Source organism: Callorhinchus milii, unplaced genomic scaffold, assembly GCF_018977255.1.
Source record: "Callorhinchus milii isolate IMCB2004 unplaced genomic scaffold, IMCB_Cmil_1.0 Scaffold17, whole genome shotgun sequence".
Classification (NCBI taxonomy): domain Eukaryota; kingdom Metazoa; phylum Chordata; class Chondrichthyes; order Chimaeriformes; family Callorhinchidae; genus Callorhinchus; species Callorhinchus milii.
In genome coordinates, this window is record NW_024704758.1 from 10,351,880 (window position 1) to 10,423,968 (window position 72,089).

Sequence of the window (72,089 nt, forward strand, 5' to 3'; positions counted from 1 at the left end):
ACCCCAGTGTATCCACTCAGCCCTTCACCATTTTCAGGTGAATAAGATATCTAAAAATATTCTCAATTGGGGTAAGGGAAGCAACTCTCCCTAGGACAGAACCGAGAAAGCAGCCCTCGCTGGGGAAGTACCAGGTTGCAATGTTATCATTTGTGTTTTTTAACTGCACCAGGTGCTAACTGAATGTGATTGACTTTATGAAAGTACAGCCATTACAGGGACAGGCGGGCGATTACCAGGTCCTTTTTGACATCAGCCCACCTTCTCGGGACTGAAACAATATTTCAAGGTTGGCATTGTCACATCCAGTTAGTAAATGGAGTTTGATTAGGAAAACCTGATGATGGGCAATGTTTACCCTACGCACCTCACAATGTATCTGGTTGTTATTCACTGTAACAAGTGAATATCTATCCTCCTTGTGGTCTAAAGACAATGAGCTTTTCTTTGTCCAAACGTTTAACACGAATAGTTCCAACCTGGCTTCTTTTAGACGTACTGCTTTGTGTACAGCCCTGTCCCAAGTCAAATCACTTTAACTGGAAACAGCAGGACTGCCTTAAACAGGCATCGCAAATATGCACCAATTCACAATTGACTTCATTTGACATTGCAACCTTTACTATACATGTTTTCTTATCTGAATGATTGATATATTTTTTTAAAAATTGCTTCATCTTGGCTACGGTTTCCCAATGAATGTCGGCAGTTGAAAAGGTTGAAAGAGCACAAGAGATGGATTGTGTGTTTGGATACAGGAGTATCTGGAGATTCATCCAAGAAGAATTAATGCAACATTTACATTCTCTTGATAAAAGAGTGAGTGCGGAAATTTTAGCAGGCATTCTGGTGTGTACAGTTGTCAATGGAAAGCTTTATCTACTCTCAGTATCTATCGCATTATCAAATATTATGGTTTTCTTTAAATTAAACAGCGCTGGATATAAGATATTGATGGAAGATGACCCATCAGCATGAAATGAAATGCCATGTTTATTTTGAATCAAAAGCCGGAATCTTAAAATAGCGGTTCAGAGATATTGCCAACCTTCTGAATCATTCCCACCTAATGCACTGACAGCCTGACATTTTGGTCCCATAGCACTAACTCCACAACTGGTCAGAACCAAAGTAAAGGTTAATGCATTGTGTATTCTTGCAATGTAGCATCACTCCTGATGCACGTGTGCACTCTGTAACTTTACCAGCAAACAACAGACCTTTAAAACTTGGGAGAAACTCAAGATACACATTGGAAGTGAAAAAAAACGTTGAATGCCCGACAATCTTCAATAATTAAATGGGTTGGTCTTCACAGTTATTTCCTGATGCAAACTAATTAATACATTTACAAAATAATAAGTAACGAAGGGTAGTGAGCGATGATCATGGTTCTAATTAGTTAGTGGGTCACGGTTTAAGGTTTAGTACAATATTATGATGCTAACATGGGCAGTGCTTTTCATTGAGCAATTTCTGTAGACCAAATTTGTATGAAAAAATCTAGCTTCTAAAATAGCAATGTTCTGTTGCGCATCAGATGAACATGAACATGACTGAGCTTGATGGCATGATGGAGCTGAATTAACATCACTGGACGCACAGTGATCAACCTTTGGTGCTTCAGTAATCTCGTCGATACAGCTACGTATGTTGATTCAGCTCCTCACCTGGAGGTCAGTGACCTCTTATTATAGAAAGTCACAAATTGCATGGCAAATATAATACACGGGTGGGAGCTTGGGTTCAAGGTTTTGAGAGAAAATATCATGTCCACCTTGTAATATACAGTGAGATTTTAAGAATTTTCCTGTAATGCCTCAGAGTGAACACTGAATCCACGGCCTACATATTCAGCCAACAAAGCGACATCTTGTTTAGGTTATGGACAATTCAATGAGGTCAATTCTTTCAAAGGCCACTTATGTGTACATGAATGCATAAAGTATGGAATTCGTACAATTCAGTCCATGTGCCCCTCAATGAGCTAAATTCACTCTCTCTCTTTCTCTCTCCTGGCTAAGTAAATGAAAACATTATTCCAATATTGTAACTTAGAATGCTGCATAATTTAAATGCAATATATTTGGTGCAATGACTGACAAGCAAGAGATAGTATCAGTCCAGTACTGAAGATACATTGAGCCCACAACATTGATATGAACTGATCTGATTTGGGTTTGTTCTCCTTGAATCTCGCTGGTTACAGTCATTTCTGAAATGCGTAATTGATTTCTGAAGATTGGCCTTTCAGCTTTACATGCCACTTTATTCTGCTGGCATGGTCCTGAAAAAAAGTCTGGTAAACTGAGAAAACAAAGGGTATCTTTGGGTTTCATCAATAAATAAATGACACTGCTTTAATTACCAGTTCTTCACCATCCAACGTGATAATGATTTTCGAATTTGTTTATTCTTGAATAAAATAAGTGTTCTTTCCTTTCCATTGAAAGCTATTGATTTTGGACAATGTTCAGTTTTGTGAAATTGAAATGGAGCCTCTACTGTTATCTTTATAGTTTAGGTGAGTACAACAGCCCCAACATAATTCAAAGTAACATGCAACAGAATAATCTGCTTTCAGCACGATTGTTAGTTTTTCTAATTCCAAGGAAATGTTCAGAATTGACACTCCTGTGTGTTGTGTTACATAATGACATAATTATTATTGATATTCAATATCAATGATTTTCAATTTGTTCTTATCTCACAGAATTTGTGCACTACATTGTGGTTTTGGCATTATAAACTCATGTTTTTTCACCTCTATTTTTTCATAGAAATACTTTTGCATCCTTTTATCATTAATGGATATTGTTGTCATTACCACTGTGTATTGCTAATAGTACCACAGTATTAAGAATTGATCCCATTATCCACAAGTCTGTAACTATATTTTAATTATATTTTAATTATACCTATTTGGGTGTTGGGGGGACACCAGCACAGGTCCGAAAGGTCTGGAGATCCGCCAAAAAACTCAGGACCAGTATCCTGACTGCGAGCCTACAGGGGCAGAGACCCAAAGAGAGAGACACACACACATTCACACACACACACACATATATAGAGAGAGACAGAGACCCAGAGAGAGACACACACACAGGCACAGACAGAGACACACAGAGAGAGACACACACACACACAGATACAGAGACAGAGACCCCGAGAGAGACACACACACACTCGGAGACACAGATAGAAACACATTTCCAGAAAGAGACACACACACAGACAATGTGATTTTGAGTGTATCATGTCTTGTAGTGTGTCATGCACTGCCTGGGAATTGGGTCAGGCTGCAGGTCAACAGAAATGTGTTGTCTGCTCAGCCAACTGACATCTAAAATGGTGATCTAGGATTAGAAAGAGTTCATACCACGTTTTTTTTAATGTTTTCGTATGGCTCTATATATCATAAATGTACCATTTTCCAGTGGCCCACATTGCAGCTTAAACCGTCGGCATGGTTAATAATAATAATAATAATAATAATAATAATAATAATAATAATAATCCTTGCATTTGATATTGCAACAGAAGTTGCACTTTTCAGTGGGATCATCATTTTGCGTTAATTAAACTAAGTGTTCTCACTGCCGATTTCTGGTATGTAAAAGAAAATTGCCCGTACAACACTTCAATATGAATAAAATAATAGATTTACATCGGATGAGTAGAAGTAAGTTCACCTGGAATCAATCTGACTTTAGTTTCAGGTGACAGTTAAATTATGCTTTATTCGATGTCCGAATCTCTCGGTGAGATTTTCTTGGAAGCACGCGACGTATTCATAATCAACATTGCAATATATATTGAATGCCCTGTTTTTGCAGTATTGAACGATTGATTATTACTCAATGTGTTTGCAGCAGTTCGGCAACAATTGTGACACTGCGCCTTCATCGTGAGTGTCATCACTTGTCAACCACATGGAATATATTGGCAGTCAGTATGATTCACCACAACCCCACTACCAGAAATTGAGTGTGCAGAGGATAGACAGAAACAGCTGGAGTTCTTTATCGTCTGACATGACCACCTCATTGGGGTTGTTGCTTTGTAATTGCTCCAAGCTTTTCGTTGTCCTCTGCTGATTGTTGAAGCTCTGCAACTGATCATAATTCAGCCACCAAAAAAAACACAATCTTATGCCATGCCACTCTTTTACACCTCAAGTGAAATGATTTTCATGTACGATTCTGCAATAAACAAATGAGATTATCGTGCAAAAAAAAAAGCAGTATGTAAATAGTTCCCCCTTTTCTCTCCCTCACCCCCATTCAAATTGATCCACTACAACAAGCATGGGGTAGGTAATACTGTTCACTAATACCACCTAGTGTATGTGATCAACACTGCTCTGATTTTATCACACAGCCAACCTAGAACAGATGATGCATTGTGCGGAAGAACCTGAGAGTAAATGCCAGGAGTCCAATGCTTATGATTTTCCTCCCATCGGTGGTTTATCCAACTTGGCTTAGCCTTTCAGATGTCAAATGTTCAGTTATATCTGGATACGGTACAGACAACTGGCAGCCAGCCCAAATGTCAATCATATGAATACGATCAGGTATTTATCTTATGTTTTGCTTCGGATCTATTCCAGAACCTGTAAGCATAGATTTGTATTAAAATCCGCTGGAATGCTATTAGAGTGAAATCTGATACACACAGATTAAACAATATATCCAAATTGCACATAAACTGATGCGACTGTACCTGGATTCAATTGCTTTCAGTGAGGCTTCTCGATTGCGCTGCTGCATAGATACTCAGAGTTCATTCATTGTTTCTGTGCTCACAACAAATGTTCAATATTCAATTCAGTATTTATTTGCCCCTCGTATTCAATCTATTTTTTATGTGCCAGGCAGTTAGGGTTAATATTCTTTCCGTATTCAGCAGTTTTTTTGTGATGCAAAATATGGAGCTCGTTTCGGAAAAGCAGAACGACTCTTGGAAAATGTGCTGTACAAAGAAGTAACCAACTCATCATCTGTAAGAACTTACTGCAGGTGAAAGCGATTGCTTCTCAATGATAATGGACCACATTCTACTTCCCTCAGAGGATTGTTGCATAGATTTATTTTCTGATAATTAGTGCAATATTTCAGGTAGATTGTTTGCAAAATAAATGTTTCAAGAGACAGCAGAGTAAATGAAAGCCATAATATTTGGGATTTTTCGAATCTTTTATTGCATCATCGCTGATACGAGTGTAATTTCTTGCTTGCGCTCCTGCTATTCCGTCTGCGTCTTGCAACCTGTTTGATCTTTCACAAATACAAAAATTCGGACTTATTTATATTTGTATTACCTTTCTATAAAGTCATCACGTCGGCGCTAAAGGCGCTCTTTGCCATTGTCGTTTATTTATGACTGAAGTACTCGTGAAAAGTCAAGTCGGCCAAACGCCCTTCAAGTGAACGTATTTTCAGAACGTCGAAGTGCCCTCCGTTTTAAACGTGCAACTCGAATAGAGGCAATCTGGGACCCGATTCAAGCTGCACGCTAAATAATAATAATAATAATAATCCTTGCATTTGATATAGCGCTTTTCACGTCGGGAGGACGTCCCAAAGCGCTTCACAGAACACACTGTAAAGTGAATTGACTGTATATTTGTGGGCGAACGCGGCAGCCAATTGCGCACAGCAATGTCCCACAAACAGTCGTAGATTGAAAATGACCAATTTATTATTGTTTTTGGTTTTGGAGGGACTATTATTAGGCTCTGTGTGGAGTAAGGAAACTTGCCCAAGGTTTCGCCCTCTGCCTGGAATTGAACTCAGGTCTCTCGCTTGCAAAGCGAGTGCTCCAACCACTGAGCTAAAGGTCCCCACAGCTGTTAACTCTTACTCTGCTCCTGGCCGAGAATCCCCCCACCCACCCCCAATAAAATTGGTCGCTCGCCCCAAGGTGGGACGCTGCGGCGCGCAACTGGCTGCCTGCGTTGGCGCCCACAAAATACCCGGCCGGTCCACTTGACGGGACACCCTCATCGTGCGCCGACCGCGTCTGGTGAAGCCCACGAAATACGCAGCCGATCCATTCCGTTCCAACAACGTAACGTGTGCCCGCGAGGCGCCTTTGAGACGTCTCGACCGGTCGCTGCGTCCGACGGCGAGGACGGTGGCTATTCATCCCGCGAAGCGCTTCGGGGCGTCCGTCTTCCCGACGCCCCACGAAACGCAATTGCACGCATTTGCGTTCGGTGATCCAATGCATTTAAAGCATCGAATGCAGATGCGTTTAATTGCATGAAACGAATGACATTAAATTAATGTCATTAAATGCATTTTTAATTGCATTAATTTGCTGCTGATGCTGATGCTGATGATGCTGATGATGATGATGGACCCTCCCGGCCTGCAGAGGGCGCTGTTTGTCCCGCCGGCCACCCGACCTCCCGGGCTGCAGGGGGCGCTGCAGGGGGCGGGGGGGGGGGGGCGGTGGTGCAGGAGTGGCGCCGACGGCAGGAGAGCGCGTTCGCCCGAGTCCAGTCCAGTCAGTGCAGTGCAGTCGCTCGGTCAGTCGGTCCCCGCGCCACACGATGACTACGGTGGAGGAGCTGTACCGTAACTACGGCATCTTGGCGGACGCCACCGACAACGTGGGTCAGGTGAGCGGCAGAGAGAGAGAGAGAGGGGGGGGAGAGGCCGCGAGCGGGAGGCCGGGGCTGCTCAGGCGGCGGCGGGGACTCCAGGCCCCGGAGCGCGGAGTGTAGGCCTCGGTCTCACCTGCGTAGCAGCTCCATCTCCTCCCCCCCCCCCCCCCCCCCCCGGGCTGCCCTCCACACACACACACACACACAGAGGCCTTTATGTAATGTATATTTTACACTTAAAGATAAATATATGTATATATGTGTATAATAATGAGGATTTTCTCTGCCCAGTTGTCGGCGGCGCTGCCTCGGGCTCTCCCCCCCCCTCCCTCCCCCCTCCCTCTATTTTCTACACAAAAGATAATCGTCAGTTTATTTTACAATGATAATGATAATAATAATAATAATCTTAACGTTGGATTCGGCGCCTCATCACGTCTTCGAGACGCCTCGAAGCGCTTCACGGACTACACTGTTCAAGTGAAGTGACTGTCTTTTTTTTGTGGGTGCAACAACATACGGTGTATTCTATTTTACGCCGTTTATTCTTTATATGTAGTGCGTCTGTGTGTGTGTGTGTATATATATATATATATGTGGATATATGCAGAATATATTTTATATACAGTCAATTCTCAATGCAGTTATAACGCTGAGATGGGCTTCGAGACGTCTCAATGTGATCAGGTGCTGTATCAAATGCAAGAATTATTATTATTGTTGTTGTTGTGATTATTATGTGGTAAGGCTCTTGTCGGGGGAGGGGAGAGCGAGGTCACACCTGATCGAGGTGTTTAGCGCACACACTTCCTCCCGCCCGTTTCACTGCAGGTTCAGCATCATTTTAGATGCTCAATGTGTGCGGGGTTGGGGCGGGGAGGGGGGAGCGCGGCGGTGGATGGATTTAATGGATTACAATGCTAAGTGGAGAAAGGTGTTGAAACCTTTTGGGGGGAAATGTTAAACCTCAATCTGCCCCTATTCCCCCCCCCCGACCACCACACACACACACACACACACACTTAAATCTAAATCGATCTTGAGTTTAGAACACAGTGAAAGACTTTGTCCTTCATCTCTCTAATTCGCTCTACACACACACACACACACACACTAACACGTTCAGGGGTTAAATATCCCCATTGCTTTACAAGGTCTACGGTGTTTAATGTAGTTGTGTCAGAAGATCAAGGGAACCGGTACTTCCAGCCATCCTGTAGTAGACAAAACAAACTGCATATTTTCTTTGACTTTGGTTACTGCTAATCTAACATTTGGTAAGGTTTAGTAATACGCTGATCCTGCAACATCGTTTGGCTCCACAGGACGATGTTTTCTTGAAATTAAAAATCCCACATATTGTATTGCAGTAGTTTTATTTCAATATTGCATTGAATTATTCTTTGGCTGACTTTGCTATGAAAAACACGTTCAGTATTTTTAAAGCTACGAATGACACAGGGTACGCAATCATGCAGGAGCGATATATTTCTGTAGGTAAACATTTAGAAAGTTTGTAAACTTGCTGTTTAAATTAAGTCCTTAACTGTAACAAAATAGTATGTAAATTTTCACTGGTTTGAAATAAATCATTAAGAAACTTTAGTACAACACATATAGCTTTGTTTCTAAAGTTTACACTCTTTATTTACTATTATATTTTTATTATGTTTTAGATTGTTTTCAAGTTCGTTCTAGATAAAAACCTGTTAAGCAAGTCAGCAGTAACGCCCCACATGTTAACTATAATCTAGGCAGTTATGTTTGTGACTTTTGTTTACCTTACAATCACATGAAGCTGATTTTTTTCTCACTTATCTTCACTTTTCACTGTGTTTTCCAATCAGTGGAATATTACTTGTGTTTACTGCATTTTGTAGAATTCCTACTCCAGTATGTTTATGTTTTTCTTGTCCTTTACAGTATAAAGATTCCTATCAGGCTATCCTAGATGGGGTGAAGAGCGGCGCAAAAGAAAAACGCCTGGCAGCACAATTTATTCCAAAGTTCTTTAAACATTTTCCGGAATTGGCAGATAGTGCTATCAACGCTCAATTGGATCTTTGTGAAGATGAAGATCTTTCTGTAAGAGTTCATTTTAGTTTTTTAAATCTTCGATTTTTGTTGTTGACGAGGAGACTTGTTATTTGCATATTTTCAAAATCTTCTGCACGGCAAAAGTTTTAAGTATCTTTTTTTTTAGATTCGTCGCCAAGCCATTAAGGAGCTGCCTCAATTTGCAACCGGAGAAAATCTTCCCAGAGTTGCAGATATATTAACACAGCTTTTACAAACTGGTATGTTTACTTTGTGGCAGCGTAGGATATTTCTACTGAGAATTTCTCTTTAAATCTTCCTTTACTATAGTTTTGCATTCAGTGGTGAGAGCATTAACCTTAGATTAATGTCTCATGCGAAAGATGGTATCTTCACTAATGCAGTGCTCCTCCAGCATTGCACTGAATTGTCAACCGAGATTATGAGCACACATGGCCTTGAACCCATAACCTCTGACTCAGGTGGGAATGCTACTAATTGACACAGGGTGACACTAAATAATGCCAATCCAAGAGATTAATAAAGCACCTATTTTAGTTTTAGACTAAATCTGTAACTATATGAGATTAATTTGAGTATCAGTTTCTTAAAAGGAATCTCTAACTTCTAAATACAGTGATACTAAAAATAACCCCCTCTGCCTGAATGGGTGACAATGAATACTCGTGTTAGAGCTACTTTATACTTGTATTTAAATAGCTATTAGATTTGGATGTATACCAGCTGTAACCTTAAAGAGAAGCATAATTATATGTACCTGTGGTCTGATGACAACAATTATATATTTATTTTTTTAGATGATAATGCTGAATTCAATTTGGTTAATAATGCATTAATATCCATATTCAAGATCGATGCCAAAGGTGAGTATTTTTTCAAATACATTTCAATATTCTATTCAAACATTGACATTAATTGGGTAAATATCTGGGCTTGATAGTTTTGAGGTATCTTTAGACACAGAAGTTGTGCCTTTGTTTTGACTTTACCAGTCAGCTGGTACCCTAACTGATGAAGCATTGAATCGCAGGAAATGGAAGTTCTTTTGCGCATCAGGCAATGGTTCAAGACTATGTTTCCCGCGATTCATTGCAGCTGGCCGGTAAGTGCACATGGTTGTGGAGTCCTGTAGCTCAGTGGTTAGAGCACTCGCTTTGCAAGTGAGAGACCTGAGTTCAATTCCAGTCAGGGCGAAACCTAGGGCAAGTTTCCTTACTCCACACGCCTAATAATAATCCCTCCAAAAAAACAAAATAATAATAAATTGGTCATTTTCAATCTACGACTGTTTGTGGGACATTGCTGTGCGCAATTGGCTGCCGCGTTCGCCCACAAATATACAGTCAATTCACTTTACAGTGTGTTCTGTGAAGCGCTTTGGGACGTCCTCCCGACGTGAAAAGCGCTATATCAAATGCAAGGATTATTATTATTATTATTATTATAATCAGTTAGCTTTCCTTTGTTCTAGTTTGAAGCGCGATGAACAAACACAATGCATTTCAGAAGGAGAAGTTTTTTTTACTTTATTTAATGCATGGTTATGGGTGTAAAGTAAGTGTATGGTAAAATCAGTTTAACCATTTCATATAGAAAAAATAAGTTGTCAAAGGGATGAACATTGTGCAATTTCTGTAATGTAATTTTCTCTAATTATTCTCTTTAGATCAAATGGTTATTTTACTGTAATGACTTTAAACCTTGTACAGTATATTTAAAATTAGTCTTTTTTATATTTTCTCTGAAAGGAACCTTAGGGGGCCTTTTCACACAGATAATGCAAGGTGAAGATATTGTGAGAGAGCGTGCCATAAAATTCCTTTCCACAAAACTAAAGGCCCTACCAGAGGAAGTAATGACTAAAGAAGTGGAAGAATACATCTTTGTCGAGTCTAAAAAGGTAAAGTTATGTTCAATTGTGAAGCCAAATGTACCATTGGAGGATGGAGCTTCAGCCTTTCTGCCCCCATCTCCTGGAACTCTATCCCGGAGCCCTTCAGCCTCGCCCCCACCCTTGCCTCCTTCAAGGCCCATCTCAAGACCTTCTTCTTCGATCGTGCCTTCGGTCACGTTCCTAATTAATAGATTAATTAAGACCTATATAAATGCAGTTTGTTGCTGCTGCTGTTGTTGTTGTTGTTGAAGACGAGTTGTATTTCAATGATCCAGTGGAGCACTTAGCACTTTTTGCGATATTAGATGATCATTATATATTTGCTTCTAAAGTTTAATCTTGTGTTGACTTTGATGTACTGATACAGTAGCATCCTGAAAATACTTGCACATGCCCAAGCATGAATTCAGTGGTCATAATAGTGGAGCATCAAGAAAAAATTAAAGGCGAGTTTTAAAATACACTTCAAATCAGACATGAATTGTAATCTCCATCATTAAACTAAATTATATGGATATGACCTGTCCTTATGAATCAGATGTGTAGTGAAAAATATTGTATCAACCGCTTCCACAATAAAACTTGGCTGTTTAAGAGATTAAATGATTGCTGTACATCGTATAATTTGAAGTTGAAGCCACAGTGAAGATCACAGGATCGAGGTTTCAGGTACTGCTGTGACAGTGGCACGAATTAAGTTTTAAGAACTGAGCATCTATTGGAGTCATTATGGAGTTTATAAATTTATAATCTGTTATCATCTTATAACCTGGATGCTGTTTTGTAATCCACAAAAATGGTCAGGATTTGATTTTCTGTGGTGAGCTGTTTTTTCTTCCTTTTTCTCAGGATTGCATTGGAATTAGAGTGCAGTTACCTTTTATGCTGTATTGCTGAAGAAAAGAAATATAAGAAATCTTTTAGGAAAATACTGTCTAAAAATATCTTGAGTAATGACTTTGGGAGAAAGGAGAAGGAAAAGCACCAGTGCATTTTGTCAAAAACTATATTATGTTGATGAAACCTGCCAATTAATAAAGCTCAATTGCCCAGCCAATTTGAAGGGAGGAACACTGCTATGGATTCCACAAATGCGCAAAAGTGCATTCGATCAGCTAACTGCAGAAATATGCTGACTCTATGATAGAGAGATGTTCTGATGACCATCTGTCCTCAGCTGTGCTTGTGTGCGTCTGAGGAAATGGGTAAGAAAGGGGAAACAGTCGTGCTGTTTGGTTTATTAAAAAAAAGTTTTAAAATGAAAGGTATGACTCTGCACATACACTTAAAAAAATATATTCACCATGTGGCAATGAATTGAAGTCAAACGTAAGGGATGTGTTTGCAGAAGTTTCAAAAGATCTTGGTTTCAACAATACACACCTTGTTATAAAATTCCAAGAATACCTATTTTCAGAATACATAGCAGCAGAAATACTAAATTGACTAGAGCCAAAGACCATTAATGAGGAAATAAAGTGTAGGAATACAAAACTCCTCGGTAAAAGTGTATCATAAAAATCCTCATTATTTTCCTAATATACATGATTCAGAGAACTGTTCTGTAAAACATAAACGTTTGCATGCATACTTTATTTTTAGGTTCTTGATGATGTTACAGGAGAGGAGTTTGTCTTGTTTATGAAGATTCTCTCTGGCCTGAAAAACCTTCAGACAGTAAGTGGCCGACAACAGCTGGTAGAGCTGGTGGCTGAGCAGGCAGATTTGGAGCAGGTGTTTAATTCTTCGGACCCAGACTCCGTGGACAGGCTTCTGCAGTGCACAAGACAAGCAGTGCCACTTTTTTCAGTAAGATTTTACTTAATTTTAAGTTATATTTGAGAGAAGCTGGATGAAAAGGTTATCTTTTGCAAAAAAAAATTTTGTGGGGTTTCTAATTACTGTGTATCAAATGTTTGGGTGTAAAAGGGGTGGATATAGATCATGATACTGATAAATCCCTGGTTTTCTTTGCAGTCTTTAATGCTGCATTTAAACTTCAGCATATCTAGTTGCTTTTCATACTGTCACATTGCTAATATGTGCATTTTGTGAGAATTTAGATTGCCCATTGAAGGCATTGTTTTATTTTTCAGAAAAATGTACATTCAACCAAGTTTGTCACATATTTTTGTGAACAAGTGCTGCCAAATCTAAGCTCCCTCACAAGTCCAGTGGAAGGACTTGACATTCAGTTAGAGGTAAGATACACAAATACTTAAATTCACTGATTCATTTCATTTACATACAAGTTGTTTATCAAAATACAGTCTTGATAAAGCTTTCATGTGTTAAAGTACAATGATTATTTGTACATTTATGTAACCATCTGTGCAATCAATCATTGAGCGGTTTGGTCAGCAAGCAGCAAAATTCAGTTTATCATGGGGTATCATTCCTGATTATATAAATTAATCCCAAACTGGTTTCTTAAATGATTTGAGAAAATTGAAGCATTAAAACCTTTATTAGTGGTTGGAAACCAACAGTTTATCACAAGATTTGTGATTGTCATGAGAAAGGAATTGGAAAACCTGATTGAAAATGGGTGCAAATCTATCTCCACAGTTTATATTAATCTCATTATAAAGTTCAATAAAATTTTGAAAAATCTTCTGTTGCATTGACTGGCTTCTAATTTTATCATGGATTTTAAGCTATGACTTAATATCCTGATATTTCAAAGATTTGTTTTATTTTTCCCTATGTATTTTTTTAAATGGAACACAATGTGCAAGTGACTGTTGTTTTAAAGTTGAAATGCAGAATTTTTAACTGGTGTTTGAATCCATACTCTTTTCAGGTTTTAAAGTTACTGGCAGAAATGACACCTTTCTGTGGCGATATGGAAAAGCTAGAAAGCAACCTGAAACAGTTATTTGAAAAATTGCTGGTAAGCATAAAAAAAATTATTGGACTGTGTGTATACTGTTCAGTGTTGAGACAAGTCTGCATTTATTTAAGTATATTCTGATTGAGTAATCTTTTATACTTTATGGTTCATTTTTCTTATCATTAGTATTATGAATTGCCCTGAACTTACAAATGTAAACTTTTTTTGTTTTCACCTTAAAGTATTTTCACATTGGTCCAGAAAGTATGCACAATGCTATAACAATACTCTAATATTCTCCCTCCTCCCCTCAAAGACACTGCCTCCTCTGAGTGAATGCTTCCACAGGCCATGGCAGCTCTATTACTTACTTAAATGGCCGTTCTTAATATAAGAGCTTTGTTAGTGAGCATTGCCAGGTTATGAAGCTACAGAGGGGCATCACAGTCCCATTCTGTTCTTGCCTGATATCAAAATGTGCACTTTTCGTAGTGGCATTGGATCACATTCAAGAGTGACTTTTTCCCCTCCAATATCGCAGAGCTCTAATTGTTCCAAATCCTGGTTCTGGCTAAAACCAGTTGACTCAGCATGGAGCAGGAATAAAATTGTATCTGAATGACAAATGTTTTATCGAAGTGTACCTTTAACCCAAGTTGATATAGTTGAGGGGTGCAATGAGAGCCCTTTTTACAACATTCTTAGAAACTGATCATTGCTGTAGCATTTCTAAGAAGGGGATTCCTGAGTAAACTTGCATTTCTGAAACACCTAGGAATATATGCCACTGCCCCCAGAAGAAGCAGAAAACGGAGAAAATGCAGGAAATGAAGAGCCCAAGTTGCAGTTCAGTTATGTGGAGTGTCTACTTTTTGGCTTCCATCAACTTGGGAAGAAACTTCCTGACTTCCTGACAGCCAAGCTCAATGCAGATAGATTGAAGGACTTCAAAATCAGGTAGAATCGATGTTTTGTAATATTTAATTTCATGCGCTGAATGTTCTGCAGGGGATCAAGATGCGCAAATGACATAATTATAAATACCGATGATTCCTTATAGTCACGAACAAGTTTTAAATATTTGCCTATTTTGCACAAAATCATTTAAAGTTTTCTTTCAGTTCCTGTATCTTGACAAGAAAGTTGGTGAATGTCTCTTTTTTTAACTTTTGTTATTGTCAGCATTGAATACTTTGATCAGGTCTAGTATGGCCAAATGCTGAGGCAATCTATCACCCATGCCAGCCGCATCGGTAAAAAATGTACTGCTATAGTGCGGTCAGGAACTGGGCCAGATTCCTTAAAATCAACAGAGAGATTTTCATCCTGATGAGATGTGGACTAGTTTTGAATTTCAGAGGAAAAAAAGAGGAAATTAGCATCTCATCTATATTGAACCCAAAATGCTATTTTTGTTTAGATTGCAGTATTTTGCTCGAGGTTTGCAAGTTTATATTCGGCAGCTTCGTCTTGCTCTGCAAGGGAAAACAGGAGAAGCTTTGAAAACTGAAGAGGTTCGTATGAGTGCTTATTGTCTTCACAGTCTTAAATTTAATAGTGGAGTCCTGTAGCTCAGTGGTTAGAGCACTCGCTTTGCAAGCGAGAGCCCCGAGTTCAATTCCAGGCAGAGGGCGAAACCTTGGGCAAGTTTCCTTACTCCACACAGAGCCTAATAATAATCCCTCCAAAAACCCAAAACAATAATAAATTGGTCATTTTCAATCTACAACTGTTTGTGGGACATTGCTGCGCGCAATTGGCTGCCGCGTTCGCCCACAAATATACAGTCAATTCACTTTGCAGTATGTTCTGTGAAGCGCTTTGGGACGTCCTCCCGACGTGAAAAGCGCTATATCAAATGCAAGGATTATTATTATTATTAATAGTGTTCTTACTTAAGTAATGGAAATGGTTCCATAGAAGTTTTGCAATGGACATTTTAGTACCATTAACCCTTTGATTAGCATGACTCTATATATTGTGGTTCAATTATAGTAACTGTTGGATAGAATTCAATTGGCAGAATTTTATGAAATTATGAAAAATGAGGTATAAAAAAATAACTTGGACCTTTAGACAGATTTGGTAAACCATGTTTTTTTTTCTTTTTCACAGAACAAGATTAAAGTTGTTGCACTAAAGATAACAAATAACATCAACGTTCTTATCAAGGTAATCACCAATAATCAAATTTTTGTAATTTTCGGGGGGCGAAGAAGCTGTGTATACACAAGTTGATCGCTGAGCTCTAAGCGTACGTCAACACTGCAACGTTGCAGCTGAGAGTAGGCAACTGTTATACCGCACATTACATTGTTTGGTTTTGTGGTTCATATGTACCTTGGTGACCTGCACCTAAGTGAAATAAACTGAATTAATCTTGTATAATGTGCAATGTGATTTTTTTTCCTCTTAGGATTTGTTCCACAACCCTCCCTCTTATAAAAGCACAATCACCCTTTCCTGGAAGCCTGTACAGAAAGTGGAAGGAGGGTAAGTAAGGTTATGAGCATGTTGAATTGTACTCTTCCTTCTCCTTTTGAATTGTATCAGTTGAACACTCACTAATTGATGAATAGATTCTGTTGACATTTCTAGGTGCTAGTCTGTTTTAACAATTTTGATTTGATCTTGTGCTAAATGCTTAAATAAATTGTTGTTAAATGTTGTATCAAAGGAATTAATGGCTTTTATTTTAACCGAACTCATGAACATTTTTTCACAGAAAGATGTAAAATAAAAATTTGGATTTACAAGATTTTTTTGGTTCTAATAGGCAAAAGCGAATGGCTAGTGAGGAAAATGCTTCTTCATCCCCTCCCAAGAAACAGTCTCCAATACAAAAACGGGACACCAGACAGATTTACAATCCACCAAGTGGCAAATACAGTGGCAACCTTGGAAACTTTCCATATGGTAAGCTTCACAAATTATAATCTTCTCAAATAGTTTGTCATTCAGATCAGGGAGATTACTGTTGGTCTCACCTGAAAGACTTTATCTTCAAACAACACAGCACTCCACCAAGACTATGAGCTCAAGGCTTATCGTAGAGCTTGAACTCAGAACTTTCTGACCCTATTGGAATCAAAAATATATTACTGCTTAAAATATAATGTTGGTATCAGAAATATAAGTAAGAAATGCTTGTTTGTTAGCTAACCTGGGGAATGACAAGTTTGCTATTAAACTGATTGTTTGATCAGGTAAATCTTGTTTATAATGTGCTTGTCTGTAATGAAATGATTTGTAGAAACTATAAGCCTGATCAGAATCAGCAAAATGGTAGCGTTTATGTCTAAGCTTGACATACGTTACAGGTTACTTGGTATAACGTTAGATAAATTGTTATGAGAAAATGATAGTATGTGTGTCTTGATGAGTTCAATTGGTTCAGAAGTAAGAACTGTGTTCATTGCAGCTGCAGCTTTCTCGTAAATTATTGATGTAACTGCATTGTTTCAATCAAAATCAGCTCATGAGCTCAAGGGCAGTCCCGGCTTCTTTAAACCAGACGCAAGACAATTGTCAGGTGGGTGAGGAGATGCAGATTTGTACGGACCATCCTGATGTTTAACAAAAAGGACAATCATAAAAGAGGTATAGCTAAGCTATACTTTGTTCAGTCAGAATTGGTCATCATGGTGTTCGAACTGAGATGATGAGAGCGAGTGCATCCTTCGCTTCCCTGATGATTTTGCTACTATCTGAGCCAAGCAACACATAAGATGAATATCTCAAAAATATTACTAAGAGGACCAGCGATTGAGAAGATGTGTACAAAACAAAATTTGTTTTCTTTTTGCAGAACAAAGAGGTGGCTTTCGTGGAGGAAGAGGCCGAGGCTGGGGAGGCCGGGGGAATCGGAGCAGGGGGCGACTGTATTAGAACTGACAGCTCTTTCACCTAGGATGTTTTGCAGTAGTTACTGTGTGAAAATATGTCGAAGAGATCTTTACAGAGCACCTGCAAGAACTGCCAGTAGCCTTCAAAGGAGGATTCTGTATTTAAACAAGCCTCATTTCTAAAGATACCTTTGTACATTTCAACCTGTGTTTATAAGTGGGAATGTGAAGCTGTTTTCGCAAACCCACTCTTGTTCTAAAATTTGCTTTTTATTTCCTTTCCTTTGTTTTATACGGCTCTTCTGTTTATAATTAGACTTGTGGGATTTTTCAAAACAGAAGCACAGCAACAATAGACATTCCAAAATCCATCTTTGCAAAGCACCGTGGTAAAAATTAGATTGTGGTAGGAAAGTACATAAATGGTATCATTTTACCGTAGCGTATTGTGTGACTTGACTGTTTCCTACTCACGAGTGATATGAAACTCTCACATGTGGTCCTTTTGTGGTCAGGACTACTCTGGAAGCCAGTTCGTAGTTTTCACGCTGCTCTGGGTTTTTTTTTAGTGCTTGTGAATTCCTGTTGCGCCATGAAAGTAAATCGGCAAGAGAAAGGATGTGACTTTGGATTTGACATGCATGAGTAAACTTGCTATGTTGGATTCGGCAGCACGAGCTTTACTCAGTTATTGGAGCTGTTGCTGTTCTGACTGAATTAAATGTGTTTTTCCTCCCATCAGACAAGCAATCTAATGTGAAGCCCTTTTTCAGTGCCAGAGACATCGGGTGGCATGTGCATTAAAACAAATTTCCCTTTTTTTAAAAAAGAACTTTTAACTTCCCTCTCCCACCCTATTGAGAAAATCCAGTGCTTCTGCTTGGCACCTGCTGTGACGTGCCAGCAAAAGCTGAGGAGCTAATTTTCTGGAAGGTATTGATGCAAATCAGTACTATTTGCAGTGTGGTGTAGCTTTAGTAACTAAAGGGAGTGTGGGGAGTAGTGTTTGTGTAGAACATGGCACTAGGGGCATGCGTCCCATTTTGTGCAAAAAAAGATGAACAACTCTTGACAGAGTTTGGGGGAGAAAAAGTTTAAATATCATTGCCCTGTTGGGAACAATGACATTTAAACATAAGTTACATCTGAAGTGCAATATTATATTCCAGTACTAAAATACAATATTCATGCAAACTTGCAGTTTTTCGTAGTTTGCATGTGTTAAGTACTGAGATACTAAAGTACTCGATTCCAGATAACAAGTGGTGACGTACAATGATTTGCTTCATCTCAAATCTCTGTGTGCAGTCCCCCCTTTGATCCCTATTTTGTTTTCTACCCTAGTTAATCCCCTCTTGTGTTTATGATAATATCAGTCCACTGTGATAACACCTAAAGAAATCGTTTCAGTTTAATGTCCAGTGCCCAACAGTCATCATGTAACTTCTCTGTGCAGCTACTGTGGTTCCCTGGTGTGCACCCACTCCTAATAATCCGAATGCAGGAGTCAAATCTTTTTCTTGTGTAACTATTTTAGCCGTAATCTATTCCAGATAGTGAACTAATGATATGTATTAATCTTTGGCTGAGCCTTACATATGATTGACCATAAATAAGTAGCATGAAATGTTTTGTTTCATTGATCAAATTTTCACTAGGAGTAGCTTGACACTCAATTTAGAAGTTCTGGCTGAATAATGTCTTGTAGGTATTGCACTTTAGATTTGATTTGTTAGTCAGGAAATAGCCCTGGTGCGAAAACAGCAAATTATGTTCCTTAATTAGTTATTTTGATTGAATTGTCGAAGGAGATCAGAGATGGAGTCTGTCCCTTCTCTAAGCTAACCTGAGTTTTGTAACATTTTACATCAGGAATTCATTATTGCTATTTGTTCACATTAGGATTGGTTCCAATTAAACCTATAGCGCACGCTCACAGATATAATTGTAAGCATATTGCTAGTGTCATTCCCATCACCACTACATTATACTAAGTTTTACAAATTTAAAAGGTATAGATATAGAAATTTAGAAGCATTGAGGAATGGATGGATTGTAAAGTAAATCACAAATTCAATTTTCATTTTACTGTTGCAGCTTTTCACTCAAATGCCTTTGCTGTATTAGAGGCTTGTACTTTCTGTTTGACAATATGTCATTATAAATTAATCATAAAATACAATCCCAGCATCACGTGAGTCGTACATTTAGTTTCCTACCCAAAAAAGTCAGATAAATGGCTAAATGATAATAGTTTCTTGGTCCCAAATAATCCTAAATCCTACGTAAATCCTCTCCTAACTCATAATGCTGATACAGCACTTACTGCAGCATTGAAATACCACGTGTGCAGTTTTCATTTGAAACAAGTGCAGAAAACGGAAGTCTTGACCCATCATGTGCACTTACAAGCTGCAGTGAAGCAGTAGCACCAAGTACAGTACAGTGTACTACGTTTAAATAAACGTGGAAAACAACGTCTTGACCCATCGTGGCATCAGGCATTACAGGTACAACTAAACGTAAGTTAGTGAGATAATTTTGTATAAGTCGTATATAATATATACTTTGCGCAAGTCATATTAAATGTTAAGGTCCCGACTGTTCCTGAATCCTCGTACAGGTAAACCCTGTACGAGGATTCAGAAACTCCAGCGTTCTTTGTGCACAAAGTTGTTTCACTCATTTAATGCAATGGAGGAAACCCAGAGGTACTTTCCCTTTGGAACCTAATGTGAATTGGTACGTGCAAAACTCAATTCAACCCTTTGATACTGTTCCCCAATACTTTCCTAATGTGAANTTTTTTTCTCTATTTTAATATGTGCATGTGTTGGTACAGTACTTCTTATAAAAATTCTTATCCACTATTCTAAAGTGTAGTTTCCCTTTCCTGTAGTTAGAATTCACATATTTGCAACATATCACAGTGACGGTAATAACTGTTGACATTTCCGGTGAAAACAGATGACTTCTATACAATTAGTGGGGGAGGAAAACTGATTAATGGCAAAACTAAATTAGCGTTCATACGAAATAGCTAGTAACAGAAAAAGAGTGACCCCAAAGGGAGGCGGGAGAGAAGAAAACATCAGTATTTAGTAGATACGATTTGGTAAAAATTAATCTGATAATACTGAACATAATTTAGTTTCTGTCAGGTAACAATATTTGAGCAGAGTTCTCTGGACCTGATCTGCACATCCTGAGCCTTTTGTCACCTGCCATTTTAATTGCATTTTCTAATGGGGATCATGGTCCTTCATGGTCACCTTTGATCAAGGGCATTCAACACTCAGGAATCCTGGGCATAGAGACCAGTGATCTGGGACAAACAAATTGCTTGTATCAAATTTGTTCTTCAGTTGTTTCATTTTGAAAGGCAGTTACATCCAAACACGAGGTAATTTGTTGTTGTTCATCATTAGTTAGACGAAAACAATTTGATCTCCATATTTTAATTTTTATATTAAGTTAGTAAACAAGCATGCCATTGTGTAAGTGTGTCTGTGTGCATCAATCAAGTTCTTTGTCCATCTGCTTATTCATCTGTAATGTATTTCAGAACATAGATTAACTCTTTAAGACAGTAGAATAATCTTAAAAGTGCCTTCCACCACTGGATATTAAACCAAAATGCGGAATCATGAGATATTAAACTGGCTGCAATTCCACCTCATAATATTATTCTAAGAGGCATTTCCAATGATTAAGGTTTAGCAAATTTTAAGACGGGCATAAATATCATTCTGTGAATACCCCCATTCCAAGATTGTCAAAATGCACTTTGGACGATGACTCTTCGTGATAATTACTGATAAGTGTAATGAATGAATTTGCAGGTAAACGCCAATATGTACACAGCAGTGTTTGACAAACAGCCAGGAGATGAATGACCAGTTTAACTGGAGGGACTCAAGCAATTCCAGGAATTGTTGACCATGAGATTTTTAACGTCCATTTGAACAGGCTAATGGACCTCAGATTTAATGGCTCGTCTGAAGGATGGCACCTACTACAGTGCAGTGCTTCCTCAACAGATGATGAACTCAAAGTTTCCAACTTGAACCCACAAGCTACTCACCCAGTGGTGAGTGTTATTAACCAAGCCAAGCTGACACGTGGTTTCTTAGCAACTCAATGTTATTTTGCAAACACTGATTTAAGTCAAATGAAATATGTATAAAAAGTTGGCTTTAAAATTCCCTAATGTGTCAAAATGAAAATGATATACCTACCAGAAAATAAATTGCACCCTTCTTCAGAAATTTACAAATCTAAGTGTAGTATTTAATATGTTGAATCCAGATTCACAAGAGTTGGAAGCCAGAAGAACACAATAAGCATGTTAAACCCATATTTTTGACAATTTTGCATTGCAACATGTATGCATAAACTGCTTACTATATTTTACAAAAAAAATTATTTTGTTTCTGCAGATATGACCAAAATCTGAATGATGGCTACAGTTAGGCATGGTTATGGAGCACAGTTATAGATTTATACACGGCTGGGGATGAGTACCTCTTAATAAATGTGTTTCAAGTAAAAGCTATCCCTTTCATTTACTTACTTGGAAATGATAAATTAGTATGCCAGCCCACTGCCAAAGGTAGCTGGCAGTATCTGTTAAACTAACATAGTGTACCAAACAGCATTAGAGTATTTATTCCTGTGTGATAAAACTGTCTTCTCTGTTGAAAATAACCAAGAAAGTTGGCTCGTGCTCCAGAGGCCATGAAAGCCTCTTGTCTTCTAATACAAAGCAACTGGTGATAGAGCTTCATTGTCTCAAGCCTAAAAGTGTTTCAGCTTCCCTTTTTTATAGAAAAAATCATGTGAGATGATGAAGACCAGAAAGGACGTAAAAAGCTAAAACAAAAACATAAAGTGTAGTTTCCATATACTTTTTTATGCCAAAGTCATTCTAATCACAGAAAGCATACGAATGCTGTATTACATATACTGCAAATTGGTAACTTTGCCAAGCACGTAAAACCTAATCTTGGAAATCAAACGGGAACGAAGAGCATTGCTAAGTCAATCTTGTTCCCAAAATTTTAGTTTGGGGTTTGTGGAGGTCAGATGCCAGTAAGCATTTCTTCACTATTTAATAGTTGGAACGGGTTGTCAGGAAGAGTGGGCAGTGAGCCAATTTTTTTTTTAAAAATGCACTAACTTGAGATCCCATAAGCACTATTTGAGAGGGGAGATTCTCAGTGTTTTGGCCAATAACCCCCCCCCCCTCACAAATAAATTTGATCACTTACTCCACTTTACATTATATCCTGAGATGCGCTTTAAGACGTCTCAACAATGCGATGAAGTGCTACACCAAATGCAAGGATTATTATTATTATTAATTGAACGCTGATGCTGTAGGTGTGGGGGGGGGGAGAGCTCTCTGGTCAGCCGGGCGGGTGTCTTGGCACGTGGAAAACCCGTCACCTCGCTTCAGCGTATCCAAACCAAGCTTGAGATTTCCGCACGGCATCCCGCCAACACGTGGGAAATCCCGGGGATAGATCGTCGGATTGGAACGCACGCGCTCTCTCTCCCTGGAGGGAACGCATCCATCCGGTTTACCTCATCCCGGAAAGCATGAGGCGCAGGTTGGCAGGAGGCGAGGCTCGGGGGAGGACCCCTAAGTGGGTGGGTAGTGGGGGGGGGGTTACTGCTGGAGTCTTAACAGCTAAAATGCCAACAGGTTGCCATTGACATTGCTGCCTTGTGTGTGTGTGTGTGTGTGTTGTCTTCCTGCCCCGCACAATGATGGCGGCCACTCTGTGTTGTGTTGCCCTCCTGCCCCGCACAATGATGGCGGCCACTCCTCCGTGTTGCGTGTGTTGCCCTCCTGCCCCGCACAATGATGGCGGCTACTCCTCCTCCGTGTTGTGTGTGTGTGTTGCCCTCCTGCCCCGCACAGTGATGGCGCGGGTTCCGGGCCCGCGGTGACGCACGTCCGGCCCGTTGTGAAGGGAGTCCTCCGACTCGGGGGGAGGGAGGGGCCTTGGAGTTGAACATGGCGGCGCGCGGCGACGGCGGCGGCGGCGGGAGCCCGAGCAGAAGCAGCGGCTACGGTTTGCTCCTCGGCGTCCTGGTCACCGCTGCGGGGAGCTGTGTGGCCACCACGCACTGGATAGTGACGGAGGACGGGAAAATCCAGCAGCAAGTAAGTCAGGGGGGAGAGAGAGAGAGAGAGAGGGAGGGAGGGGGGAGGGTGTGTGTGTGTGTGGGGGGGGGGGGGGGTGTGACCAGGCCCCGCCGTGCGGTAAAGCGACGCCAGAGCTGAGCCGGGCAGCAGCGTGTGACAGGCGAGGGGGGGGAGGCGGGAGGGGAGGATTGAAGCGGTTTGGTACAACACGACCCCCGTGTTGCGGAATTGTCGAGAGAAACCACCCCCTCTCCCCCCCTCCCTCCCCCTCTCCCCCCCCTCCCCTCCCTCTCCCCTCTCCCCCCTCCCCATCACACGCACAACTGTCTGGTTTCGGTTCCCTCTCCTCAATTAACTTTCCCCCCCAAAAAAAATTAAATAATGTCAACATTCCCCATCCCCACCTGGTGCTGCTGCTGCGGCTCATCCATTTGTTCTGGTTCTCATAGGCTTCGATACCCCCCCAACCCCCCCCACCCCAACCCCTTCATTCTGACTGGGACCTAATTTGGAGTTCAATTCAATTCCACCCCTGAAAACTAAAGGGACAAGTTGGGGCTGGTCTTGTGTGTCTGATCCCCCCAAAATAGCTCTCTCTTCCCCCCCCCCCCCCCCCCACACACACATCAACACCACCACCACCAACATTTAGTTGTAAGATTTCAACGAGTTCTTTTTTTTTTAATTTAAAAACAAAAAAAAAGAGGAAAAAACCGTATACAAGGAAAGGTATTTGATGGGGAGGGGAGAGCAGGTATTACGGGCAGAAGAATTTGTCCGCCTCGTTTTTTTTTTTCCGGGGGTTTGAATTTTTGGCTGTGTTGCAACTCTTGGGTGGATCACTCAGGTAGGAAGCGAGAACCGAGCGTCGCAACTGGAACGAAAGCGGCACAAGCGCCGCAAGTGACAGTTGCGAAGGCTGTTTGCTGATGTGGAAGCTTTTTCCTGCCAGTCTCCAGTTGGTGGCATGCTGGTTTGACTCTCTTTGTTTTTGCATTTTCTCTTTACCGCCAATCCTGAAAAACCTCTTGTCAAGATTGGGTTTCTGCCCCAAAGATGAATTCCGCAAATGACGGCTGCAAACTTCCCAAAGTTTCTGCTCGCCAGAAGTTGACTCGACTGAAGCGTTTTATTCAAGTGTTCAAGAATGAAACACATTTTTTCAGCAGGATTTACCTGCGCCCAACCCTGTTCCCATTCGGGACACTCATCTGTTGGCACCACTACAAGAATAGCAGTGAATCACGATATGTGGGTGTATGGTGCTGGAAGCCATTTGAAGTCTCTTGTCAAATACACACACTTCAGAACTTTGAATAAAAGTGTCGCTTCCTATTTGGGTCAGACGAATAAAACCAGATGAAACTCCCTTGTTTTTAAGGATTGTGTTGAACTATAGATTGAAATGGCAGGATTCATAAATCCTGAATATATACCGTGCTGTCTATTATTCTCAAATGACTGTCTCTCCTGTTCTCATTGGAGTTTTCTGATATGCATTGAATCTTAAGTATGCTTTATGTCTGTTTAACTGATGGCTTGTTAGAATAAAACTGCATAGAAATGCACATTGTTCTGCACAGTAGGGGGCATTTGGCATATTGTGTTTGTATTATCGTGAAGGCTGGGAATAAAAGTTTGTATGGTTAGGATTTTAACACTAGACTTCAATGAACCATTGATAATTAGTCATAATTCACTCAGTATCCATTTAGCCCTGAAATTATCTTTTGAGCAGAAATCCACTCTTAATAGAGATTTTCAATACAGAGAAAATGCAAAAATAAAGTATCAAACCACCATGCCACAAACTGGAGCCAGACAGAAAAAGCTTCCACATCAGCAAACAGTCTTTGAGCAAAGTCAATAGATAGGTTGGTGCTTTTGTACTGTATGTTAGTGGAGCCCAGGCTGAGAAGTATTCATGCTGCTTTTAGTTCTGAAAATCCAGTGGAACATTGAAGCAAAATACAGTAAACTCACTACAACTTAATCCTCTAAGGGAAAAGGGTTCAGCGACTAGTTATCCAGGTAAATTAGGCATAACTAGTTATCTAGAGTGGCAAATTCGGCATAGGTGGAGGGAAAGGGCGGGTTAGTAGTGGGTTAGGAGGTCGCAGGGGTGGGACAACCTCTATTGAGTGCCCACACCAGTTATAAGATAGGACAAGAGGCCTCGGTGATGTAAGACCCATCTTATAGGATAAAGTATCCAAACAATTTTATCTTTTAAGTGCTTCTATAGTAACTCATTTCTAGAATGTGTTAAGTGAAGTTAAAATTAAAGTGGATTCCCTTTTTAATCGTTTGCATGGGCAACAGACGGGATATTGACAGCTTGGAGACTTAATTGGTCTTGACAAGTTAAGACAATGTGGATTTATCTGGAGTTTATTGTAATGTGAAACCAGGGAAGGAAAGAAAGAGTTCCTTACTTCTGTTGATGGACTGGTTGAATCAATGCTTTTGTATTTTTTTAAAAAAAACTGATTATATTGTAGTTTTAAATCCTAACGAAATGTTAGCCAGAGCACTTTTACTTGGTCCTATTGATTTTCACTTCACTAATGCTGTACATAAGTGAGGGCTGTATTGAAAAATGCTCAGATATTTGAATAAGATTGTGTTAATTATGTTGTGGGTCACAGTGCAGAGGTTTGGATTTTAATTTTGAGAGACTTAATTCCAAAATACTGCAAAGTCAACGTGATTTGACCACAATCTGATTGCAAAGATTTGCATTTTTTTTGATATAGCGCTTTTCACGTCTTCTAGACGTCCCAAAGCGCTTCACAGAATATACTGTAAAGTGAATTGACTATATTTGTGGGCGAACGCGGCAGCCAATTGCGCACAGCAATGTCCCACAAACAGTCATGGATTGAAAATGACCAATTTATTATTGTTTTTAGTTTTGGAGGGATTATTATTAGGCTCTGTGTGGAGTAAGGAAACTTGCCCAAGGTTTCGCCCTCTGCCTGGAATTGAACTCAGGTCTCTCACTTGCAAAGCGAGTGCTCTTACCACTGAGCTACAGGACTCCACGATAGTGTACAGATGATAGTATATGTTCAAAAAATGTACAGTAAATTTTATCTTTACTCATTGAGACTTTCAATTTCTATTTATAGTTTAAAATCCTTATTTTTCCGATGTCTGTTAACTAGTCCCACTTTCAGTGAATAGAAGAAAGTTTTGAAAGATAAAATGAAAGTGGCATATGTGGCAACTGTAACAACAACAGCAAAATTACATTTGTAAAGCGCCTTTCACTTCGGGAGGACGTCCCAAGGCGTTAGACAGACAGTTAAGGACCCAAGCTGGGGTGGGGGAGGGCGGGGGGAAACCGAGAGATCAAAAGCACGGTCGAAGAGGAGGGTCTTGAGATGGGTCTTGAAGGTGGCGAGGGAGGGGGTGCGGGATAGAGTTCCAGAGAGTAACTGTGGCATATCTGCAATGTGTCCATTTAATTGATATGGCTTTTAAACCAGAATAGTTTAACTGCTAGTGAGTCATGGTGCTAAAATTTTTAAATCTGTACCATATTGTGAAACATGTTGCTTAACCCATACTGAAAATATCAGTTTAGTGACCAATTGCCTTAAGACCATAAGATGTAGGAGTAGGCCATTCAGCCCCTCAAGCCTGCCCCGCCATTTAATAAGATCATGGCTGATCTTCTAACCTAATTCCATTTACTCGCCTTATCCTCATATTCCTTAATCCCTCTATCCTTTAGAAATCTATCAACCTCAGTATTGAATATGTTCAAGGACTGAGCATCCACAACCTTCTGGTGTGGAGAATTCCACAAATTCACTACCCTCTGAATGAAGAAATGTTTCCTCAACTCAGTTCGAAAAGGCCGACCCTTAATCTTTAGACTATGACCCCTAGTTTTAGATTATCCAACCAGGGGAAATAGTTTCACGGCATCTACCCTGTCAAGACCCTTAAGAGTCTTATAGGTTTCTATAAAATCACCTCTAATTCTTCTATATTCTGGAGAATATAGACCTAGTTTACTCAACCTATCCTCATAGGTCAACCCCCTCATCCCAGGAACCAACCTAGTGAATCTGCACTGCACCCCCTCTAAGGGGAGTATGTCCTTTCTTAAATAAGGAGACCAAAACTGCACACAATATTCTAGGTGCGATCTCACCAAGGCCTTATGCAACTGCAGCAAGACTCCCTACTCTTGTACTCTAACCCTTTTGCAACGAACGCCAACATGGCATTAGCCTTCCCAGTTGCTTGCTGTACCTGCGTGCTAACTTTTTGTGACTGGTGTACAAGGACACCCAAATCCCTCTGAACACTAACACTACCCAGTCTCTCGGCCTCTAGAAAATAATCCGTTTTTCTATTTTTACTAACTAGGTAAATAACTTCACACTTCCCCACATTATACTCCATCTGCCACCTTCTTGCCCACTCACCTAACCTGTCTATTTTCCTTGCATTCTTCGTGTGTCATCCTCACAGCTTATTCTCCCACCTATCTTTGTATCATCTGCGAATTTAGATATGTTAAGTTCTATTTCCTCATCTAAATCATTGATGTAGACAGTAAATAATTGAGGCCCAAGCACTGATCCTTATGGCACTCCACTAGTCACATCCTACCAACCTGAGAAGGACTTGTTTATCCCTACGCTCTGTTTTCTTCCTGTTAGCCACTCTCCAATCCGTGCTAATATATTATTCTTAATTCCATGGGCTCTAATCTTATGCAACAGCCTTTAATGTGGCACCTTGTCGAATGCCTTCTGGAAATCCAAATACACCACATCTACTGGATTCCCCCTATCTAACCTGCTAGTTATATCCTGAAAAAACTCAATAAGATTTGTTAAACATAAATTCCCTTTCATAAAGCCATGTTAACTGCCTAATCATGTTATCATATTCTAAGTACCCCACGATGACATCCCTAATTGAAGACTCTAGAATTTTCCCTACCACCGATGTCAGACTAACTGGTCTTTAGTTCCCCATTTTTTGTCTCCCACCCTTCTTAAATATCGACCTTACATTTGCAACCTTCCAATCACTGGGAACCATTCCAGAATCCAGGGAATTTTGGAAGATTAAAAACAATATCTGGGCAGCCACCGCTTTAAAACCCAAGGATGCAGGCCATCAGGTCCAGGGGATTTATCGTTTTTTAATTCTATCAATTTCTCTGGTACTATTGCTTTACTGATGTTCATTTCTTTAAGTTCCTCACTAACATTAGCCTCCAGGTTCCCCTCTATTTTCCGTAAGTTTTTAGTGTCCTCTAACATGAAGACAGAAGCGAAATATTTGTTTAATGACTGCCATTTCTTTATTCTCCATTATAATTTCTCCTGTCTCTGCCTGCAATGGACCCACATTCACTTTTGATAGTCTCTTCCTCTTTATGTACTCGTAAAAACTCTTACAATCTGTCTTTATGTTCCTAGCTAGTTTGTCCTCATAATCCATTTTCTCCCTTTTAATCAGTTTCTTGGTTTTCCTTTGCTGTTCTCTAAAGCCCTCCCAATCCTCAGGTTTACTGCTCTTTTTTGCAGTGTTATAGGCCTCTTCTTTTAATTTTATACTTCAACTAACTTCTCTAGTTAGCCAAGGTTGAACCACTTTTCCCGTGGTATTTTTATTTTTCCAAGGGAATATGTGATCACTGGGAGTTATGTATTATATCTTTAAATGTTTGCCATTGCTGGTCTATCGTCATTTTTTAATCTAATTTCCCAGTCTATTTTAGCCAAATCTTCTCTCGTACCTGCAAAGTTGGCTTTATTTAAATTTAAGACCCTTGCTTTGAATTCAACTATATCACTCTCTGACTTAATGTTAAATTCCATCATGTTATGGTCACTCTGCCCTAGTGAAGCCTTAACTTCCAGATTGCTGATTATCCCTATTTCATTACACAAAACAAGATCTAGGATAGCCTGCTCCCTGGTTGGTTCCTCAGCATATTGTTCTAGAAAACTATCTCTAATGCATTCTATAAACTCATCCTTTTATTTACTTTTGCCAATTTGGTTTTCCCAGTCTATATGAAGATTGAAATCACCCACTATTAGTGTATTACCCTTGCTACATGCTCCTCTAATTTCCTGATTAATACTCTCCCAATACTGTAACTGCTGTTTTGGGGGTCTATAAACTACTCCCACTAGTGTTTTCTGCCCCTTGTTGTTTCTTACCTCCATACTGACTGTACATCCTGATTTTCTGATTTAAAATCCTTCCTCTCTACTGTTTTTATCTCATCCTTTATTAGCAGGGCTACCCCCCCACCTCGTTTTCCACATTGTCTATCTTTCCTATACGTCGAATAGCTCGGAATGTTTAGCTCCCACCCCTGGTCTTCCTGTAACCAGGTCTCAGTAATAGCCACCAGATCGTACCCATTTAATGGAGGGAGTTTTGTTTTGAAATATCTTGTGTACTTATTTTTTTTGGGGGGTGGGGGGGGAGAGAAACATCATTTAGCAAGAACAATATACACAAATACTGTTGAATATGTGTAAAGTAAGTCGTGCTTTGTATTACGCAACTCAAAAACTTTGAAAAAATGAATGCCGAATTGTGAAATTTGACCTTGTTTTCGTTGGCAGGTAGATTCACCTCTTAATCTGAAGCATCCACATGATCTAGTGGTTTTCATGAGACAAGAGGCCACAGTTGACTACCTCAAGGAGTTGGAAGTAAGTCGAGTAACTTTTTGACTAAGGGAGAGTGGATGTTTTGGGAAATCTTAATTTTGGAATAATTGTCAGCCCGAGCAAAATTAAATTATCCTGAGCTAAATATCATTGAGCTAGATAATATCAAATATTTTTAAGAAAAATTGCACTGTATTGCATGCAGCACATGCTTCTCGTAATTGTAATCTTTTGATGTTAAAACAAAATTTGTTTCAATAACTTTGATGTTGCTCATTAAAACAGTAGGTGTTTATCTATTCTGCTTGTACACAGAAACACTTAGTAGCTCGCAAAATTTATATAGAAGAAAATGAAGATCGGGACACCGGTTTGGAACAGAGGCATTACAAAGAAGACTCTGACTGCATTAAAGCTAAGGTTCCTCTTGGGGACCTTGATCTATACGATGGAACATACATTTCTTTAGAGAGGAAACATATCAGGTAATTTTTATTCAGTGTGTTCTCCAGTTACTATGCCATGTTGTGCATTATTCTTTGCTTTCAAGCTTTGGACATTACCAGCCACAGCTGTCTCCTAGAATTTGAGCAAGTAGATTGGGTTGACAACTGCTCAACCCATACAAAGTTTAAATGGGGATTAGTTCATTCAAGTGCTATGGTACATATTTCACCTCTGTCCTGTTTAGATTGATCGGAAAAGCAACCCCCATTTATATTTCTGGGTCTCAATTGTCTGAAGAGGGTTTAAATTTATTAAGGAGCTATATTTGCATGACTAGCTCTTCAATATTACAAATCGTTCCTTAAATGCAGATGGTTAATCAATTTGCTCTGGCTGTAGTTATACCGCAACAGTTTGAACATATGTCACAACCACAAAGTGGTTTTGGCAGCTAGTCACAAAGTGTGAAATTGTTTTGTGTGTCTGGAGTATGCTTCTTTACACTGAAATTTGATATGATTTTGTTTTTACAGCCTTCTGCTGCAAAAATCGCAAACTATTAGTTCTCACAATACTGTTAAACCTTTTGTGAAATGTGGATCATGACAAAATGCTCTTTCTTGCAGCCCTGAAGAATACATTGATGCAAAGACCCCATTACCACCAGATCTAGAAAAACCAGACTGCACAAAAATGATGGAACTTCCTTTTAGTATTCATGCCTTTCAGCACTTAAGGGTAAATCATTTTTAGCCCAGCTTACTTGGTAATAAAATAAATTGCAATTAAACTAGTATTTCTCGTAGGTAGGTTAAAGACTGAGTTTCTGATTGGATGGCCAGCAATCTCTTTTAAGATAATTTGTGGCAGGGATGGCCAACTTATGGTATTAACTTAAAGTTGTTGTAAATTTAAGAAAATAAATAAATTTTAAATCTACCAATATTCTTGGTACCAACAGCTCTCGTGGAATGTCTTGTTCATCCAGAGCAGGAGACAGTATATATTGCCCACCACAGTCAGCTTATGGCAAAATTTCCTGTGCTGCTGTTAGTAGCAGTCTCACCTCTGAGTGTCAGAAGATTGTGGCTTCAAACTCCATGTCAGGAATTTCAACACGGTCTAGGTTCACACTCGAATAAAGTGCTGGAGGAGCACTACAATATCAGAGGTGGTATCCTTCGGATGACTCATTAAACCGAGGTTCCATCTGCTGTTCAGGTGGACATTAAAAGATCCCATAGAACTATTTGAAAAGAGAAGGGAGATTTTCCCGGTATCACAGCCATTAACTTTGTGGCTGTTTGTAGCACATTGTTGTGTGCAAATTGACTGGCGCATTCGCCTATTGTTACTACACTTCATAGTAAATCCTGTAAAGTGTTTTGGGATGCCCTCCTGACTTGAATATGCTACATCAAACCAAATATTATTGTTATAAAGTACTGTTGGCTCTAACTCGTGGTCTCATTTGATACACTGTATTAATTGGCAGATTATTGGGAGATCAAAAAGAGATTAAACCAGCAATTAACCTCGAAGTTCTTGTTACTGATACTGGGTGAAAAAAATAATGCAAGCAAAAATTAAAAATATTTCCCACTTAATGTCATTGCCAGAAAAGCCAACAATCAGTCTCATACAAAATGGAGCTGATCGTCATCTGTTTCAGAAGATCTACAAGCAGCTCATTTTCAGAGTGTATTACAGGAGAGATTAACTTTATTTTTGCTTTATCAGGGTGTTCAAGAGCGTATGAATCTCACAGCGCCTGTGTTATCAAAAGAGGATCGTATCTTTCTTAGCTTGTCAAGACGGTTGGGTAGAAACCTAGAAGAAATAGGGCATCGAATTAATGGCGCCTTGCTCAAGGTAAAGTATACGTTTTGGATACTTGTATAACCATTTGCTTTTATTTGCTGATCAAGTTGGGTAATGCAAAGCATTGTGTTATTGTCAGTCATCTTGTTGTTTATAGAATCCCAGCAACTTTACACCAAAGTGGGAATTTGTCTCTTCCTGTCTGAGGATACTAACGTTCCCCCCCCCACCCCATCTATCTGCTCTGATCGTGTACCCATGTTTTTTCTCATTCATAATTTACAATTTTTTTATTTCTGTATTATCTGATATTAATTGGAGTACCTCTAAATTGGATGGTATTGTGCCAGAGTCTGTGGATTATTTTTCCACAATTCACTGCATTTATCGATGACCACATTCTATTGCATCTGTGGTAATGTTTTTACTGTACATCAATAATACATACCTCTGTGCACTGTTACAGAATCTGTGCCACTCCTTTTTCAAATGGGTAGTAGGTTAACAAAAAAGTAAAAGAACTTTGGGTACTATATTCAATAGTGGGGCAGAGAATAGATAAGAAATGTGGATTGGGGAGAATTCCTTTGTTGGTTTGAAACAAATATGTACATGGCTGATGAACTTGGGACTGTATACCTATCTAGAGTCACCTTTGACCACTAAATTACTTCTGCGTGATATTTGTGTGTTCACTTTGCTCTCCTTTCACTTGTTGCACGGATCAATTGCTGAAAAACAGGAAGTTGGCAAGTTGTGGATTCTGCAACTTCCTCACTATGTGGCGAGTGTCAGTTACTTGATCTGATCTAATTGATAATTAACTTGTAGTTTTTATAGTATTCTCTAAAGAGGTGGTAGTTTTTAGCCAATTTTTTTAAAAAACATAGATATGCACATATCCTTAAAAGCACATGTTCAAACATGGTCAAGTATTTTTAATATTGATATACGGGGGCGAGACCGTATTAAATGGAACACAATTTTCTACTTTGCTTGACTTTATCATATCAGTTTTAATGTCTTACCTATTGTATCATATACCCTTTAAATTTGAATTATTTCCTAATATGATAGCTCTCTTCCCAAATCCATTCCTCATTTCCAAAAGAGAGTTAGTTATCAAAGATTGTAGCTTTGTATGAAAATATAAAATAAACTGGTATTGGTTCACTGCATAACAAATGTGTGAGTGATTAACTTGACATGCTTGATCAGTTGCTTCTCAGTATTCAGGATGATGTTTCTTGAGGTTAAATTGGCAGTTTCCTTGTTATTTAATAACATAATCATTCTGACATCTTATATAGCACCTTATCACAAAACATCTTTCACAGTTTTACTGTATTTGTAGTGATTGTGTATTTGTAGGCAGTCATCAAACGTATGCATATTTGCTCAACATTAATTGCACTTTTCCTTTTAGAACATATCTTCATGGGTATTGTATAATATGGCCTCTTTTTACTGGAGGATGAAGAATGAGCCATATCAGGTGGTGGAATGTGCTATTCGAGCACTGCACTTTTCTCCACGGTAAGCTGACAAACATTAAGCAGTGGGAGGGAGGAGAAATCCAAATTAGGGAAATGAAGGAACTTCATATTTATCTGTATTTGCAGTTGTTTTACTAACTGGATCACAGATTTTGAGCAAACGTTTGTGGTTTACTGCTAAAGTTTTGAAAATTCCCCATAAATATAAAACTTGTCCAATAAATTATAGAAGTCAGTTATAACTTGCTTGTTTCGAGTCAATAAACTCAAATATTGCACTATTATGGGGTACAAAGCCAAAATTATTATTATTATTAATACTATTACAGAGAAACCTGAACACATTGTATAACGATAGCGTGGAGTATTGCGTAGGATATAAGAATAATTGGATCAGTTAGTGAAGCTTATTATATCACGTACTCAACATGTTAATTGATTTTTAAAAGTTTTTTGTGCCTTATGGAATAAATACAATAAGCCATATTTTTTATTATCTTTGTAAATTAAATTCTGTTTTTTTTACAAAAAAACCCCACAGGCAACATAAAGATGTAGCTTTGGTGAATTTGGCCAATGTATTGCACCGGGCCCATTTCTCAGCAGATGCAGCCATATTGGTCCATGCAGCAATGGATGTGTCCACAGATTTCCTCACAAACCATTACACTCTTGGAAACATTTATGCGGTAAGTTTGCCAAACGTTCTATCTGATCGTGTTTTTTTTCATCCTTGTTGACGGACCCTCTGTATACAATGAGAATTTCCTCTCGGTACTATCCAGTGTTTCTATATGTACAAGTAATTTGGTCTGAAGAACTGAAGTAATGAAAGTAATGGGGGATATATTCGCAAGATTCTTTAAGGTGTTCCTTTCTACTTATTAAGACATTGAACATCTTACAGAAAACCCTCCAGTTTTTTTTGTAATATCATTACCATTTCCTGTGTTCAGTTTCCTGTGTAATGAGAGCCTTGCTAATCAAATAATCAAGACTTGTCGAACAGATTCTTTCACTTTAATCTCCATATTCTGTGCATTGCGAATGCAACATTCAATTTATGGTGTAATTTTTTTTTCTAGATGTTGGGGTCATATAACACCTCAGTACTTTGTTATGATCAGGCACTGATCATAAAACCTGGTTTTGAACATGCTATGAAAAAGAAACATGCAGTTCTATGTCAGCAAAAGTTGGAGCAGAAGCTGGAGGCACAACACAGGTAAATGACGAGGGGGAGGGAACATTTGATTGTTTTTACTCAGTTGTTTTCTTCCCTCTAAAGCCGTTACTTTTGTTCCTGGACAATGTCTTTTGCAATTGATCTTACCATTTGCTGAGGAAAGACTACAAGAAAACTTCTACGTTATTATTGCTATACTACAGGTTGACCCCATTATAACAAGACTCATTATTCGACTCTGGATTTGACAGCTAATTGTTCCAGTTTCTAGTCGGTAGCAACCCAACAATGATCCACCACCACCTTCAGATTACATCTGCATGCAAATTCCGCAGTCCACATGGATTGATATTTTCCTGTTGTGCTGCACAATTCTCTTGCTTTAATTGTAACTTTTGGTGCCCAGTTAGTGTGGAGATTGTACTACAGCAAGGGTGTTATGAGTAAACTAGCGGATTTCACAATTTCATGCCATAACATTTTAAGGACATTTGAATCAAAAGAAATATTAAGTATCTTTATATGATGCCTTATTATTATTATTGCCCAGATAGATGTCCAAGTCTTATTTGTCACTATTCTATTTGTACTTTTCATTCTCAGTGGTTTTATAATGTATTATTTTGCTTTCTAACAGGTCTCTGCAGCGGACTTTAAATGAACTGAAAGAATACCAGAAGCAACATGATCATTACCTCAGACAGCAGGAGATACTGGAGAAACACAAAGTTATACAAAATGAACAGCTACTGAGAAACATAATCCATGAAACACAAATGGCTAAAGAGACTCAGCTAGGTAAGATCACTGCACTTTGGTGAACAACAAAATTAAATTATGAAATAAAGTTCAAAGGTAAATGATTTCTGAGTTTTTTAGTATATAAATCTTTTGAAATGTTGAGTAAATTTAAGCTCTTGAATATTCTAGTAATATTTGTTTTTGTGTGTGTGAAAAAGCATAATAACGTTGCATTCACGTGATATTTAACGAGCATAAAGGTCAACATTTATGATTTCTGAATAGCATTGACAAAAAAAAGTTTTACTCTCATCAGCTTGGTGGCATTTGTTTCATTAGCTGAATCTCAAATAAATTGGACTTATTGAATGTTGTGTCCTACAGTACGTTTTAAATAGGAGTGTCAAAATTTGTTGCCAGGCTGCCTGCACCAATAAAGTGCTGCATTATTCAAAGCCACCATCTGGCAAGTTTGCGAAAAAAAAAGCAAAGTTATATTGCCAATCCTATCTGTAATCTAGGCCTATTTGAGTAATTGTCACAATACTCAAACCATCACATTGAGAAGCTGATGGACCATGAACACTGTTATCTGGTATTTCAAAATACATTTCAAACACAACTTATTAGTATTTAATATTCCAGTTAAAATTGCAGGAAACTAAATTCAGAATGCAACTTTGTCTTTTATCCAGGAAACCACCAGATTTGTCGCTGGGTGAATCAACAGCAGATTTTGCACTGCCAGTGGGACCGTCCTGTGCGTTACACTAGGGGAGATGTATTTGACAGTGTAGAATATGTGCAGGTAAAAAAGAAGAAATAAAAGTTGCATTTATAGCTGATGCTAGGTGATTGCTTACCAAGCAACGGACACAATGTGATACCTATTCAATTTCCCAATCTCGTTGTAACATATAAAATTTGACCTCAGACTATTGACTGCTGGAGGAAAATCCAGGCTTCCTAGACTACACCAAAATATTATCAACCTCTGATCTTTAAGTTGGTCACCATCTATTCCACAAGCGAGCATTGTTATCGAATCAGCTGAAAAGTGGCTCCAAAAACAAGTTTTCAGCCAAATTAGTACGGCTTATCCTGTAAAAGATTTACCTGGTCAGATCACAATCTGCTTTTAGTTTGCTTACTAGCTAAGATGAGAGTACTGCTGCTGTTTTATGGTAACTATTAACAAAAGCTCCTTATATATCTATTTTCCAATTTTTTAAAAATTTGAATCAAACTTGATGCTTGTCTACGATGATATGTTCAACCAATACTTACTTGATACTTGCATGTTGAGCTTTGAAAGAATTCCCCCCACACACGCACACACCACAGACACACACGGCCACTTATGTTATAGGCAAGATCTCAATCTCCCATTCTGTACATTGATGCGATGTGCTGCTGCCACACGATGACTGTTTAAAGATTAAATGAAAAATGCAATAAAATTTACACTGATTTTTCTTAGTTTGGTGAGGACAGTTCAACTGCTAGTATGATGGCACTTGAGATAAGTTATGATATGAATATGACTTGGAATGACGAAAAACTGCAATTCCCAACACCACCACCAGCAGGTCGATCGGTTTTGGACATATGGGGAAAAGGTTCCTCCATATATAACGTGAGTAAGAAAACACAAAAATGGTCACGTTGGCACTCTTTATCGTCTTTCCCCTCCCCCAAAATAAAACCAAAGCTCATGCAATACACAGCAGCTTAAGCTCCACTGAGCAGAATATAGGTCTGCAACTGTAACCTTGTGCTTCTTTTCCTATCACACCCCATATATGAGGAGGAATTGCCTCGAGCTATGCACTTTCTGCGAGTCTGTCTGAGAGAATGAAATAGGCAGGTGCTTGAAACGTTTTACGTTTTCAGAGACTTGAGATGGGAAAGGAAAACATTGAGCTTGTTTTTTTGTAAAAGTTTCTTTTTTTAAAAAAAATCCTAGAAATTACAAAAATAATAATTCACTGATTTTATACATTTCTTATTCTGCTTTATACTAGAATGTAATGGAAGTGATTAAAGCAAAAAAAAATTAAGTTACAAAATAAATGCATTACTTAAAAGGCTTAATATTGATTCATGTTCTGCTTATATTAACAGGATATTTTGTGGCCAAAAAGATCGGACTGTATGCAATCCTATCCAACAATCCCCAATCCATCTGGTCTTCCAACATACTTTCTACCTCCAGAATACAAAGGTTTTGGGTAAGAATTTGGATACCTGAGTAGCAGGTGTTAAAGGTGCTATACTAATGTAATTTGTCGTTTTACTAAATTTATACATAAGCTGAAGGATAAATGAATTTGAACTTAATTGTTACATCACTGTCCAGGTGGATGTTAAAGATCCCATAACACTCCTGAAAGTGAAGGGATTAATCACTCACTTCATGCCCGCTTATGGAACATTGTGGTGCGCAAAATTGGCTGCTGCATTTAGCTACAAAATACACAGTCACTACATTTAACAGTAAGTCCTGTGAGGTGCTTTGAAACGTAGGATGACCTGATCAGGTACTATATGAAATGCAAGGATTATTATTGTACCTTGAAACATAGTTCTACATAATGTTTTTGAAAATCATGGAAATTGTCATGGTTTTATATATGAAAAATCGAAACAGGTTACAGACCAGCAAATTTATTGTCAAGCTTTTGGCACAGTATCTCAAACTGCTTTACTTTAGACATATATGCATAATCGAACAAAGTCTACTTTCTATCATACATTATCATGCACTAAGTAATAATATTGCTTTGCCAAATAGCATGTCACTTTCACTTCAGTTGTATAAAAGCAATAAGATTGTTTTTCCTAAGCTTCTGATCTCTGATAAATTGTGACGTCTTCTAACTCTACAGAACGCTAAATAACAAAGAAATTATGATTTTCTTTTGTCCAGTGTCTGGTCACTCTTGATGCCTTCAGGAAACGAGGATAGGGCAGGGGCCAGCCATGTTCCAACCTGTTCCTCCATGCTAGATTTCCGCAATAATGAGAAACTTTACCAGTTAGTGAAAGACCTGGAAAAAAGACGAGATTTGCAATCCGGAATACCAGACCACTATGCTAAACAGGTAATACTTCTTTGGAAGCTGTAGTTGTGCAAGTTTTATTGGAGTTGAGAAAAGACAATATCACCTTTGTTAAAGAGAGCTCCTTGACCATTGAGTATTGTAATCAAAAAAATGATTGGATCAATTCCTTTTCTGATGGATAGATTTTTTGCTTTTACAATATGCCGTTACGTGTTCCAGTGACCCCAAGAGTATGAACATAATGGATCAAATTTACGATGCGCAGAATAAACACAGCCACAATACTTTATGTTAAAAGTTCAGCATTATTATAAATGTCTACGTTCCCATTGCAGGCTTTGTTTTACCATTTGAATATTACAGAGGAGGAAGCTGGAGAGGTGATCTCACAGGCTGTTAAAAGGGTGAGTGAATGATACCAAATTTGAGAGGAATTGGAGACCTGGGCATTGTTTTGCACAGTAAATGTACTGAACCCAAAACACAATGCTAATAACAGGCTTGTCCTGAATTTAATAAGTTGAGAAGTTCTAGCTCGAGTATCAGTTTAGGTTACCCAGGTCAACCCAGCAGTTTGTTTTGTTGCCAAATATATACTGCATAACTCATGTAGGTTTGTGACATTTTACATTTTTTATTTGTGTTTATGATCAAATCTTTCCACAATTAGAATGGCAAAGCTATTTAGGTGTGGTCAGCATAGATTTAGTAGTCATTGTTCATGCTTCCATACTATGGGAATATTTAGGATAATTATACCGTATGCCAAATTATAATGGATCTTTATAATGGTTTGATCTAATAGAACTGTGTGAATGTTCTAGTTCTGACCTGTTGTTGAACCTCATTATTAGCATTATCAGCAAATTGCGCCTTGATTAATGTGCCTGTGGATATTTGAATGATTAATTTACAAATTCATTTTCCTCCCAGAAAACTGGTCCACTATGGTTGTTGTTGAATGAAGCAGGTCTGTACTGGCGAGCGATTGGGAATACTACCTCTGCTCTTGCATGCTTGAGACGGGCGTTGAATTTGGTTCCAGAAGACTATATGGACATTCCATTAGTTAACTTAGCTAACCTGCTAATTCATATTGGGTTGCATCAGGATGCCAGCAATCTTTTGCTGAAAGCACTTGCTATTAACAACACAGAGGTAAGTTGTCTAGCAGTTAAATTTAGCGTAACCGATTTAAACTGGTACATTTTTCAGACTCACTTTTAAGGGCAGGCAGTTTGGCTTATTTAGTCCTTATTAGTGAATTGGCCTCATTCATGTCATTTCATCAATTGCAGGTGGGGGTGGGGGAATAATTGAAAAGTACTCTGAATAATGAGCTACTGATAAGGTGTAATTCCACTGCCCAACTCATGCAAATGTACCACTTTTTCAGCAGCTAGTAAAGAGTAAAGTACAAAATTTAACTTGCATGGTGAATTCTCACAGTATACGTTGCCAGATGAAACTAACTTTCCACATTATATTTGAATTACATTTTGCATTCAGGCTGTACAGCAAAAGTAGCATTGAAAAAATCTAGTATTTTTAGTCCTATTAGCAGTGATGTAGACAAACTAATTTTGATTTGTCCCACCATTGCCAAGGTTTGTGGCCAGATATGTACACTTATTAGACATACTTCTGCTATATTTGATGTAACTTTGTGCATCAAAGGTTGAGTTGCTGATAATTATATTCTGGCCATATTGTTATTTAGATGTTGGACTTTAAAAATAGACTCTGAAACACTGTTTCAGAAAGTGAATGAAATGGGAGCAGAAGGAAGAATGAGGGGGAAGTAAAAGTTGCGATAGCTGTTCCATTCTACTCATGTCTGAAGCTACCAAGAGATATCATCTCATGCTGTACTGGGATTCGTTAAGTAGCACTGTCTTGTGGCTGCCTTGCCTAGTTTGCTATTCTTCATTACTGTAACCTAAAAGTGAGTGGCAGACGAGTGAACCATGAGAGCCTCGATAGCCTAGAGTAACCCTGACTTCACCCGACATTCACCAAGACACACCTTCCAGCAGGGGTTGTGTGAGACTTTGTAAGTCATTGGATTTGCCTCAAAACATTTGTAATATGAAAGGCTACCTGACGATGGTGCCATTGAGCCAGTAGAAAAAAAGCACAACACTATTTTTAACACAGCACCAGGAGAAACTTAAAACTGAAATCACCGAATGTTTACATCAGAGAAGGAGGCAGGCAGTTTGGTCCATTATGTCTGTGTTGGTGCAACACTTTTCCCTCTCTCCTCGGCGATCCACTTTTATCCCGTTCCCTGCTCTTTTCTCATCCCTTTCAATATGCCAAGTATTCAGTTTCTTTTTAAATGTTTTTATGGATTTAGCTTTAACACAAATGGTGGTTAAGCATTACGTATCTCAACAGCTAACAATGTGAAAGGAATCTAATAATAATCTTGAAGTGATAATCTGCAATTTATGCCCTTTTTAAATTCACCCAATCAGAAATTTGAAACAAGTTGTAAGATTAACCACGATTCCACCGTTTTGCATGAGGACTATTTTAGCAACGTTGCAGCCCTTCTAGGTTCAATATATGCTGAGTTAGTTGATATCTTTCAGGCAACCACACTAGTGAATGAGTCAGCACCTTCAGAAGAGCAGGGAAGAAAATAATTACAGTCAGCCCCCGAACTAAGTGGGGAGGTCCGGGCCAGCTAGCCGGAGTTTCTGGCTAATCCTAATATATAAAATAAATAAAATTGATTTTTCCTAATGTTTAACAAGAATAAAAAATGTTTTGAAGTATAGACAAAAAACAAAAAATATTGTATAGTTCTGTACTCTCCACTGATGGGATGCAGCTGTGTTTAGATATAAATTGATCATCTACTTCATGTTGGGCAGTGCTGTATGGATGGCTGTCACATTCACCTACAAACACACAGTTTGCATAAGTCTTTTAAACTGTATAATTGCCTAAATCGTACAACCACCCGAGTCCCGTTCAGTTTCCTACCAAAAAACATTTTGATTTATTTGTAGTAGTCTTTTTTGTATCGAATAAACAACTAATTTGTAAAAATGTCTTGGTCCCAATCCTATACATCCTAAATCCTATATAAATCATCTCCTAACTCGTAATGTATGCAAAGTATGCATGCGCAGTGTTCCGTTAGAAACAAGAGCAGGAAGCAAAGTCTTGACCCATTGAGACAAGCGCAGAAAACACATTGTTATCTGTTGGTCATAAGTGATATCAAATGTTATGGTACCGACTGATACAACAAGTTTTACTGTACTACACTTTACAATAGTTCCCATTAAGCATTTGATGACTTGATAGATTTATTAAAAAAAAGTACTGAACTGCTAAAGAAAATCATAAACTTTGGTGATCCATTTTGTTTCTGCTTGTTAGCCACTGACTTTTTTAAGCTTGGGAAATGCGTACCTGGCTATGAAGAATGTGAGTGCAGCTCTTCAAGCCTTCAGGACAGCATTGGCGAAAACAACAAGATGTCTAGAATGTGACAACCTGAACAACCTGAAATTAATACGTTGTTTGCAGTTTTACCCATTCCTATACAACCTCACATCATCCAAGTGCTCAGGTAAATGGTAGCAAAGAAAATGTTATGGACAAATATTCAAACTTTTATAATGGTCTTTATTTTGGTGAAGAGGAAGTAAAGTTATCAGATACCTTATCTCATTTTAACCCAAAGATGTTTCCTCATAAAATCGCCTTTTTCCTCAGTACTGTCTACAGCCAATTGGCTTAAAGCTTCAGGTATCCAGAACTGATCAGTCTAACCGTTTAAGTCAAACAATTGTTTTGGTCAGCCAGGTGTCCGACACGTGTGGAAACTCATCACCGTGATTTAGAGTATCTGAATCAAAGAGAGTTCCATGCATCCCAACTATACATGGAAATTCCTGAGATATTTATGGGAATAGAATGCACACACTCTTCCTGGAGGTTTGGTTCAATCTCCCTGTTGGGGTACAGCAGAAGTAAACCAGCTACTTTGCAAATTACAATGCCCCATTCTTCTGCGTTCCAGAAAAACTGCCACATGAATATATGTGGATACAATATAACATGAAGATGTTTGTTTTATTCCCACTTGTTACATGGTAAATACTCTTAAGATTTCTTTACCTTGTTCAAATTACATAGATTACTTAATTGGTATATTTTTCAAGTGAGTATTACTGTAGCACCCAAGGTCATTTCCTGCCACTTACCATCTTTTTAAAAGATGGTGAGCAAACCCCATCTGGAATTTTTTTTGAAAAGAAACAAAATGATATGTAGCTCTATGAAGACACATTCGCGAAACCCATAAGAATTTATAGCTCACAAGTAGGCTGATCTGAATGCTCATGAATTACCTGTGTTAGTTATCAATGCCACGGATGGGATACAAATTGTATCCCACTAATTATAGAATCATAGAATTGTACAGCACAAAAAGAGGCAATTCAGCCCATCGAGTTTGTGCCGGCTCTTTGAGCAATTAATGTCAATCCCACTCCCCAGCCCTTTCCCCATAACCCTGCAAACCCGTGCTCCTCAAATACCCATCCAATGTGTTTTTAAAAGTAGCTAGCGAATCGGCCTCGACCACCTTTTCAGGCAATGCTTTCCAGATTCGAACAACTCTCTGCGTGAAAAAATGTCTTCTCACCTCCCCTCTGCTTCTTTTAGATACTATTTTGAATTTGTGACCTCGAGTCACCGACACACCCGCCAGTGGAAACAGTTTTTCCCTTTCTAACCTATCAAATCCCCTCATGGTTTTGAAAACCTCTATTAGGTCTCCTCGTAACCTTCTCTGCTCCAATGAGAATAATCCCGGCCTCTCCAGCCTTTCCTCATAATCAAGGTCCCTCATTCCTGGTACCATCCTTGTAAATCTCCTCTGCACCCTTTCCAATGCCTTAACATCCTTCCTATAGTGTGGTGCCCAGAACTGGGTGCAGTATAACTGAGGCCTAACCAGTGTTTTATGTAGGTTAATCATAACCTCCTGACTCTTGTACTCTATGCCCCTATTTATAAAGCCTAGAATCCCATTTGCCCTTTATACAGCCTTATCTACCTGTCCTGCCACCTTCAAGGATTCATTTACCTGCACCCCCAGGTCTCTCTGTATATATTATATATAGACCCCCAGGTCTCTCTGTATATTTCAGAATATATTTTATTTATATATGTTAAAAATGAGATTCTATAAAGCAGAATATATTTCATGCTGATGTGCATGGGACAGATTGAAGGGAGATCAAAGTTCCAGCATTAATGCATTGTATTTGAGTCAAAATTCTTTGTGCAGCTTTCTCCCAAATTGAGCACCTCTTACAGCAAAAAGCATTGGTGCAGTACTAAAACAAGACTTTCATGGTGAATTCTCATTCTCAGCTGTTTGAGAAGTGTCTTCCTAGCAGGGAAAGTGAGAAAATGAAGAATAATTAAGGAGGAAAGTCTGAATAACTGCCCTTTTGTGGCTTGTTTTTTAACTAAATCTAATTTTCTAAATGATGGTTTTGGGACGTCCTCCCGACGTGAAAGGTGCGATACAAATGTAATCTTGTTGTTGTTGTTGATCTACATTGTGTTTTTTTGTCTTCATTGTGTCCAGGATAACTTTTTGTGACCATTAATTTCTTTTATATTTTCTGCATGTTGTTGGTATAGTATTCTGTGTGATCTCTTGCTTAGACCCAGAACACAACTGCAGCTAGTGAGATGTCAAAACACTGAACCCCACATTTTGCTCATCATAGTGAGCACCTACCATTATTGTAATTATGTGACTTCCAAGAATCTTCAGTGAGAATGATGTAATCATCATTCAGGGAAAGACAATATAGTGACACCTAACACCAGTGCCCAAGGGCTGGGAAGGGTAAAATTCAGCAGGATTTGTGCTCCTGAGCACTGCTAAGTGACCCTTCCTAGAAAGTGCGTGTGTTTGCACATCAGTGAAGAGAGCATCAGGCTGGATTCCCAGAGGTTTAGCCTGCTAAAGGTGGAATTATCACAGCATGAATCAGCATTTTCAGGAGAGGAAGAAAATTGAAAGGAGTAAAAAAAGATAATTGCTTCAGATTTTGTGGTGCTCGTTTTTAACTTTGTAAAACACTAATCAGGGTTGGTTTTTTTATATATATATGTGTGTGTGTGTATATATATATATATTATACACATTCCCCAGGATTCTATTAATTCCAATTAACAATGTGACTCTTGAAAATGTACAAATTTAATGGCTGTTTGACTGGATTTCTGCCTTAAAACAAACAAACCATCGCTAAAAAGATTTGCTTTTTTGTATCTTGGTGCATTTAAGTGGATCACATCTCCTTTGGGCAGTTTATTTCCAATACCAGCCGCATAGGATGCAATGTAAATATGTCAGACTTGAGTATCCATGATGGAAATAAAAAGCATTTTTCAAGCTGTAATTAAGATTCAGGCCACAGTCCCATTCAGCCTGCTAGTCTATTTTTAGCAGCGGTCTGCATGAGAGGCAGTGGTAATAACATTACCCAGTCTGTTTTATCTGCTGACGTGGAGAGTTAATTTTAGATGTCTTACACTAGGTATGGGTCCTTTTCCAAGACATGCTGGAAGTACACTGTAGCCGAGTAAACGCGTCACTAAGTACGAAATTCACCATAACCTGTTCCTTTCCTTTGCTCTAGGGAATAGGCTTGAATGAGCAAGATATTAATGGATATTTTTTAAAATTCCATGTTTGAAATGCCCTCAATCATTTTTCTCTGTGGACATAAGTTGGGCTGCAATACAATGTTCTTTTTACCTTTTACTCTTTGTCTTACATATTAGTTTACAAATTCAATGTAATTATTAATGGAAGTCTTACCAAATAAGAATTTTAAACAAATACAGTTCTTCTGCTTGTATTCTTGGGTTGATTTAAATAAACTTCCATTGTATAATTTTGATACTCTACTTTGAGTTTCAGGATGTTGACTTGAGGGCAAAATATTGTAACATATTCATCAAAATATTATTTTAAACCACCATTGGATATTAAAATGTTGGCTGTATGAATTCTTGCATCAAGTTTACAATGCAAGTGAAGACCATGATGTCGCAATGGTGGGACTCCAAAGCATGGAGTGGGGAGATGTGACATATGCATCAACAACTCTCTAAAAACGTATTGTTTATGCCATCAGAAATGCACCTGATGGTGCCCAGATATTTACACATCTACAGGAAAGAGGTTGAAGCATCCTGGTTCACTTCCACTTACTTGTTCAGTGACCGGCTTGTAATCTGCCTCTTAACCAAAGAAAAATATCTGGAGTGGCACCCTTGATTTAGAGAGCATAGAAGGGTTCCTGATCCTGACTGCTATGTAGTGATTCCTGCCAGAAGAAAATTGTATGTGCAGTTCGGTTTCGATGCATTCACTGTCGTGTTGCCTGTCAAATGGCCAGGTACTGGAGTGTGACAGCTTGTGAACTGTACCCTAACAGCTTTATGAGAGAAGAGAAAGGGGGAAAATTGGCAAGTCTTCCCCAATTTTCCCCCCTCCATATTTTGACCTGTATATGTGACCTATTCACTTGTATATTAAAAATCCCACTTCATATATGCTAAAGATCCTACTGTCCCTCATCTTACTGTCACAGGATCAACTATTGCCTCAAGCTCCTCATCTTCCCCCAACTTTAGGGTGTATTTTTGACTTGTGTAAAACCTGGTTCTTTTTATTCAGCTTAATTATAGAAAGGTTTACTTTATCGTTTTTATTAGCATTACATCTTTTACTTTAAATCTGAATTCAGCAAAAAACATAATTAGAACTATTATAATGATTTCTTTAATGGATGTGATATTTTGCAAAACATAATCCATTTGAATGTACAAGCATTTGTATAAAAGTGGAGCCAAAACGTGCATGCACATCTGCCCTTAAATATTGTTTTTTTTGTGTAATATATATATATTTATATATAGAATTCTGAGTGATAAATGGCTTCTGACTGCTTGAATTATAACAAGATAGATTTGACACAATTTTCAAGTTGCAAACCTGTGAATGTCCTGAGGCTCAACTGATCTGTTTTGTGTATCTTTCATCTAAGAACATTGTGCTCTTGTTCTACCTTCAAAAAAAGCCACCTCCAGGCTATAAATAAAATTTAGGCACAGGTTCTGCACGCTCTGTGAGCTATACTTGGTGTCAATCTACATCACAAATGCAACACCATTGCCCATTCTGTTTAATCTGCTGCTTGGTGTGAGCTAATTTTTATTCTTATTGTCCTTCCTCCCTTTGTGTGCCCTGAGATTCACTGTTCACGTCATTCAAGACGAAATGAGAGCATCATCAACGCATTATTCAAACTTGAGGCAATTTAGCTGAAATATAATGAAAATTCCTAGATTGCAAGTGCTTTCACCACAAAGGAGTGTCCCGTTCATCTTTTCTTTTTGAGGGGTGTGGTAATGGTATGAATGTTTCAAATTGGGCATCATTTTGCCCTATATATCTAGAGTTTAAAATGTGAATTGGGGATTTTTTTTTGTAAACGAAGCGAAATAGATGGATTGTTGTTATTGAAATATTAAGATTGCCAATGTAGTATGTCAGTGCTGTATACAAACAATGTTGCATTGTTTCATCTTCTTCCTAGAAGGAAACTGTTACAGCGGGGAACAAGATGTGGTAATTGACGAGCATCAAAGAGTCGCCAAAGCCACTAAGGAAAGAAACCGAGAGGAGGCTTCTCATCCATTCAAAGACTCAGTTGGAGATTCCTCACCATCTGACCTTAAAAGTAAGACTAGTTATTGATTCCATCAGAGGCAAATAATTTGGATGTTGTTTGGATATGAAAAAGTTAATTATGAAATGATTTTTTTAATATATCTGTAGGCTGCCTGAATATTACCCGGCATATTTATGCATTAATTGAAAACTATTCCAAAGGGTATGACAATTTTGTTGCAACCGTTAGCTAGGCCTGTCAATGAGAAGTAATTTAAATAGACTTGAAAGAATTACCAAAAACAATCTACAGACTTATTAAACGTAGAAGTTTTTCCAATGTAAACAGTATGGAACTTATAATGTGCACCTATAAATTTGTCATGATAAACCACTGATAAATTGCCTCCCAGCTTAAGTACAGCGTGAGTCAGATGTCACGCAGGGCTGTTACTCACATTGTGACTAATTTCCAAAGTTGTCAGAAACTAATTTTCAATTTTTGTATCATTATTCTTTTGATCTTTCTTGCATCTGAATTCAGGAGGGGTTTTGTAAGGTACACTGATGTCTACTAGGAAAAAGCTAGTCATTTTTCTTGAGACTGCCTACATCTGTCAAAAGAGAATGTTTGTTCGTCATTTGAATTTGTGTCTTAAATGTTTGGTCTAGTTTCGTTTAAATTATAAATACTGTGTTAAAATAGCTGAGTTCCAGATATTATTGAAGGTCAAAATGTATTGAAGAAATTTCTGGGCTTAGATTTAGACCTGGGTGGAGAAGACGTCATATGCCCCTTAGTTCTTCAATCTACATTGATGATCTCTTAATCTTTGGCTTTAAGAGATATAATATCTGGAATCACTGGTTAATTTTATGGTGATTGTATGGTATGTCATGCCATTTAAGGTTTTGTTACAGATTACTCCAACATGCCTAGTCCATAACATTTAGATGTCGCACAGTTTAATCATGAAACTGTTTATACCTCGGAAAATTCATATGAAAAGAGCCCATTATTTACCTAATGTCTGTATCTTGATAACTGCTTTACCTTTTATAAGTTGCTAAGATATTCATATTTCTACCTGCTCCATTATTAAATCGGTAAGAATAATTTGCCAATAAATATTTTAAATTTACAATTTTATTTGTTCAATGTTGACATCTGGATTTTAGTTTAGACCCTGTAAAAATAAGAATTTTCCAGAAATAAGATAGCTTTCTGCAAACACGATTTTATTCAAAATCTATAGAGAATTGTTCGCTTTACTTTTGTGTGATAACCTGTGATCGTGGTTTGTCTGTAGATGTAATTGTAACAGAAAACAACAGCACTGACAGAAGTGAAATCTCCGAAACGTTGGAGCCCTCTAAAGGTCCTCCTCCTACAGCCAACATCTTTGAAAATACTTGGCCCTCGGAAGAAGACCTGCTAGGAGCATTTGAGGGAGCATTTGAAGTCAAAGGCCATCGGGTAGACTTGCAGGGTATTCGGGTTTTGAAGAAGGGTGTTCAGGATGGAGTGCCAGGATCCTGCTTTGGAGATTGTGAAGACGATGACGATGAGGAGGCAGAATGGGTAAGTTAAGTTATGACAGAACAAACTTTTTTTTTTGCCAGCGTGGACACTGAAGTTACACAACAAACAGGATTAAATAAAAAGGGATATTGATCTAAGTTGGTCTTCATTCCCACAACAACTCATATTCATACTTTTATGAATATGACTGGTATGAATTCATCTGTGGCTCCCAGTGGGCAATTCTCTTTGTGACTCAGGCAATCAAAGATATATATTTTATGGTGTGAGATGCGCCAAACAAAAATCATTTAGCTGGCAAATATTCAATTCTCATCCAAAAAAAAAACTCTTTGACCACTTCTGTGATAGAAATAAAGAATTCAATTTGCATCCATTATATGTATTTAAAGGAGTCCATGGATGTAGACTATTTTATCTTGTGGAGGAAGAATTGTGATGTCTCTCCAGTATCATGATAACCTTGTGTGTGGCCTTGTTCAAATATACAAGACAATACTGTTAATGGCCTGAGAGAATTATATTGTCTGGGTCATTTCAGTGAACCAAAGGAGATCTTGTCGATCTAGTTTCTCAGTTTTAAGAAAAAGTAATCACTGTATTTTCACTTCATATAACTACCAATTCCTATTAGCACAAAGTCATCTTAGATCTAATCAAAGCGCTCATTGCCATTCTCTCTACATTTTATTTCCTTTTGAAAGATTCTGAAATGAGTCATAATCTGGAAGTAGAACTGATCAATTGTTGCAAATAGATCTGATGTAACTGTTCACAAATGCTTTGATTTGCGTGATGTGAAATGTTAAGAATGCAAAATGTCCCGAAAAGTTAAATACTAAAAAGAAGTGTTCCTTCTTTTAAGTTCCTTCTGCTCACAAAACCATCTCCTGAGAAATTTTGAATAATAGCATGTTCTGTACCATTCAGAGAAAACAAATCCTGAATAAATTGACTAATATTAGTCACTCTTTCTTAACTTTACATTTTTTTAAAATCATTGCTCAATAAAAAGTATTATTTCTTTGATTTATTTTCTTAATTAATGATTATACATAGACCGGAAAGTTTTATATGGTAGTAACATAATATGGTGGAGTTCAAACATTACTTGAACCTTAGTGTTCTGTCCTTAAAACACACACCACCAACATGATCATTTTATTTTAATATATAAGGGTGGAGTTCGTGTAAACCTTTTTTTGTCAAGAGATTTTGGTAGAAACGGGTGTTACAGTATGTTTTTAATTAAATCATGCGATTTACTGAAGTGCTATTACACTCTAATAACTGCAGTGATCAAGGTTTATTTCTCCGCATGTTGCAGAGTAACTGCGGATGTTGTATTTATAATAAACTAATGACTCTTAATAAATTCAGCATTTACTATTCATTTTTTTTTAAAAACAGATAACTGTTCAAGTTAAGCGAATCAAGAAGCCAAAAATAGACAGCTTGGATACTCAGGAGTACAATGGCCGGAATACTGAAAATAATGATGGTTATCTGGTAAATGAGGAAGATTATGGTCACTTTCGTTCTGCATTTGAAATAAGTGGCCCTAAGGTGCCCTCTCCAGGACCGCAAGGTAAAGTTACCTATGAAGCTGACGATTCTGATTCAATTGCTAATTTTGGTGTGTATGTGTCTCAATTCTTGCATGCTAGTGTATCACTGTTAACCGTGTGACATTAACACTCGTGAAGAGCACTGTATGCTTTGTGGGTTTGAACCATATCATTTGTTGGATTCTAAAAGAGTGTATATAAAATCATGGCACATTAAGAATAGCATTTTACACTTTTGTGATGTACCCTTCATTTGTTAATATTAGCCATGCGTTATACTTGAGTTAAAATGAATGGTCAGAACACTCAATGCAAACAGCACTATTTTCCCACACAGCTGCTATAGTATTAATAGAATGCTTCCACTTGTGCTTTCTCTTAATATCTATTTTTTAAAAATATGCTTGCATTCATTTTAATTTTTTTTAACATTAATCGTGTTGAAAATTTGCAAAATGTGATTAACTGCACAGAACCTGTGGATCTGATCGTATAGACACTTTGAATATGTTTTACCATGTACCTATGTTTAGATAATTTAATACATTATTAAATACACATTTTTTTCTGAATAAGTCATTCTATGTTAAGAACCATTTGAACACTGGATAAATTGGATAAATCGTATGTCAATTTACTACTACAATTTTGTGGCCTTACTAATTTTTGAGCTTGTAGTTATTTAAAAATAAATGACCACATACATTACGTAGTTATTCCAGGCAGACTGAAGAGATGTGACTACACTGGTCCCACTCTTATCTGCTATCAACTGAACAAATGGTTATATTGACAGCAATGATAGTATGGTAATACTTACTCTTTCCACTGCCTAGGTATCTCTATGCCATAAAACACTATACTTTGCCCAAGTTGTTGGACAAACCATGCGGTCTCCTTTTTGCCACTTTGTACCAGCCATTGGGACATTCGTGCAATGGTTTGGGGTCATTTTCTCTCTGATTTTTTTTCTCATTTCTTGCAGTATTTAATAAACATAGATTTTCAATGGCATGTGTTAATTTCATCCAGAAGCCATTTTTGCCGAAACTCAGCTGAAGGTCATTTATTGCTTCGTATTATCCTTCAGCCCAAATACACGGTGTTTTAAAATGTTTTTCCATGATAATTCAGCAAGAGACGATCCTTTCCTTTGCTTGAGAGAGATGTCTTCACTATCACAGAGCAATCTGTCAAACAGCCAGTGAGGCCAGTGATTACTGAAACAAACAGCCTAAACCTATAACTATCTAATTTGAAAGCTGCTGGGACTTGTTTCATTTTTTATGAATCCAATGCAAGCAGATGTAAATAGAAACGGTCATTTGTCATATGTAAGTTCTGCTGCTTGTAGCTTGACTTAATCTTTCTGAAATGTTTCAGGGAAAAGGCGAGATTATATCAGCCTTGGGTGGCCCAGCCCTGATGAATGCCTGAAAATCCGTAGAGTGGAACTCACAACTGTAGCTAGCACGTGGCTAGCAGTATCAGCCAAAAATATAGAGTAAGCCAACTTTTTTGTCATTTATTAATAGCATGAACTTTTAATGTTACAGTAATAGTGAGGCTGAATACCCTGGGAAATGCTGTTTGTGTCAAACTTTTATGTCAATTCAGTCATCATCTATTAACAATGAACGTATTCTATTTTGTGTTTCTACAGTATTACAGAACATATTGACTTTGCTACACCACTGCAGGAACCAGCAGTGGAACCTGTGTGCAATGCCAATCTCCCTGCCAGTATGCATACCTTAGACCATTTGTATGGAGTGGCAAATCGACTCAGTATACATTATACTGGAGAGAGCCAACTGAAGGAGGTTTGTTTAACTGGAGAAGGTCTCTCAAAATGTCATTTACTTCATATTTTTAATTTATCAGCTCTTCCGTTCATTACTTTTTAACAACAAAAAATGTGCTGTAGTAACAAACCCCCAAATAACTAATGCAAAATCCAACTTCACAACTTTAAGGGAAAAAACTGAAGCAAATGATTGACGTGGGTCTTTGCTGGGAAACATTTGAGGTTGCGTATTATAGACTATTAGCTTAAAGATTTAAACTAATTTCATTCAATAATTGTTCAAACATCTTGACAAGTGACAGATTGTTGCATGCTGTCTCAATGGATGTGATCATTACAAGTCTACTTTTACTGCACACTATTTGCACTAAAAACTACAAAAGGACAGCTAATTTAAAGCCAAGTGATTAAAGCAGTTTGTTTGCCTCTAAATTTTGATCCAATTTTACCTTCCTAATTTAGTCTGGATTTCAATTCAGAGATAGTATATGACTGGTGTTATCTGTTTTTTTAAATCTTACTGGAGATGACTGGATCAATACATATTGGTGTATTGGTTAATAAGTTACTGAATTTAAAATATATTGGATGAAAGAAATAACTGGTGTTGAAAATATCTTGTATGAACAGAAGATTAAAAACTGGTTGCAAAAGGGCTATGGCAGGTCAGATTCCAACAAACTAGTATGAAGCAATTCACCTTGTCCTTTAGGCTCCAGAATTACATCTTCATAATGATATTTGGTGAATCAGGTTACTGCATTTCACAGATCCATTATCTATACAATTCTCTGTATCTTGGTTGGTTCCAAGATTGCGATATATTGGTAGCAATACACAACGTCTTGACACAGTTAAACTCTAATGTTTCTTCTTTGTTTCTTTCCATTAGGTTTTACAGAACCTAGGCAAAGAGAAGTATCCACCTCAGTCTTTTGAGCAGGTTGGAACACGGATTGCCAAGGTGTTGGAGAAGGTAAGTTTATGAATATGACTTCAGTGTTTTGTTTGATTTGAATTGCAATTATAAAACACAGGGTTTCACCTGTCATTCTATAAATACATCTTTGGGTGCTCGTGAACACGTTTGTTGACGAGATACAATTTAACATTCTTTGCCTATTGTGGATGTTTAATTGTATCCAATCAACAACTGAGATTGAAAACAGAGACCAAATCCCAAGAGTTTTTTTTAAAAGTACCATTTGGCTTTATTTTATATTACTCCTGTTATAGCTTGCTGCTGAAGTACAAGGCATCTTATCGATATCATCAAATAAGAATGACTTGGATCGGACCCAAAGCCTTTATGTGACACAATAGTGGAATATGTTGGTTTACCACCACATAGTTTAACTTATTTTTACAAATATTAGTTTTATATTTTCGTATTTCTCTACAGATCAGAAACATCAAAGATCAGCATTGGACAAAGTATAGGAAATAAAGCAAATATTACCGATAGAGTCCAAACCAAAACTTTCCATGAGCAATGTGTATCCATTCCAATTTAGATTACCATTCTTCTGTTGCTGTATTGGTGGCCCATATTAATGATTCCTTTTTTAAATCAGAATCAAACATCCTGGGTGCTTTCAAGTATGGCTGCACTGTATTGGAGGGTCAAAGGCCAAGGGAAGAAAGCTATTGACTGTCTACGTCAAGGATTACACCACGCACCCCATCACATGAAGGTACTAGTTCAGCTGGTTTCGAAGTTAAATGCAGAATAAGTGGCATCTGCTGAAGTCACAATTCTACTTTGGGTCACTTTGGTGATAAGTGTGTTTATCACATTGAATATATCTAAATATGCCTGAGGTGGAGACCCTGACACCACCCTCAACAATTGGTTTGCAGCACTCAAGAATTGCTTATCGGGATACAGAATTTTCACTCAAAAGACTGAGTAGCCAGTCAGCAACCTGCTAACCAGCAAACAAAAGCTGCAAAGTCAGAACAAATGCATAGCATGAAACTCATCAGTTTGATTCTGTTTTTCTGCTTTCTTCCGGACAGGATGTGCCGCTGATAAGCTTGGCAAATATATTCCACAATGCTAAACTATGGGATGATGCAATTGTGGTTGCTACTATGGCAGTGGAAATTGCTCCACACTTTGTTGTAAATCACTTTACACTGGCTAATGTCTATGTAGCAATGGTAAGTGACCTGAATTGAAATACCCTTTAAGTCAACTGATGAGACAGAATTTTCTTTTCAACTAATCCAAAATCTTTGTGTTGGATTGAAATTGTTTTAATGTTTCCAACAGTTAACAGGGCACCAATTTGTGGAGAGGGAATTAGGTGAAATATAACGTATTTGCACTCCCTTAACTTCTGTATATTATGATGCATTATGAATAGTAATTTACCATTGTCAGGAATAGGTCTAGTCACCCGAAAAACTGTTGAATTGAAACATCAGTGAAATACCAATTGTACACCCATAAATCAGCCAGTTGCTTCCTGTTGTCTTTGCCACCCATTCTAGAAGATAGAAAAAAGTCTGGTGATTGGAATAATTATTTGTTTGACAACTGATCTGAATTTTTATGGGGGAAAATCAATTGGTTTTAATCAAAATAAATCAGCTAAAATGCCATTCTGTGTTACCTAGTGCCAATTTTTATGAGGCCGCTAAAATTATTGGATAGGCTAAGACTTTTCTGAGTTTGAACTGTACATGTGTTATGAAGCAATGAAAAAACTGTCAAAGTAGAAGAGAGGGAATTTAATGCAACAAAGATTTGTTAATGAGTCCCGGAGCCACTCACTGCTTAAGAATGTGGCCAATGGAAAATAGAGTGGAGAGGGAAGAATTCTTGAAAATGTGTAACTGAATCAAGTTACTTATGTCAATAATGTCTACTGTTCACGTATAACATGAAACATCTTCATGTGCTATTTGGTTTGAAGAAAGTAACAGAACTTGAACATTGAGGCAATATTTTACATCTCTCAAGATGAGTAGACTACTTCAATATCCTCAAGAAGTTAATACTTTTGTCTTGTTGGCAGGAGGAGTACGAAAAAGCAATGCGATGGTATGAGTCTACTCTGAAACTACAACCAGAGTTCGCACCAGCAAAAGATCGTGTTCGTACAATCCAGTGTCATTTGTTGCTGAAAAAGGGGAGGCGTTCTCCATAAGAATGAAAACCTAAACATGAAAATTAGACTTAACTGTTTGCTTTCGACCAGTGAAGCTGGTATCTGTCCGGCTGACTTGAGAGAGTTTGTATTTGTGAGAAATGTTTAAATCAGTGGATGGAAAATCAAGAGCTCTGGGACAAAGCTTTAAAAAGTATTGTAGGTATCATACCTTTTAATATAATTACAGGAAAGAAAAATTAAATGCATCAAGAAAAAAAAATGTAAGTGGCATTGATTTTGCATTTAAAAAGATAATGTACAACCGGTTCTCAGATTGTTTATGTATGCAGGATCGAGTCAGAAACTGCACTTTAATTATAAATTCTTGTGGGTGATAAGAGGGCACCTATTTGTAGGTGAAACAATAAACCATTTCTTAACAATTGTGAGATGTCTTATTTTATGCTTTTCCCATCTGTTAAAAGTTTTATACTTGAAGAATCCAGTAGGGGATGCTTGTGGGAAAAGCAAGTTGATTCAAATTTTTAATTTAAGTAGATGAAAAAACCGCATACAATTCACGCTTTTGACCCAAAACAATTTAATGTTTAGAACTACTGCATTTTATAGTATTACCACTTTTAAACACAGTCATGATAACTTGTAGGACATTTCAAAGCACTGGAGCTAACAGTATTACTACAATATTTAACCTCAGTCGTGACTTGTAGGAAAGCAAATGCAATTGAAATGAATGAGGTGCACTTTTTCCAAAATGAACATTTAAATGTTTCAATATGTACATATGTGTCACTGATTAAAAACGTATGATCCAAGAGCACGTGGGTGATAAATAGGTGCCCTCGTATCACCCATCATTTATTTTGAAATGATACTCTGATCTGTGCAATAATATAATTTGCATAAGGAGAGATGCACATAAAAAACTAATGCAGGTTCGCCAGTTCTTGATTTCTCCAAAGGCAGTTTTTCATTCATTCAGCCGTGTCTCAGTAGCAGAAAGCATTCACTGATCCTGATGAAATACACATTGATACATATTTCACTAAAATGAATCAGACCAGAATATATATAGATTGTATTGCTTAAGAATAAAGTACCTTTGCATTCATTCACTATCCCTATTTTGAACAGTACATTTTAATTCAAAATGTGTTTTGAAGCTGCCTGTGAAGTAAACCTTTTAGGTCGGGCTGTATTAACAAACTAAAAGGTGATGCATTGCAATCATTCATATGCATTTGGATTGTCTTCATTCCTACTCTTAAATCTAACACATTTCTAAAAAAAAATTAAGCAATGAAGTAAACTTTATTTTATCATCACTGGTTTACCTGAGCGCTTTATTTAACTCTGTCCATTTTAATATCAACAATTGTGAAGTGACCAATGGAAACATTTATCCTATTTTATGGTTGTGAAGACAATAAACAGCTACCACACCCTCCAATGCTCACGAATATACAACCAAAACTGCAGCACTGTACTAATTTTGCCACAAAGTTAAATTTCCACGAAAAGGATTCAGAATTATTAAGCAATTAAATAGATACGTTCAGGAAGTTGGATTGGGTGGGTTAGAAGAACCAAATATCTACCCTCACTTCAAACTATTACTGTTAGTAAATTACTGCACCTGTTGGAAATTTTGACAAATAAAAGATTTTACACCCATTTTCTCAACAAAATTTGTTTTAATACTTATGAAGCTGGTGTGAAAATGTTATTTATTGCTGCAAACATGCGTCTGGACGGGAGAAATTACTGCAACATAATTCAAAGAAAAGTATGATAGGATTGACACATTTACAGAGACAACGGGTAGCAGGAATCTGCTGATTTCCAGGTAAGATCAACAAAGTTCCCAAATGATCAGTACTGTCTTGCATGGGCTTAGAAGGTTGAAATTGGAAGGGAAAAAAAGTTAGCTTAATAAAATTTAGATTTTCCTTGCTTATATGATTGTAAGATCAACTATTTATTACCTTGACAGAAAGTGTGCAATAAATGATGAAACTAAATTGAGAATCCCAAAATGCTGTCTTACAAGTGTGATCTAAACTTGCAATGAGGAAAATAGTATTCGCACAGCACTTATAAACAATCCCAAGACGTTTTTTGTGAAATCGGAAACAGACCGATGGCACAATATGCAAAGCAGGGTCTATAATGATTCAGCATTAAACTGCTCTTGTTCCAGAAAAAGTCAAAGCTTCCCAGGGGAAGTAGGGAATACTGTTCAGTAAAACTGTAATGTAATATGCTGTCTAATGTCCTGAGACCATGAAACTACATCATGAAAATGCAAAAACAGTGTTTTATAAATTTTCTTGTCACACGATCCGTGAAGGAATGAGTCATTAGACTCAGCCCGTGTCTTGTTTCTGTGCAAAACCCAAAGAAATTAGTTGTACAAAAACTTCTCACCAGGAAGCTCAGTGGCAGAGTCGGTTAACACAGTGTTCTTTACATCTGGGATGAGGTACAGATCTAGTTTTGACTGATTGCATAACATTTCTTCCATCTGTTTGGCCAGTATCAGCCTTTTCTTGAGTAGGTGCACATAAACAGCACAGAGTAGCTTAAAATTCAGCACCCCTCATACAGAATTGCTGGTGGTACTCATAACCCAAAGGATGCTTGGTGTAGAAAGTCGATAGAGTCACAAATGCAATAGGGGCTACTCTTAATATTGTGGCTCAGGTACATTTTTTGTGGTAGAATATAGATAGTTGTACTCCGGAGCTGTCTCCGTTTGGGAATGTTTGACGCTAACTCTAGCTTTAGAAAGTCTTCCATTGTACTGGCATCACTTCCCTTCATCAGTGCCCAAAACTAATCTTAAAGGAGTACGCATATTTCTGAAACGGCCTTAACTGGTCATCTTGGCGCAAATCCATTGCAGGATGGTCTTATTCCATCCAACAGTCAGCAGTCAGTCTCAAAGTGCCTGGGACTACAGATTTGATCGATTGTAGATCGATTGTAACTGGTAATTAGAGAACTCACTCTGGATGTGCGACACAATTATAAATTACAACTTTTTTCAGTTAATGAACAGGATTTCATTCTGTGGAAGTATATATGTACAACTCTTTGAGAAGGTAACTGACCTGAGAATCCAGTGGGCATCTGTTGCTGGTCCCTAGTTTTAGGAAAACAGATCCATTGATAAAACTACAGGAAACACGATTATTGCCATCTGCCTTATACATAAGAGACATGAGACATTTTTAACCCTTTTTCGCTGATATTGGAGGTTAAAAGCATTTTGAACATCTGTGGTAACTTATTGTGCACAATTTGATCCTCAGCGCCATGGGACATCCTCCCGACGTGAAAGGCGCTATACAAATGTAATGTTGTTGTTGTTGTTGGTATGTCTGTCTTACTGAATTGTTCAGTGTAGAGTTGGAGATACAAAAAGTCACAGAAAGAGATAGAAAACTATTGATTCAGAAAGAGACTTGGAGCGAGAAAGAAAGAATGTCGTCGAGATTCGTCTGGTACGGCAGTGACAGTGTAACTCCTGATGGAACAATTTTTTAATTAGTGCAGAAACCAATTTTTATTTTGCGTGATATCACATTATCTGTACTGTTTGTTTATCTGCAATTGGGCTGGCCCCAATTAGTGTGGATAACCGCCTCTACTGTTTTGTTTCACCCACAAAACATATAGTCACTACACTTTACAGTGTTGTGAAGCGCTTTGAGATGTCTCACATGATAAGGCACTATATCAAATGCAAGGATAACTATTATTATCAATAATTGTGTTCATCAATAACGCAAATCAACTGTCAGCTCTTGGTGGTGATCAAGAGCAATTTACTTGAAGAAGAAAAATCTCTGAAGACCTAAGGTTCTCCATCCAATAACATAATGGGCCCCAATACTTTTGAGCAAGAGGATGTCTCCTTCATCTCTTTTACTGTGACTTTTTGTGATTTTATTTGAGCAACTGAGTAGGATAAATACATCTGGTTATTCTTTGTACGTATCTACTTGGTTCCATAGTTGATATTACGTTGTTCTACGAAATGGTCTTACAGATCAGGAAAGCAATGCATGAGAAAGGCAAAGTGGATGATCAGACACTGAATTTTTGCATGAGTGAATTGCAAAATAGTGGTGCATAATGACTTTGGGAATACTGTGTGCAATGCAAATAATTGTATGAAATCAGTGTTGCAAACTTGGCAAAATGCCGCAACTGATGTGAAAACCACCTCTTGCCTGGCACACACCAGACAAAATAGAGCCCGTTTTGTGGATAGCTATTTTGTTCTGATCACAAAGGTTTGCTGTTTAATTTGAGTCTTGGATATATTCCTTAACTGGGTTGCTACAGTGTTTTGGTCCCTTATTCCACGATGCTGAGAAGAATTTAGTGTCAAAAGGAAATACAAACTTTCAATTTCCAGCAGACTAGAAACAAAGAACCGAAAAGGTTGTGCAAATTTGTTGTTCTTAGACCGACTGAATGTTCTCACTCTCTGCTGTGCAGAAAGTGGGAGATTGTTTTGTTACTTAGGGAACTAGAGCTGACTGTAAGAACACAAAGCAAAGGAACAGTAAGTTAAGTTACAATGGCAGCTGTTGAACGGGCAAGAAAGCTTTGCTTTATTTCTCTCTAAGTACGTATGGGGAGGAGACCAGGGAAATTTGAGATGCACTGAAAGCAATGTGGGAGAATTGTCTGAACTATGGTGAAAATAGCTGAGACTATAGGATTGTGGCAGGAGTCAATTATTGCTCAAGAAAATATGACTAATCTTTGTATGTCACAAAGCTTCTCTTCTCCACCACTAATCATCTCTTCCTTTGTCGTCATTGTCCCCTCAAGCCCCCTCCATCCTTACTTCTGATAATGGACTTCCTTGCGAGTAAAATTAACAATATCTGCCTGCCTTACTTTCCTTCTCCTCAAAGGCGAGTGAGAGATTGGGTCTGGGACTGGCAAACACTCTGAAAGACTGGAGCTCCAGCACCTCCCTCTCTCCACACAAAACCAGCAGGGATCCAGGCCTAAAGTTGGAAGACCATCCCCAAGGTTTAGGCGTCCCCTAAAGGCTGAGTTCCGTTTCCCAAAGTGTTCTAAACCCTAAGCATAAGCCTGGTCTCTCCTCCCCCAGAAATAATTTGTATTGTGCCCTAGACCGGTTGCTATTTTTCCAATTTTCTTTTCAGGGCTTTGGGACGTCCTCCCGACGTGAAAAGCGCTATATCAAATGCAAGGATTATTATTATTATTATTATTTGGGGCATCCTCCCGACGTGAAAGATGCCTTACAAAAATGTAATTTGTTGTTTTTTTGTTTTCCAGTAAGTACCCCTCTCACCTTAGAGTACAGTCACCCTCAGTTCCAGGTTATTAATAATCCTTGCATTGAGTTAACTCCTTTCATACCGAAATGTCTCAGAGAGCTTCACAAATAATTGCTGTAAGTATAGTGACTGCAAACCCAGCAGCCGTTTAATGCACGACAAGCAACCATGAAGTGAATGGACTGATTGATCTGGAAGGTTATTGGCCAGGACGCTGGGGAAAAAGCTCCTCTTTTTGAAGTGTTCTTGTTTTTTTTTCAAACATCCACCTGATGTTAAGGCACTCTTGTTCCTTTAAAAGGAGCACTTTGGGATCAGGCCATGCAATAATACATTCTGAGTTCTTTTCATTCTTGAAGTTATTTTTAGGTGAAAGGTATTGATTTGCACTATTTTAATCTGATGCTTGTTCCTGATCACCATCCCTACCCATCTAGGCTGCTGTTACTTTGGTCTCCTTCTCATCGGGTACTTTGAATCATGTTACATATTGTTGAGTCAAAAATAATTTCTCTTTTAGCTCTTTTTGGAACCTGTTCCCGGTCACGTTATGTGTTTGACAGTGTTTTAGGAGCATTACAAAATCAACCAAAAGTCACAGCGATTCCAGTGTCTCGAAACAACTGATAATTCAGAAACCTTTGCTTGCTGTGAGTAGCAAAGAAGGTTTACAAGAGGTGCAACAGCAAAAGGTATTACGTACAGTATTTGCTTTTTTACAATGAGGAGACCGAGTTAAAGGTCACTGACCAAAATAGTGATGGCAGCCTGACAATTTTGCCTCATTTCCACAGTCCACACAGGTATTGTAGAACTTTATTAGGCTTATTTCCTTTTATGAATTAACATGCGTGGCAATAAGATGCTAATAACTTTCACTCATCAATAAGAGATAGCTTTGAGGGTCAAAGAATGGCATTACAGCCAATTTCAATCCTGTTTTCATCCTGCATCCACAGGATCCACAGATTTGTTTTTAGCATGGATCACTGGGAAGAGAAATCCTGTTTTCTTGGCTGAAATTGGTTGCGTTGAGCAGAAACTGGAATTTGAACCCGCAACCAACCCCCTAGTCTGTATGTCTCACTGCTACACCGACTTTGCCCACCAATCCATAAGGGAGCCCACAAATTCACTTTTACTTTGGTGATTACTGTACATGGTTTTGCCATTAACTTTTCAAAGTGCAATGTATGGTACTTGGGTTGGATGTTGTATTTGTACGTTGTCTGCTACTGAAAATCCTGCAATTTTAACAGCACCACAGAATCACTTTCCAATGAAGAGCATCATGTAAATATTTTCTCATGCAGTATTTTTATGAATAAAAAACATCTTAATTTTCCTATTTCTGAAATGCTGCAAAGAATTCCAACTTTCATCTGCAAAGAAATAACTTGGACAGCTTTCACCTCTGTTCAGTTGCACTTGCATACATCAATTCTGACATTATCTAATGGTTTTTTATAACATTAGCCTAGCTTCGTGCTATCCTGATCTGCACTGGTTGCTGTGCTATTGAGCTATTTATAGATTTCTCTATATCCAGCTGGTGCTTTACACGATCTGCAAGCAACCTGGAACACACTGCAGACATGAATGGCTTTAGAAATCATTGCAGACATGAATATGCATAGAATTCAGATGGAAAGTGACCCCTTAGTCCTTGAATTAAACTTTGACTCTTGGTATTTAGTATATAACAAAACCGGTTTCTCGTGTAAATTTTACAGAAAGCCTATCAGGAATCAAGAGTAAAGAAACAGAGGTGTGCAATGAATTCTCGGTCCATTTACAGTGCACAGTTACAAGCAACATTTGTACAGATATTTTCATCTGCTTTTGAAACAGGTCTAGGAAGAAGTCTTCCCACACCAACATTGAAGAGGATAAGATCTTACTTAACTTGTGCATTATTGTTGCAACAAGTGAGTATTGCTTCGCTCATTTCATATAGACTAGGTTGTTACATGATTTAGCAATAATACTCATATCTGCAAGCGAAGTTAAGATCTACAAATTGTGCCAAGAATGATAAATGTGTGTAGCTTGTTAGCCTAGCAAACAAACAAGCATTTTTATTTAATTTTACTCATCTTCACTTACAGTTGTCAATCATTAATTATTTTGGAATACATTTTGTGCTCATCAAGGTGAGAAATGTCACTGCTGAGAATGAAAAAAATGTTTATTTTTGTTCCACCCAGTGTCAGCATGAAGCACTCCCAGTCAGGGACAATGCAGGCAAGATGCAGAGGAAAAACTCCATCTACATTATCTCAACGATGTGTCTTAACCCTTTACTTGAAGATGTTGCTAGAATCCATGTCATAACAAAATGGATAAAGAAAGGTAAGCTAGGTTCATTTTACCTTTGATTCTAAACATTGCCCTATTAGACCATAATAAATTTCTAGTTCCTTTTCTAAAATGATATTGATGATCCTTGTAGCTTCAGAGTGTACACTACATGTTGCATCCAAAAGACGACGCTTCAACAATTCAATACCCCCTCAGTAATGCACTAGTATGTTTGTCTAGATTATGAATTGATTTTTCATGTGGGGCTCAGAACCCACAGCTTTCACTCTGTGTGGCATATGATGCCTGCTGAACAAAAAAAAATCTTCATGGCAATATATATTAGAGTAAACAAATAAGATTGGATTAAAATATTGAACCACGGCTTCGGTCACCCTCCTACCCCTACCCTCCCTACTCTCCAAGCCCTCCTGATCCCATTCCCCAGCTCGGGTCCAAACCCTTGTCTGTCCAGCGCCTTGGGACATCCTCCCGATGTGAAAGGCGCTATACAAATGTAATTTTGTTGTTGTTGCTGTATGTGATGCTGCATTAGGGACACAACTTTGAGATTGACTCCAATTCATTCTCACTGTTAGTTATAACATCAGAATGGTTTTAGAATGTGTAAATAGCAAGTTTGATGATACCATCAAATGGATCATCAAACTAGTTGATAAATTGAGCGAATAGGGTCTGAGACTAAGACGAGTTCAGAGGTTGGGGAAAGGTAAGCGAGAGGACCTCAGTTCGATTCCCAGACAGGGTAAGAGGGTAGGTCTATAAATGCTTTGGTGATAATGTCAGGATTCTGGATTAACATCTCACTTCTCTTAACGGACACTTTAATAATAATCCTTGCATTTGATATGGCGCTTTTCACGTCTTCTAGACGTCCCAAAGCGCTCCATAGAATATACTGTAAAGTGAATTGACTGTATATTTGTGGGCGAACGCGGCAGCCAATTGCACACAGCAATGTCCCACAAACAGTCGTGGATTGAAAATGACCAATTTATTATTGTTTTGTTTTGGAGGGATTATTATTAGGTGTGTGGAGTAAGGAAACTTGCCCAAAGTTTCGCCCTCTGCCTGGAATTGAACTCAGGTCTCTCGCTTGCAAAACGAGTGCTGTAACCACTGAGCTACAGGACTCCACCGTACCGTACTTTGGACAATGTTTTCAGAGGCAGGTTGTTCAGGCATGAAATAATGTCCATTTTCTCCCAACAAACACTTCAGATGCTTAATTATGCTGATGCTAACCAGTGCTAAGATCTCCAGTTAATATTAAACTTTGACCCAGACAGTTTATCACTAAACTCCAGATGCACTAGCTTTGCAGACAGGAACCACACAGGTTAACAACAACTTGGACTTATATAGCGCCTTTCTCGTCAGGTGGACATCCCAAGGCGTTGGATGGTGATGGGTTTGCTGGAGCTTGGAGTCAAGAGGGGTGAAGGGCAAGTGGGGTGGAGGTGGGATGACGATCGAGGCGCGGTCAAAGAGAAAGGCCTTTGAGCCAGGCCTTGAAGGAGGCAAAGAGGGAGCTAGGGAGAGGGGCTCCGGGATGAAGTTCCAGAGGGTGAGGGCAGGAGGCTGAAGGCACGACCACTGATGGTGGGGTGGGCAGGGCGAAGGACATTGAGCAGGCCAGCGTCTGCCGAGTGGAGGAAACGGACAGGTTGGTGACATTTTAGGACGTCACAGAGGTACGTACGGTGGAGAAAGACCCTGGATGGCTTTTGAGGATGAGGTTAAGTCATGTTTCATTTGATTTTTTTTTCCCCCAGTCAACAAAGCTGGACTATTTTTAAATCACCACGTCAATTCTGAAATTGGATCATTGCCTTAAATTTGCTTATTATGGCTTATCTTTAGGAGAGTGACATTTCTCTCTGGGTTTGAACCAATGAACTGTGGCTTCTGTTTGATGCCTTTGTCGCCCCTCCCTGTTTGAAGTTAAAAAGCAGTAAATACAGCATTACCTATGATCAATTTTATGATGCTTGACCTGAATTTAGGGCGCTGTTCCTCGAGGATGCATTGGATCATGTAACAAGACCTGAAGTATGATCAGGTTATTTTTAAACAAAAAAAAGGTTAGAGGAAATTCACCATCTTGTATATATTATACAAAAATAGCTCGACTCAGACAGTCTGGAGACGCATTGATTTTCCTGGTACAGCAACAAACTAATTCAGCTTCTTTGGCATCACTGGGGCTGTGATATTTTGGGAATGTCCTGCATCGCATTATTGCATAGGATTGCAAATAATGATAAAGTCTTGGCACAATAAACTAACCCCCTCCACCCCCCACCCACCCAACACCCCCCCACCCAACACCCCCCACCCAACACCCACCACCCAACACCCCCAAACACACACACACACACACTCACACTCACACCTCGTCACAGTGCAGTCAGTTTCAAGATAAAACTGTGTGCTTTTTTTTTTCTTTCTCTCTCTCTCTTCGCACCAAAGGCGTGGGGGTGACTTTAGTTCAGCACTTACTGGTACATCCCCGTCTTGCTTCATTCAGGCATCTGAACTGATCCCTTGTGCGCGGCATTTCTGAGTCTATTGAGAAAATTCCGAGCGGTGAGATGTGGGAAACGCACAGAACAGACATATGGATCTCCATTCCTCAGTGTATGTGTGTGTGTGTGTGTGTGTGTGTGTGTGCATGTGTGTGTGTGTGCATGTGTGTGCATGTGTGTGTGTGCATGTGTGTGTGTGCATGTGTGCGTGCATATGTGTGTGTATGTGTGTGTGCATGTGTGTGTATGCATGTGTGTGTGCATGTGTGTGTATGCATGTGTGTGTGTGTGTGGGTGCATGTGTGTGTGTGTATGCATGTGTGTGTGTGTGTGTATGCGTGTGTGTGTGTGTATGCGTGTGTGTGTATGCATGCATGTGTGTATATGTGTGTGTGTGTGTGTGTATGTGTGTGTGTGTGTGTGTGTGTGTGTATGTATGTGTGTGTATGCATGCATGTGTGTATATGTGTGTGTGTGTGTGTATGTGTGTGTATGTATGTGTGTGTGTGTGTGTGTGTGTATGTATATATGCGCAAATCATTAATGGACCATTGAACCGACTTTCTGTGAATGAGTCTGGGCTGATGCCAGAGAGACACACACGTGAGGCACGTGAACTGTGTTTCTCTCTCTCTCTCTCTCTCTCTTCCTTTTTTTTCAATGGCACAAAGGTTTTAATATTCTGTTGATCCCCTCCCTCCCCTCCCCCTGATATTAAAACACAAAATTGCCCTCCTATAACCCTGGCTTATTCACCCTCCTCCCCCTCTAACCACATTTATTTGGGGAGGGCTTTTTATTTATTGCGATCATCTTGAGAATAAAGGGAATTTATAAGTGTGAACTGCATTCATTCATAATCTCGGGGCACTGTGTAACCAAAGCCTCAGCTCCAGTGTGATGAATGCAACCGATGCAGAAAGCTCTTGTGTACAGAGGCTGTGTAGCTGATAACACGGTGCAGTATTTTTAGATCGGGGTGTGTGTGTGTGTGTGTGTTGGAGGGAGGGTGGGGTGTGGAAGGGTGGGTGGGGGGGGGTTGGGAGAGAGAGAGAGAGAGAGAGACACCAAAACATTTTATTATTATTATTATTATTATTATTATTACTGCTGATGATAACAATTATTTTTTTTCTATTCATTTTTTTTTAAAAAATATATTAAAATGATGAATGTGAATCGTTTTGCACCATGTTTTTTTTTGTTGGTGTGTATGTATATGTGTGTGTGCGTGTGTGAGTGTGTGTGAGTGTGTGTGTGTGTGTGTGTGTGTTTTCCCGTGGTCAATTCCAGCTGAAGATGTGAGTAAAGCCCCTGTGATTCTTTTCGCTGCTGAATTAATTTGATGCTATTTTTGAAAGTCAGTGTTTCTAAGGGAGACCTAATGACGCAATGACGTCAATGCAGGTCAATAACACGGTGGATGGGGGGGGGGGGGGGGGCTGGGGGCTTGGGGGGGTGGTCAGTAAAAAGCCATTTTCCAACCCAAAACTCCCTGCAAATCTCAAAACCTCATCCAACTGTGCCATTATAACCTCCAGGAAAAAAAATGCATCTAATACCGAGAATAGATGCCATGGGGGTAAATGCAAAAAAAAAAGGGGTGGGTGGGTGGGGGGTGGGGGGGGGGGAGTTGCATCGACATCTGTGGTTGCATTGGTTTGGGTTTGGTTATTATTGTTGTTTTATTTTTTTTGCTTGCAGTTTGCCAAGAATATTCCAACATGCAAGTGCGCTCTTGTTATTTTTACTCACTCCTTCGCTGTTTTTGCGTCTCCCCCAAATATCGTGTCGCTGTTGAATTAAGAGTGCATTGTTTTTTTTTTGGGGGGGGGGGAGAGAAAAAAAACAACCTTCTGTGCTGTACATTTTAAAGCTTTTTTTTTCTAGAGAGAGAAAGACAGACAGAGAGAGACACACACACACACAGAGAGAGAGAGAGAGAGAGAGAGAAAACAGCGCAGAAGGTGTTTGCGGAACTGAAGCAATTTTGCGGAAAGGTAGGCATTGAAAATATCGTGTGTGTGTGTGTGTGTGTGTGTTTGTTTGTGTGTTGCTCTTTTATTTGTGTGTGTGTGTGTGGGGAGGTGGGGGGGTGGGGGATAGCGTTCATCAGAGAGCAGTGGATTAGCTGTGTGATGGTAATGTGCCTGGTCTGTGCACTTTTTTCCTCTTGCTTTGAAATCTGTGTTAAAAACATCATCTGGGTAATTTGGCAGAAATTAGCATCCAGTCAGTTTGTCCCCTGTACTGCATGATGTGCTTTGCTCAGGTTCGGTACTTCCCAAAGACTTTGCAAATCTGTGTTCATCTCAATTTTGTACTGTACCGGATAGAAAAAGTGAAGATAGAAAGGTGGAAACCCAGGCTCGAGTCCTGCTTTACTGAATTCTCTGGTCTGATACAGAGAGTCCATTATTGCCATTCGATGACAGGTACTGTTTGAGCCAATACTCTGTGTTTTTAATCCTTTGCGTTGCAATTGATTCACTGAAGGGTGTAACTTCACACCCTATCATGTGTTAGAGAGGGATATCCTCAATCAGTCCCCACTGCCCTCAGTTTATTTTGTACACAGTTTTCTTGCACAATCTACGTTCTATTTCAACACTTTGGCCACACTTTCAAGATACATACACATAAAGGTGTATATATGTATCTACCATATTAAAACCGCTTTATTAAAATAATGGAATACACTGGATGAATAGTAGGATGTACCGAAGCTCGGTACATGCAACTATTTTCTTCACCAATAGTGTAATATAAGATATTGATCTCACATTTCCTCCACTCCGCTACTTTCGAAAGTCTTTTCGTACGTTCAATGTGAAGTAAGCAGTCTTTCCTCAAATCACAATTCAACAATCTTAATACATGTTATGCTGCATTTTCAGGACCAGCGCCACACTGCAATTTATCTCATGCTGTACCCAAAAGTGCAGTAAAACATTGTCAGCATTGGCCCAACCTTGAGTTGAGTGAACTGAATGAGATCACCTCTTGGATATGGTCTTGCAGTGTTTTCTCTTTGTGCCAATTTTACTTTCACTGCAGCTGATAATACAGCTGTGCTTTATTTGCTAAAAGCAACTTAGGCGTTGCAATTTTATTCTTCTGATTGGAGAGAGTAGATTCTTCTATCACTTCTTTGCAATAAAAAGCAAATACGGTGGAAGTTTTGGAGGTCAATAAATGACATTCGCTGTATGGCATGTAAGAGTGCATGTATGAACCCGTAACACATACACCCTCCTCACACAATGTGAGTTGCCAGTGTAACAGTGCACTCTTCGCATACAATGCTACACAAGTGGCACTGATGCTGCTCATATAATGGGGTTGTGGAATCAAAGCACTGCAGTCATTGTTGGAAATATATTCTGTATTCATTTTATTTTTGCTTACTTTCCCTACAGACAGATAGGCCCAGAAAGACTGGCAGAATATTACATTTAAGGGCATCTCTGTCATGAGAATATTTTTTTCACCATTTTTAGTGTGACGACAGGTGTGCAAATGTTTGGATGTGAAGAACTACTGAGATGGTGGTTCAGTCAAAACATTGCAAAGTTGTTTGAAGCTGATAGGATGTATTAACAATCTCTCTTATTTTTCAGCAGATTTTACACCAATTAATAACCTCTATTATTCACACAGACAGATGTGAAGATTTCTTTCTTACTATAATAAATATTTATAAACAACAGTATCTGGCAAAACATTTTACCTCTTATGATTACAGTTTGAAGAAAAACTTACTGCAACATATAACGTCACATTGATTTACAATGCACAATGCAATAGTACGTAGACCTTTTAAATAAGAACTTTTTACACTATGTGGATAAGGGATGTATCATTTATCTTACTAGCTCCTCGTCCACGACAGACAAAAAGGCTAAACAACTTGGATATTTGCTCAATGAGTGGTCTCTCCAACATCATTTAGTGAATTTGAAGGTTGAATTGAGAGGCTGAATACTTCAGCACCACAAACAGCTACATGTGGGATACACCGCGTTTTAGCATCAAGTCAGTCAAGTCAATGTGCAACGGCTCCAAGTCTTGATGTAGCAATGTCCAACTTATTGCCCTTATGCCCTTTTTAAAAACACTGACCTGCAATACGACTTTGAAAGTCTCCCTCTGGGAAGTGTGACAGTGGAGTCAGAATGCCATCCCACAGAAGAAGACAGGTTGGTATGGTTTCTTCCATTCATTCTTGAGTTGCCGACAGATGTAAATAGAAGATTTTAAATGGATAACGTTTTTTTTTAATATATACATATATATATACATATATACATATATACATACAATGACCATTGTGATACAGGTAGAAAAACATCTCATAGGTTACATTTGATCTAGTTTAGTTTCAGGGAAAACCATGAACATCCATGTGATATGATTAAGGTGACTTTGGCTTCAGCTGGCGACCCCGTGCGATAATTTGTCTTTAATACAAGTGCTGGAAGGCACCTCGACTCCTTGTTGTTGTTTGTTTCCCTACATAAACTACCAATGTTCACCCCTGTAGCACTGGGACCTCTGGACAGACACAGGCACGTTCGACCTAAGCAGACTGTAAGGTAGCACTTACTGAGCTAAGTAGAGAAAGCATCTAAAGTAAATACGTTGAATACAAAATGTCACAAATATAGTTATGCTTTGCACTCGTGTGTTGTGTGAGCGTTCTTCCAAGTCCTACACCATTCTAATTGGAATGAGAAGGCAGTTTTGCATAAATTCTGCTTATTGTAGACGTATACTTTTAAGTTATTAAATAGCAGCGTATTTAGTGTTCACCTGCAGTGAGTAACATCCACAGTTCCCTCTGCACAGAGCAATCCAGGGATCTTTGCTTTTGGGTAGAACTTTAAGAAAAATAAGAGAGAGAAAATGCAAGCAGAAAGCGCACCATCATTTGTTATTTAAATATGATTCTGCAGTTCCATCGACACTGAGATGAATGCAAATGCATAATCATTTATCAATCGAGATGGGAAGAAGTCACGTTCTGTTCTTGTATTTCAGCAATCTACGTCAAAACTATTTTATTACACGAAGCCATATATACGCCCAGTTGTTTGTGAGGTCTCATTCGGTTGCATTTAGGATCTCTCCACTGCGTGCAAATGGAGGGCTTCACATTAGGTTAAAAATAGTCACAACCTGCTGCGTTTTGCCAAGTCCTTTTGAAATGCCTATGAGACAACAGTGGCATATTTTACCAATTGGCCCTAATATAGACTCGATAATGTATGTGTTCTGTTCCACCATGTAGACTGTAGACCCATTTGCTTGTCTGCCTTTTGTTAAACAGAAGGCAGCGTTGTGTGTTCACTTTTTTTCTTGGGGGGGGGGGGGGAGAGAAAAAACACTTGAGCTCGTCTTTAAATCCATTATTTGGAAGCCTCATTCCTCAGTCCATCCTGTATAAAGGGAATGCTTCAAAAGTAACAGTGCACTTTATTTATTATTTTTTTTAAAAAAAAGATGGTATGGATGGTCTTGAATGCCACCTCTCCAAAATACGTTTAAGGATGTGTCTTGATGGGGAGTGGGGAAGCACTTGTGTGTGTGTGTGTGTGTTTTTTTTTTCTGTTTTAGATTTATGTCACCTGTCTGTGTTGGAGATTTAAAGACCAACACAATAGTGAAAGGGTGCGTTGCTTTGCCTTCTACGCCGAGAAAGAAGGTTGCAAAAAAAAAAGAGAGAGAGAGAGAGAGAGAGAGAGCGAGAAAGGTTTATTTTAATTACCATTTCCATGTTAATTCTGGCTCTGCTGTACGGGGAGGGGGTGTGCAAGCTGATTCCGTGGGAGCCCAAGCCGAGTGCGTGGGCGCAGAAAATAGGAAGCCAGAGCCAAAGCCTCTGTTATTTGCGTCACTGTAGGAGACGGGCTGTATTGCCTGACAGATAGTCGGAATTAATCCTGGCTTTATCAATATCTATCTCCAGTTCGATAACCAAATGCAAGGAGGGGAAGGTGCTCCTGGTATAAACTGCTTTTTGATGTAAGGTAGATAGATGGATGGATGGATGCATAGATGGATGGATGGGTAGATGGGTTAGGCATCTGGCTGGATCCAGTGGGAGTGGAAGCCAAATCGTGAAAACCACAAATCGCACCCATATTATCATTATTATTATTATTATTTCTCTCTCTCTCTCTCTCTTTCTCTCTCTCTCTCTCTCTCTCTGGTTTCACATCTGGTGCTGCCTGACAATGGCCAGTGTTTAAGTTAAATAGGTGAGACAGGTTAGATAGGTGGATAGATAGATGGATGGATAGATAGATAGATGATAGATAGATAGA

At 38.6% G+C, this 72,089-nt stretch overlaps 2 protein-coding genes across 2 annotated transcripts; both read left to right on the forward strand.

The window, feature by feature from the left end:
* Nucleotides 1–6,450: 6,450 nt before the first annotated feature.
* api5 (apoptosis inhibitor 5) lies at nt 6,451–20,113 on the forward strand. The gene is made up of 14 exons (XM_042341428.1): nt 6,451–6,628; nt 8,537–8,698; nt 8,817–8,910; nt 9,469–9,534; nt 10,420–10,571; nt 12,168–12,374; nt 12,662–12,766; nt 13,369–13,458; nt 14,174–14,355; nt 14,819–14,912; nt 15,514–15,570; nt 15,815–15,891; nt 16,175–16,314; nt 17,207–20,113. The coding sequence occupies exons 1-14, from the start codon at nt 6,560–6,562 to the stop codon at nt 17,284–17,286; spliced, it is 1,575 nt and encodes a 524-aa protein (XP_042197362.1). The 5' UTR covers nt 6,451–6,559; the 3' UTR covers nt 17,287–20,113.
* Nucleotides 20,114–23,265: 3,152 nt separating this feature from the next.
* Nucleotides 23,266–56,005, forward strand: ttc17 (tetratricopeptide repeat domain 17). The gene is made up of 25 exons (XM_042341579.1): nt 23,266–23,415; nt 30,012–30,101; nt 30,375–30,544; nt 31,133–31,244; nt 32,247–32,378; nt 33,754–33,863; nt 34,365–34,512; nt 34,909–35,048; nt 35,647–35,807; nt 36,446–36,558; nt 37,231–37,386; nt 37,875–37,981; nt 38,680–38,854; nt 39,151–39,219; nt 39,749–39,973; nt 42,212–42,404; nt 47,473–47,616; nt 48,857–49,128; nt 50,500–50,677; nt 52,041–52,161; nt 52,321–52,480; nt 53,357–53,440; nt 54,039–54,158; nt 54,484–54,627; nt 55,488–56,005. Exons 1-25 carry the CDS (start codon nt 23,266–23,268, stop codon nt 55,617–55,619), a joined length of 3,606 nt encoding a protein of 1,201 aa, XP_042197513.1. The 3' UTR covers nt 55,620–56,005.
* Nucleotides 56,006–72,089: the final 16,084 nt, after the last annotated feature.

Excerpts from the sequence above, each read along its gene's own strand:
- api5 (XM_042341428.1), top strand. The coding sequence starts at position 6,560 with ATGACTACGGTGGAGGAGCTGTACCGTAACTACGGCATCTTGGCGGAC. Across the intron at positions 12,767-13,368 it reads GACTTGACATTCAGTTAGAG|GTTTTAAAGTTACTGGCAGA; the intron begins GTAAGATACACA and ends TACTCTTTTCAG. Across the intron at positions 13,459-14,173 it reads AGTTATTTGAAAAATTGCTG|GAATATATGCCACTGCCCCC; the intron begins GTAAGCATAAAA and ends TGAAACACCTAG.
- ttc17 (XM_042341579.1), top strand. The coding sequence starts at position 23,266 with ATGGCGGCGCGCGGCGACGGCGGCGGCGGCGGGAGCCCGAGCAGAAGC. Across the intron at positions 42,405-47,472 it reads CACATCATCCAAGTGCTCAG|AAGGAAACTGTTACAGCGGG; the intron begins GTAAATGGTAGC and ends TCTTCTTCCTAG. Across the intron at positions 54,159-54,483 it reads ACGCACCCCATCACATGAAG|GATGTGCCGCTGATAAGCTT; the intron begins GTACTAGTTCAG and ends TCTTCCGGACAG.